A 72,089-nucleotide genomic window follows, 5' to 3' on the forward strand; every position below is an offset into this window, starting at 1 on the left:
GGTTAAAGACTTAAATGTAAGCCCAGACACTATAACACTCTTAGAGGAAAACATAGGCAGAACACTCCATGACATAAATCACAACAAGACCCTTTTTGACCCACCTCCTAGAGAAATGGAAATAAAAACAAAAATAAAAAAATGGGACCTAATGAAACTTCAAAGGTTTTGCACAACAAAGGAAACCATAAACAAGACCATAAGATAACCCTCAAAATGGGAGAAAGTATTTGCAAATGAAGCAACTGACAAAGGATTAATCTCCAAAATTTACAAGTAGCTCATGCAGCTCAATAACAAAAAAACAAACAATGCAATCCAAAAATGGACAGAAAACCTAAATAGACATTTCTCCAAAGAAGATATACAGATTGCAAAAAAACACATGAAAGAATGCTCAACATCATTAATCATTAGAGAAATGCAAATCAAAACTACAATGAGATATCATCTCACTCCAGTCAGAATGGCCATCATCAAAAAATCTAGAAACAATCAATGCTAGAGAGGGTGTGGAGAAAAGGGAACACTCTGGCACTTCTGGTGGGAATGTAAATTGGTACAGCCACTATGGAGAACAGTATGGAGGATCCTTAAAAAACTACAAATAGAACTACCATATGACCCAGCAATCCCACTACTGGGCATATACCCTGAGAAAACCATAATTCAAAAAGAGTCATGTACCAAAATGTTCATTGCAGCTCTATTTACAAGAGCCAGGAGATGGAAGCAACCTAAGTGTTCATCAACAGATGAATGGATAAAGAAGATGTGGCACATATATACAATGGAATATTACTCAGCCATAAAAAGAAACGAAATTGAGTTATTTGTAGTGAGGTGGATGGACATAGAATCTGTCATACAGATTCATACAAATACAGATTCATACAAATCTGTCATACAGATAGCATACAAATAACGTATGCTAACACATATATATGGACTCTAAGAAAAAAAAGAAAAAGGTCATGAAGAACCTAGGGGTAAGATGGGAATAAAGACGCAGAGCTACTAGAGAATGGACTTGAGGATATGGGAAGGATAAGCTGTGACAAAGTGAGAGAGTAGCATGGACATATATACACTGCCAAACGTAAAATAGATCGCTAGTGGGAAGCAGCCGCATAGCACAGGGAGATCAGCTCGGTGGTTTGGACCACCTAGAGGCATGGGATAGGGAGGGTGGAAGGGAGCAAGATGCAAGAGGGAAGAGTTGTGGGAACATATGTATATGTATAACTGATTCACTTTGTTATAAAGCAGAAACTAACACACCATTGTAAAGCAATTATACTCTAATAAAGATGTTTAAAAAAAAAAGTGTTGGATCACAATGTTCAATGCAGCTCTACAATAACCAGGACATGGAAGCAAACTAAGTGTCCATTGACAGATGAACGGATAAAGAAGATGTGGCACATATGTACAATGGAATATTATTCAGCCATAAAAAGAAACGAAATTGAGTTATTTGTAGTGAGGTGGATGGACCTAGAGTCTGTCATACAGAGTGAAATAAGTCAGAAAGAAAAAAAACAAATCCTGTATGCTAACACATTTAAGGAATCTTAAAAAAAAAAATGGTTCTGACAAACCTAGGGGCAGGACAGGAATAAAGACACAGACGTAGAGAATGGATTTGAGGACACGAGGAGGGGGAAGGGTAAGCTGGGACGAAGTGAGAGAGTGGCATGGACATATAAACACTATCAAATGTAAAATAGATAGCTAGTGGGAAGCAGCCACATAGCCCAGGTAGATCAGCTTGGTGCTTTGTGACCACCTAGAGGGGTGGGATAGGGAGGGTGGGAAGGAGACGCAAGAGGGAGGAGATGGGGATATATATATATATATATATATATATATATATATATATATATATATATATATATTTTATATATATATATATATATATATCTGATTCACTTTGTTATAAAGCAGAAACTAAGACACCATTTTAAAGCAATTATACTCCAATAGAGATGTTTTTAAAAAAATCTAAGACATAGTTTTGATGTTATATCTACACTGAAGCACTGAACCTCTCAGTTTAAGGTATATTTATAATTTAGGGCATTGTGTATTTCCAGGGCAAAATAAATTGAATCAGCACCAGCTATCTTTGTACTCCATTACCATCCTAATGACAACATGGTAGAGAAACTTTCATAATCTGCTCATTTCTTTTAGGAATTTAGAATTTAGAATCGTTAATACTTATCACAGAAAGATTACGGGCCATACAAATAAAGAGAAATATTAGGTCAGAAATATAGGCAGCACATATTAACACAAAGCCTAGAAGAGCATCTTTTGAAATACAACATTCATTTGGAAATTCTTAATCAGCTTAGCACTATCATTTCAACCTAAGAGTGATTATAAAGCCGTTGGATCAATGCAGTATATACTCATCCCATTAAGATAACAGTTGAAAATGTGAACCAAAATTAAGAATAATATATTTGTACATCGCTTTCCACCCATTCTCAGACCCCCTCCCCTAAATCTAACTTTCTTTGGTAGGTAAAGCTCAGATACACACTGTGGGTGAAATGGATATGTCATAAGGCCAATAGGAAATACAAGATTTAGGACAGATAAAGTAGCCCATCAACACTTCTTAGGTACTGGGAAGAGCTCCCTTTCCCCTTTCATGATACTAGGAACATAGGGAGACAGAAAGTGTAGGCACCCAAGAAATATGGACAGAAGTAAGACAGACAGACTTGTGCCCTTGCTCTTGCTGTTCTTCAACAATACTGCAAAAGCAGTATTTAGTGAGATAAAGTCCTATCCAAGGCATCCTTATGATGGCTGGGTATTTAGTGAGAAGAACCGTTAGGACAAGATCCAGATCAAGAAATGGACTTCCCATTTGCATAGGAAAACTGAGGGTTTCATACCTTCTTTGCTGTGGGCTGCCTTTTGCTATAAACCTAAATGGAGTTACTCCTAGCTTATTGGGGTTAGGAGTGAGGTGGGTAATGACTACAGCCTCCAATTATTCCCAGGGGAAAAAAAAGTGAGTCAAGAGTTCCACTACCACTGTGTCTTCCAGGATTATTAATACAAAGAGACTTGGGACTTCAAATTGACACTGGGAAAGTATTATCTTTACAGTAGATATAGAAGCTACATAGTAGTGAAAGAATCTGTAGGCAAACTTTACCACCTCTCTGGATGCCATTCTTAAATAGAGCTTTCTCGGTTAATACTTAGTACATTATACCAGTAACCATAGCAGCGTACGGATTTGAATATTGCTGTTAAATTCCATATAATTGGGAAATGTAAAGATGAATTAACATTATTTCCTTTTCTGCTCCACAGAGGTAAGTTGGTATGAAGTTGGGTCACCCTGCAAAACAGAGCCAGAAATTTTTCTCTTTCAAGACCATGAAGAAGGAAACTGAAGAAATTGAACTTAAATCTGAAAGAGATGGGCTTAATATTTATCAAGCATCTCTACCTAGGCTAAAATATTTAATCCTTTCAGAGCCATCTGAGGCATAGGTGTTATTATTACTACTTTATAGATGAAGAAACCAAGGCTTAGGAAGTTAAGTAGCTAACTGAAGGTCACACAGCCAGAGAGTGGCAGGAGCAGGATGCAAACGTAGGTGTATTTTTCCTGATTCCAAATACTGTGCTCCTTCCTAAGGCATCTTAGTTACCATTGGAGCCATTTTACAGATAAGAGAACCAATAATTAATTTCTTCTATCCTTTGACAGGTAAGAAAACTGCAGCTCAGAGTAATTAAGCATCTTCCCAAAGTCACATAATTACTTAATGCCACAGAATTCAAACCTACTTTTTCACAACAGATTTACCACCAGATCACAAGTATCACAACTAAATCTAAGCCAAAATGGGAAAGAAAACGATTCATATCAATATTGTTGTCACCAGACACATAGATTAGAGCAAGTCTACCACCACTGGCCATCTGGTCTACAAATGTGGTGGGATCAACAAAAGAGCCAAAGAAAAAATTTGAGAATGAGGCTGCTGATATGAGAAAGGACTCCTTCAAGTATGCCTAGGTATTGGGCAAACTGAAAGCTGAACATGGGCTTGGTATCACCACTGATATTCCCCTGTAGAAATTCAAGACCAGCAAGTAGTATCATTGATGTCTCAGGACACAGAGACTACCCAAAACATGCCTATAGGCACACCCTAGGCTGACTGTGCTGCGCTGACTGCTGCTGCTGCTGGCATTGGTGAAGTTGAAGCAGGGATCTCCAAGAATGGGCAGACCTGTGAGCATGCACTTCTGGCTTACAGACTGTGGGTGAGACAACTAATTCTTGGTGTTAAAATGGGTTCCACTGAGCCACCCGGCAGCCAGAAGAGATAAAAGGAAATCATTAAGAAAGTCAGCACCTACATTAAGAAAATTGGCTACAACTCCAACACAGTGGCACTTGTGCCAGTTTCTGGTTGGAATGGTGACAACATGCTGCAGCCAAGTACAAACATGCTTTGACTCAAAGGATGGAAAGTCACTCATAAAGATGGCAATCAATGCCAGTGAAACCACGATGCTTGAAGCTCTGGATTGCATCCTGCCACCAATTCTTCCAACTGACAAACCCTTGCATCTGCTCCTCCAGGGTGCCTACAAAATTGGCGGTATTGGCACTGTCCCTGTGGAGACTGGTGTTCTCAAACCCAGCATAATGGTCACCTTTGCTCTAGTCACCATTACAACTGAAGTCAAGTCTGTTGAAATGCATCCTAAAGCTTTGAGTGAAGCTCTATCTTGGGACAAGGTGGGCCTCAATGTCAAGAACATGTCTGTCAGAGATGTTTGTTGTGGCACTGTGGCTGATGACAGCAAAAATGACCCACCAGGGACTTCCCTGGTTGCACAGTGGTTAAGAATCTGCCTGCCAATGCAGGGGACATGGGTTCAATCCCTGGTCCTGGAAGATCCCACATGCCGTGGAGCAACTAAGCCCATGTGCCGCAACTACTGAGCCCACATGCCACAACTGCTGAAGCCCATGTGCCTAGAGCCCGTACTCCGCAACAAGAGAAGCCACCACAATGAGAAGCCCACGCCCACAACGAAGAGTAGCCTCCACTCTCCGCAACTAGAGAAAGCCTGCATGCAATGACCAAGACCCAGCGCAGCCAAAAATAAATAAATAAATGACCTACCAATGGAAACAGATGGCTTCACAGCTCAGGTGATTATCCTGTACCATCCAGGCCAAATTGGTGCTGGCTATGCACTTGTGCAGGATTGTCAAATAGCTCATGTTGCTTGCAAGTTTGCTGGGCTGAAGAGGAAGGTTGACTGCTATTCTGTGAAGAAGCTGGAAGATGGTTCCCAATTCTTTAAAGCTGGTGATGCTGGCATGGTTCATTTGGTTGCTGGAAAGCCCATGTATTTTGAGAGATTTTCTGACAATCCTCCTCAGGGTCATTTTGCTGTTTGTGACATGAGACAGACGTGTCTTGGGTGTCGTCAAAACAGTGGATGACCCAGAAAGTTCAGAAGGCTAAGTGAATAATATTCCTAATACCTGACACCCCAGTTTTAATCAGTTGTTGAAGAACATTATCAGGATTGTTTGTTTCTGTTGGCCATTTAAGTTTAACAGTAAAAGACTGGTTAATGATAATGCATTGTAAAACTTTCAGGAAAAAAAAGGGAAATATGTTGTGGACCATTTGTTTTTGTGTGCATATGGCAGTTTTAAGTTATAAGTTTTTAAAATCAGTAATTTTTAATAGAAACAATTTGACTAAAAATCTGTCACAGAATTTTGAGACCCATTAAAATAAAGTTTAATGAGAAACCTGTGTCCTCTTTTGGTCAAGACTGTAAATTCCTATAGTACTACTTAGGTAAAAGATTTAAGTAAGCATTTCCTATCATCTATTTTTGGCGTTTTATAAGGAACCTAAATGCCCATTGACAGATGAATGGATAAAGAAGATGTGGTATATATATATATATATATATATATATATATATATATATATATATATACACAATGGAATATTACTCAGCCATTAAAAAGAATGAAATATTAACATTTGCAGCAACATGGCTGGACCTAGAAGTTATCATACTAAGTGAAGTCAGTCTGACAAAGACCAATATCATATGATATCACTTATATGTGGAATCTTAAAAAATGATACAAATGAACTTATTTACAAAACAAGAATAGACTCACACACATAGAAAACAAAGTTATGGTTACCAAAGTGGAAGGGGGAGGGGGAGGGATAAATTAGGGGTTTGGAATTAACAGATACATACTACAATAGATAAAATAGATAAACAACAAGGATTTACTGTATAAGACCAGAAACTATTCGATATCTTACAATAACCTATAACGGAAAAGAATCTGAAAAAGAATAGATATATGTATGCATACATATAACTGAATCATTTTGCTGTATACCTGAAACAATTGCAACATTGTAAATCAACTATACTTCAACTTAAAAAAAGGCCAAATTCTGCAACATTAATGTCCATGTGCTGCACACAAAATTTTGTGTAGTCACATAAACAGTGAGTAAATTTTTTGGTATAATCTCAAATCTTAGTTTCGCGGTTATTGGAATGTGCATTCTCAGATTTACAAATTTTGAAGTAGTTTAAAGAATCTAAAGTGTAAGGCTTAAATAGTAATAACTGCCCTGCTAGAGTTCATTATATCTAGATTCTAGGAAAAATAAAGGTGCTGGGAGTTGAAGAAAAAAAAAAATTCAGGACTTCTAATTTCTTCTCCAGGACTCTTTGCATTTTACAGGTAATTGTAACATTCTACTAAGTCCAGTGTTTATCATTTTGTAATGTCATTTGTAACCTTTGTAGAGCATTTATTACTTAATTTAGATGACATCCAGGGTCAAATTGACTCTTAAAATCTAGACAAGACTGGTCTCCAGCATACCTCATGTTGAAAGTCCAAATCCCTGTCCAAGATTTCTGTGCATTCCTGGGGGGCTTATGTTCTCATAACTGTCTCCTGCTTCAGCTGACTTCTTGTTCTCCACTTGGTATCTTGCAACTTGCTCATTACTGCATGGGTTTTTTAGCTACCTTTCTTAGTTTTACATACACACACACACACAAATAAAATTATGCACACAAAGCCTTTGTGTAGCAGATGTTACAAAACGTTTAGAGAAATTAAGAAATAGATGGGGTTTGCACTGCCGACCCATCACAACTGGAATTAATAGTCATTCTGTTCTAGAGAGTCTTTTGGCTGATTTTCTATGTTGCTCAGCCATTCTCTCTCCTTTCTGTCCCCTCCTACCACCATCATTTTTTCTTTTTAATGCAAAGTAAGTCTACCCTCCATTTGTTCTGCCCCACACTCTGAATCCTACGGTGGGCCTATTTTTTCATACCCAAATGCTCCAAGGTATTGTCTTCTTTTAAGACCACTTATTCCCAAAAGAAATTGTACTATTAACTATTAAGAAAACAATAGGATTTTTTAAACCACCCATGAACTATACCACAAGATCTAAGGGGAACATAGGGAAGAAAATCTGCTCTTAAAGAGTAGCTAGGGGCTTCCCTGGTGGTGCAGTGGTTGAGAGTCTGCCTGCCAATGCAGGGGACACGGGTTCGTGCCCCGGTCCAGGAGGATCCCACATGCCACGGAGCGGCTGGGCCTGTGAGCCATGGCCGCTGGGCCTGCGCGTACGGAGCCTGTGCTCCGCAACGGGAGAGACCGCAACAGTGAGAGGCCCGCGTACCGCAAAAAAAAAAAAAAAAAAAAGAGTAGCTAAGCTAATATGGAAATAGATACACATAACTCAGAGTTCCCTTGGGCCTCACCAGCCTGTGAAAACAACGAGGTCCATGATATTTAACAGTTCAGTCTCCACAACATGCCCACATCCCCCCCAACACCCCCAGCCCCATGTCCTGACAGATATGAGGAAGGCCAATATAACATAAATTCAGCTAATACAACTATGGAGACTAAATAACGTAAAATTAGAGTGGGGAAAGACATCTGAAGACTGAAGAGAGTTACTAAGATGACCATGGGTGAAATGGTCCACCTGAGGTTTAAGTCAGCTATTTCATTTTCTGAGCTTGAGTCACCAGGGTTCAACGGTAACAGCCTCTAAAGGTCTGTTTGTTTAATCTATTTTAGTTTTATTCTCCCCCAACAAAAAAATCTGGGGTTTCCATTGCTGACCAAATGGAAAGTATTAACACTCAAAGCAACTGACAATGGAAATCTGTTTAACTTCATGTTACAATGTTTCTGTTATAAGCAATGAGAAAAACCAGTAAAGTCAGTGAAAAGGCAATCTTGCAAAACAAGTTTTAAATAATGTAGCTACCACAGGTCCTCCATTCCTAAAGTTTTTTATTCATAAAATTCTAGCAATATCATTTGGTGGCAAAACTTGAACTGAATAGACATGAGACTGTTTGTAGTCATTATTCATCTCAATTCATAGGAGTAGTCCTGTGTTTCCTGAAGAAACATGCAAGTGCTTGATTACAGGGTGCTCCTCCAGCCACACTAAGGGAAGTATGTAAGATGTGGAATGCATAATCTACCTTTCCAAAGTCTAAGACATGCTGAATTCCAGTACCCACGTGACCCCAAGGGTTGCAGATAAAGGGTTGTACACCTATGTGTTGACATCTGCTAGAGGAAACTGAGAGCAAAGTGAAGGGAAGTAATGGCAAATGGGGGAAGCTGGTATGGCTCCAGGGGCCCAATTTTCAGAAGGCCTGGTTAAACATGTGGTCTGTCAAATGCAGAGAATACTAGATAGAGGACCGTTGTAGACATCTGGAGTCGTACAGAGGCTGTGGTGAGTGAGAATATTTGGGAAACCCGAACAAGTCCTCCAGCCAAAGTCAGACTTGCCTATGGGGACCTGTGGCCCAGCTACTCATCACCACCTACAAAGCAGGGTGTTGAGGGCAGGACAGTAAGATCACAAACATTCTAGAGGAAGTTTCTTATCTCCTCCTTTTTATTTTAAGAAATCTGATCATTTAAGTTTGGGGTTTATTTCAACGCTCATTTAATTTTCAGAAAAGGGATTATTTTAAAAAGAAAAAAGAGAGAATAGAAAAATAAAGACTTACTTACTAAAATAGGTCTTAAACTTGGCAGCACATCAGAATCACTTGGGAAGATTTTTAAACTACTGATCCCTGAACCCATCCCAGACACACTGATAAGGATATCCTGAAGTGCTTCCAACGCACATGAAATTTTCAAAGTGACCCAAGGTAATCTTGATGTGTAGACAAGGTTGAGAACTACTGCCTTAGGAATTTTTTTTTTTAATTTTTAAAAAGAGAAAGACTTTTCCCCTATTTCTGTGCAAGGAATGAAAGTGCCAAAGGTCCAGAAAAGCCCAAACAGGGTGGCGAGTACACTTTGCAGTTCTTGTTTAATCACATGTACTAACCACACAAAGGAAGTTTCATTTCTGCAAAACCTATCCGTTTCTCTTTCATACTTATTGTTTGCAATCCTAGATGTATAAAACAATTTTCAGCCAATGACTTCATCTTCCCCAACCTTGAGGCCATGGATGTGTCCAACATTTATGTACCATCAAGGATTAAGGGAAGATCTGCTATATGTCAGAAGGAAAAACAGCTTCCCAGAAATTCCCTTTTGTGTTGGATGGAATGTAGCAGAATCAGTGTCTTGACAGGTACCTAACTTCTTTTCTTTCTTCTGATGGCGTATGTGCATAATACACTCTACATTCTTCATACGTATTCTTAAGCAATCTGGCTTTCTCTCCTTTTTCTCTGAATTACCTCATAATGAAGAAAATGTTGCAAGTTAGTCTCTCTCTTATCTGCTTTAAAATATGGCTCCAGAATGCTTTCTCTTTGACTGTATCCTGTGTATCCCCATGACTGTTTGGTTTATTTGTGATAGCTGACAATTCCTCCTCTTCATCTGCTGCTTTGTGGAAATGATCAAGCCAAACAAGATTCATATTCTTCATGTGTTAGCCAACCAAACATATTTTCCAAGCTATTATTTATTTTTCTCTTTCCATTTGGACTTTTTCTCCCTTCTCCTCCTTCAAGTCTCTTCCTCAGAGGTTCTGCCTTTATCCTCAATTCAAATTGGGTAACCTGTTACTGTTTCTCAGAACATCATATGCTTCACTTTTCATAGCACTCATCACAATTTAATTAAATGTTTATCTCTATACTTATTTATTTAATGTCTATTTTCTTACTAGATGATAGAATATTTGAGGTCAGGAACCAAGTTTGTTTTGTAGTTTAGTCTGTTGTTTAGTTGTTTAGTTTGTCATTTGGTTTGATTTGATTTTTGTTTTTATCCTTTGTTTCCCGTGTGTGTCTGGGTGTGTGTTTGGGGATTTTCCTGGGTGGGTTTTTGTTCGTTTGTTTGGTTGGTTTTTGGAGGGGAGTGTCCTTTCTTTTTTTTTTTTTTTACATCAGTGCCTAACACTGTGTCACATCAGTGCCTAACACTAACACAGAGTGGATGATAAATAAATACTAATTGAATCAATGGATTAAAAGCCCCAAAGATCCAAGTAACCTGGGGTATTGGATATGTTCATCAGAAGGTCACTGGAGACTTTATGAAAAGGTGTCAGTTAAAGCAGAGATAACTGGAAACCAGAAAGCAGTAGACTAAAGATGGGCTGGGAGCCCAGAGAAAGGAGGTATAGTACACCCACCTTTGCATAGCAAGACTTGCAATTGTCATGTAAAAACAAGTGTCCAAAATGTAAGACTTTAACCAGTGAGTCACACCTAACCTAATAAATGAACATTTATTTCAGAGTTGCACATTCCATTTTTATATAATTGTGATTCAGAACAAATACCTTGATGATGCTTTATTTGCTATGGCAAGTGCTTAACTGCAGCTTGTTTTGTTGGCATCTATTTAAATGTCAGTAAAACTCTCTCCCACAGATATTAAATTTTATAATTAATCATTCATGAAGCCTTCTTTAATCAACTTTTCCTTAAGTATTTCAAATTCTTGTCAGGCCCATTCATTTCCCCTATGATGATCTAAGAATTGGTTTTAGGCGATAAATTGACTATGTTCTCCCAAAGCACATTTTTCTTAAGAGTTTGAAAACATTCATCTTTATTCACCTAAGTTATCATGCAGTGGAGCCTGAGCTACAGTAAACACAACATAATGAGTAGCATCTGTTAACCCAATGGCAAGTGATATCAAGCATTTTCAAGTTTCTTGCATTTTTATGATAAGTAATATAATTTGACCCATATATTCAGTGAACTAGTCAACTAACATGTGCAAGTGCCAACCATAAGTCATATCCGGGAAAAGAATTATATACACACTATGATATGTAATATGAAAAGATATATAACACTATGCTTGTCCTCATGGAGTTTATAGTCCAAGTGGAAAGACAGACATGCAAGCAAGTAGGAGCAGTAAAGAGTTAAGCAGCTATTATGGAGGCAAGTATAACTGATAGAGGAAAAAATTGGAGTCTGGGATAATAGGAGTGTCAGAATGGCTTCCTGACCTGAGCTGTATCTTGAAAACTGAGTAAATAAGGGGGTTGGAGTGAGAGGATAATGGGGAGAAAGGACAGTCCAGACTTGAAAAAGTGGATCAAAGACCCAGGAACGTGAAACAGCATGACATCTTGGACATGCTGGTCATTAGGCGTCTTGCAGGTCACTGGGCACAGAGTGGGGTTCAGTAAGAAATGAGATGGGAGAGGCAAGGAGAGACCAGGTTTTGTGGTGTTTTGTGTGCTGTGCTGAGAAGTTTGGATTATATTCTCTTGGCAATGTGGCATCTCTGGAATGTTTCAAGTAGGGAATGACTTGGTGAGACAGGTGTTTGAGGAGCTCACTTTGGCAGCTGTTTAGAGATTGAATTAGAAAGTTTGAGGTCTGGAGGCATTTTATTAATTCTTTCAAACATTTTAAAAGTACTTTTTAAGTACCAGATACTGTCTACCTCTAGGAATATGGGAATGAACCAAAGAGACAAGATCTCTGGTCTCACAGAGCATCCTAGCAGAGGCAGATAGATAATTACTAAACAAGTAAAGAGACAAACAAGAAAAACAGAAGATAACGTTAAGCACTGTGCAAAAATGAAAATAGGGTGACATAAGAGAGACTGGCCAATGGCTACTTGAAATTGCATGGAAAGAAAGACCTCTCTGAGCAGAATCTGAATGACAAGAAAAATCCGTCATTCTATGATTGGGCAGTAAGTATTCCAGGCTAAGGGACAGCTGGTGCTAAGAAGATAAAAGTTTAGCCAGCTCAAGAAATGGAAACAAGGCCAGTGAACAGTGTTAAAATGGTGAGGGGTAAGCAGTTAAGTTTAATAGGTAGACCCAGACTAGAATTCAAAGGCCATGTGACCTGAGGCAACATATTTGGGTTTTATTTTAAGTGCCATAGGAAGTCACTGCATGGTTTTAGGCAGGCAAGTGACATGGTCTGGTGTATATTTTTAGATGATCATGGGCTTCTTTGTGGAAGGTGGACAGGAGCAGAAGTAGAAAGAAGTTGGCAAGCTATTGCAGTCGTCCTCATGAAAGGGATCAGGTGGAATAGGGTGATGGCAGTAGAGATGGAGAGAAGCAGAGGGAACTGGGACGTGTGTGTAGAGTTAAAAAGGACTTTTTAGTGGTAGATTAAACGTGGGGAACAAGAGGAAAAGTGGAATCAAAGAACACTGCTGAATGTTTGGCATGTGCAATGTGTGGTTGTTGGAAATATTTGTTGAGAAAGGAGCAGATTGGAGAGAGGAAAATGGGAATTTCTATGGGACCATGTTAAATGTGAGATAACTATTGAATCCAAGAGGAGATGTCAAGTTGGCAAATGGGTGTACATGTCTGGAGCTCCAAGGAGAGGTCAGAGCTGTAGATAAAGATTTGAAAGTCACCCCTGTGTAGTGTTTCGAAAGCCCTGGGACTGGGTGGGACACCAAGGAGATGGTGTAATGGGAGGAGAGGAGGATACCCCAAAACCAGCTCTGGATGCTGAGAAGAAGACGTAAATATGGTTTTAAAAAGATACTGTGGCAGCACAGAAGCCAAGAAAATAATGAATGGCTTTAGAATATGATTATAAGTTTAAAAAAAAAGTATGATATCATTATAATAGGCAGAGCTTCTTTTGCAGCTACTTAGCTTGTCCATGTCTCTCTTATTCAGCTCTGTAGTGCTGTAGGAGTGTCTGACACAGAGTAGTAATAAAATAAATCTTGCAAGGGACCTGGGTTGGAGTTTATATAGATGTGGGAAACTTCAAAATTGAGGTCATGAGAGTGGGTGAGTGAGACTACCCAAGATGGGTGTAGAATGGGATAAAAGCCAAGGGCAGAAAGAACCCAACAAATAATAACATTTAGAGAATGTTTAGCAGTGGAACATTTAGCAACACTTAACAGTGGAAACAAAGAAGGAGCATTCAGTAAGACAGGAGTGGAGCCAGGAGAGTGTTATTACTGTGGTTGGGGGGTGGGGATTGGCGGGGGAGGAGTGGGAATGTGAAAAGCTACCAAAAAATAGAGTCTGCTAGCAGACTTTGGAGAAAAGTAAACAAAGAGGACCTTGGTTTTAGTGGGTGAGGAAGAGGTAAGAAAGCCAGGAAAGTAAGTTTGAACTATTACTTCAGGATATGGGAGTTATTGCTTAATGAGTATAGAATTTCAGTTTTGCCAGATGAAAAGACTTCTGTGAATATACTTAACACTACTGAGCTGTACATTCAAAAGTTGTTAAGATGGTAAGTTTTATGTTATGTGTGTTTTACCACAATGTAAAAAAAGAATTTTTTTTCAAACCTAGATGAACAGTAAAAGTAGAACAATCACGAGATTGATGAAAAGAGACCATCTTCCTCTGAAGCTGGAGAAAAGGAGGTGAACCTGATGCTGATGAGGAGTTAGGAGACATCAGCACAGAAAACAAAGAGAAGAGTGTACATTAACCTGACTTTTCTAAAATATAAGGTGTGGTTGTCAGTGAGAATGGGAGGGCAGGCAGGAGTGACTCCCACCTCAGTGATCCTTGACGTCTGAGGAAGATAGCTTAGTGAGATCATTTCACAGAGGAACCAAACCTTGTTTTTGCTGTTCCTCTCCTGCTAGACAGTTTTTCCCCAAAGTGTATTACTTATTATTATAGTCAGTCAATGAGATTAATACACAGATAAATACAAAATCTTGTATTTGAGTGTATTCGGATTTATATCAAACTTAGCATCCACATTATTTCTTTTGTTCTGGTTGTACAGAAGCAATAAGATCATGACTTCCACAGACCAGTAGTTTTGAAAATGTATTTATTTGTTGACAGCTCACCTTGCAATCTTAGGAAAGTCTAAAATTAAACAAATCTAGAGGCTTAAAAGAGGAATAGTGGTAATTTTTATTTTAAATATGAATTACAATATCTAAGAGTTGCTTGCATTTATTTCATAATGTCAGAAAAGAAGCACTCATGATATACAAAAAACACCAAAAATACCTACAGTGAAATATCACAGCACAATTTTACTCTTTCCCACCTGATTATTAATGCCAGCGAGAGTAGAAACAGAGCAGATGTGCCTGAACCTTGCCTGGCATTTAATTTATCCCAGTGCACATGTGCAGGAATATTTTATTTGCTTGCAAAATTTTATTTGTATCTATATAGACAGGCTTGAATTTTTAAAAGAGCAGTGTATAGGTACAACTTTTTATTGTGGAAATGTTTATAAGCAAATTTTTGTTTTATTCATAAATATTTCAGTATGTATTTCTAAAAGCTAGGAACTTATTTTTTTAAACATAACAATACCATGATCACATCTTAAAAAGTTAATAACTCCTTAATATCATCAAATGTCTACTCATCATTTCAACTTCCCAATATATTTCCCAGTCATTCAAATAAGAACCCCAATAAGCTCCATATATTGCAGTTAGTTGATGCATCCTCTAAGTCTCTTTCAATCTATAGCTTCCCTTTTCATCTTTCATTTTTTCCCCAGCCTCTTCCTTTTATATTGAAATTGAATAATAAATGGGACAGGAACTATGCTAGACACTTAATGGATATCATCATATTTATTCATCACCAGAACCCTTTACAAGTAGATATTATAATTACCTAGATACAAGATCAGGAAATGAAGGCTTAGAAAAATGAATACACTAGCAGTGACAGAGTTTACATCTGCAGACCTCCTTGACTCCAAAGCCCATGTTCTTTCTATCGATGGCCTCCCAAGTCACCATGTACTTGGGTCTCCAAAGCTCAAGACGACCTCTGTTTTCTTTTGAAATGCTATCCAAGCAAATTTGAGCCCAGGCATCCCAGAAATCTGGGTTTCTGTAATGAATGAAGGAATGAGTATCAAACCTTCTAACCACTTAGATATTTCCAATTAATTCCAACAAAAACAACAGAAATTACTGAAATATCAGCTGAGCAACCATCCCCCCATCCCCAACTCCTGGTATCAGCTTTTAGCCTTTCAGAGGTCAGAAGGAGATGAAGAAGTTGTTGAGAGTGACCAGAGAGTGCCATAAGGAGAGAGAGATTCAAAATGGCATCTGTCATACTTGCCTCCTTGACCTCAAGCTTTGCAGAGTTGGTAACTACCGAATGATGACTCTAAACATAATGAAAGTCAGGCAGACTCCGTTTTTCTTAAAAAAAAAAAAAAACAGTGCCTTAAAACCTTGTAATAAAACAAGTTTAAAGCAGTTTCAGTCTCTCAGAGAGGTAATATTTTGATCAGGGATTGCATTCTTGACCAAAAAACCATCTCAAAAAAAAAAAAAAAAATAAGACATATCCAACAATATGTTAAAAAAAAAACCTTACAATTTTTGCAATTATTTAAAATAATAAAATAATATTCCAAGTGCTATAAATGAACATAAATTTACCTTGTATATTGATGTTTAAAGCAGTCCCAATTTACTATAATTGCACATAGAGCTTACAAATGATATGATCCTACTGAATCTCCATATTTACTATTGTTACACTTGTATTCAGTCTCCCAGACTTGGGTCTATCATTTTCATGTTACTTTTTTGGATATATGGTGAATGCCAACTTTATGCCTAAGTAAAAGTTTATTTTATTCCTGTAGTCATTCAATACACATTTAATGAGCCAATCTTAGGTGACAGGTCCAGTGTTAGATGCTAGATACTAGAGAGCTAATGACTAATAAGACAAGGTAACTGTCAGTAAGTAGCTCAGTCCCATAGAGAACCGACATGTAAAGGAACAAAGATGATATAATGCAATGAGAACTGGGTGTATAAAGTGCTACAAGGATGCATGAAAGGGAATAGCTAATGCTGCCCAGAGTCTAGGAGGTTTTCACAGAGGAGAGCATCTATGAACTGACTGTTGAAGGATGACAATGATGATGGTGAAAATGGTGGTTCTGGTGGTGGTAGTTCTGGTGGTGCAGGTTGTGGTGATAGCAGCTATCGTTACTGAGCACTAACTAAAGGCTTATAACTGTGCCATGTTTATATAATATCTCACTAAACCTTCACACTAGTCCATCGAGATCAGCTTTACCCACATTTTACAAAGGAAATAGCTGAGATCTAGGAAGTTAAGAATTATACCTAATCACACAAGAGATAGGTGAAATCAAAACCACCTACCAAAACTTTTGGTTAAACCAACCCCTCCGGTTGCAACAATAGCTTCTTATACTAATACTCTCGGCCTCTCTGCCCAGGAGTTTGTCAGGTGGGCGAGTAGAGGAAGGACATCCCAGGCAGAGGGGTGGGTGTCTACAAAAGCTTTGAAGTGAGGGGCAGCAGTCCACACTCACAGAAAGCAGGTCCTGGTAGAGAGTAGAAAATGATTACAGTCTCTGCTAGAAGTTTTTCACTAAACATTCAAAAAAAGATCATTTGAGTAAAAGTGTTGAGAGTGGAATTGGAGTGGATGAGCAATAGAGTTTATTTACAGTGAAGCTGAAAACTTAATATATTACCTTTCCATCTTCTCAACTGCAAGCTACTTTCAGGCAGAAATTGACAACCAGGTTATATAGTTTATTAATTACATGATGTATTTATTCATTTGACAAATATTTCTTGGATGCCTCTATATCTAGGCAGACACTGTGCTGGGCACTGCAGAGAAGGAGGTAAAGAAGACACAAAGCCTCCTCAACAAGGGCATCACCTGGAGGAGGAGGCTGGCATCTCGGCAAGCAGACAGCAAGCACGAGGGACCCGTGTGACCATGTCCTCACTTCCCTCAAATGATTCTCGGTTGGGCACAGTGGTGTTGCTGCCCACAGTGACTTCAGCTGGATGCACAAAATGCACCATGGTTTGAATTTAGAAGCTCCTAAATTAAGAATTAGATTCACAGAGAGATTGAATAATCAGAATAACAGCAGACAAGAGCCAGTGGGAGATGATTTTTCAGAATCTAATAGTCTTTGTCTTTCATGAAGCCTCAGACAATTGTACTATCATGCCACAGTTGGAATACTTCAACTTTATGTCCACCAGGAATCTACTTCTGCATGATATTACAGATAATACTGAAAAAGAAATGTTTGTTTTGGAAAAGGAAAAAGAGAATTAAACCTTGTAATTATTTGTGTTTAAAGGTTTCCAATGTTTAATTTTCTTAAGGCAAAAGCTACCTGACAGGGTCTTGATTTCTAAGTGGAATAACTAGAGGATTAAACAATTGTTAACAATGTAATATTTAGTTAAAGTAGATTAATAGATAATGTGATAGAAAAAATAGAAAATGAATGAACATCAAGGATACTAAAAGGCAGATAACCACAGTGAAGATCAGGGGACAGCTGGCCTAACGCTCTATAGTGGTGCTTTAAATGGAAGATAGAAACTGTGGTCTCTCCCAGTGAAACACCATGCGCATATTCAGAGGCAAGATTAATATATATGAAGGTGGAGGACGTGAGCAACGTGCTATGAGAAATGGAACCAAATATTCCCTAGGTCTTAAAATTCAGTGATTGCCCCCTCCTAGCCACCTCCTTCTGTCTGAAGTCATGGTAAATGGCATTCTCAGAGTGCATGCTGTGAAGTTCCGAGTATCAAGTGGGTCTGCATTGATGTAAACATAAGTCTAAGAATGGAGGTTCCTCTCCATAGTGGTTCATAAGAACACATGACTCTTACAAAGATTTGACAATGTGGACTTAGCAGGGGAAAAAAAGAAGAGTGGGGAATTAGAGTACATCTCTGTGGTTTAGAGCTTATGCTTTGATTCACATTTGTAATTAAACAGCCTTTGACCCATTCAAATGCATCACTCCAGGAAAGTCCCCTTCTCTGTCCTGTATCATCATTTTCTCCTTGTCTATTTGTTGGATCATTTCCAACACATGTAAACATGTTTTTTCTTTTTCATCTTATAAAAATGTCCTCTCTGGACTGTACTTCCCCCTTCAGCTGCTGCCCATTTCTCTGTTCTCCTTTTCAGCAAAACTTCTTGAAAGATTTGACTATTCACTACTCACTATTTATTCCTCCAATTTTGTTACCACACTCTAATTAGGCTTTTCCACCACTACTCCCCAAAAGCTCATTAATGAACTCCATGTTGCTGAATCCAATGGTCAATGCTCAGTCATCTCTCTTGGCATTATCAGCAACATCTGATACAATTGACAGCATTCAATTTCTTGGAAATACTTCCTTCACTTGGAATCCATGGACACACATTGGCTGCCTCCCTTACTGGTTTATCCTCTTCTCCAAGCCCAGTGCTTGGTTCTTGAACCTCTCTCTTTTCTCCACACTCTCACTTGAGACCTCGTGGCGTTAAATACCATCTCTATGTTAATGACTGCCAGATTTATACTTCCATGCTGGACCTCTCCTCTGAAACCTTTTCTTATCCATCCAACCATCTACTCAGCAACTCTATTTGGATGTCTAAAAAATATCTCAAAATTAATATGTCCCAAACCAAACTCATGATCTCCTTGCCACCATCAAATTTGGATCACCCATAATCTTTCCCATCTCAGTAAATAGCATCCATCCTTCCACTTGTTCAAGCCCAAAATCTCAGAATTTGTGTCTAATTTCCTTAAAGTAAGAGTTTTTTTTTCTTTTCCCAAGAGAGGTCCTACTAAAATGTCACAGATCCCTTTGAAGAAGGACCCAGTGCCACAAGTACCACAAATCTTCCTTTCAGTCTTCCCCAAAGGGAATGTGGTAATTTACCAGGGTGACTGTGCACCATGGAAATGGAAATACCCAAACTTTTCTGGGATTACTGAAGACTGGCTCTGAGTTGACACTCATTCCTAAGAACCCAAAATGCTACTGTGGCCTACAAGACCAAATGGGGACCTATGGAAGTCAGGTGATAAATGTAATTTTGGCCTAAGTCTTTCATGGACCCAGTGGATGCAGAGACCCATTCTGTGATTATTTCCCTAGTGGCTTAAGGTCCAGTTGGAATTGACATTCTTAGGAACTTTCAGAATCCCCACAAGAAGGGCAGAATAATGATGGTTAAGATTATAGACTCTGGAGCTAGCCTGCCTGGGTTCAAATCCGATATATGTCACTAGCTGTGTGGCCTTGGGCAAATTGCTTTATTAACTCCTTTGTGCTTCTGTTTCCTAATCTTAAAAATGAGATAATAATATCCCTTAAGGGTGGTATGAGGATTAAATGAGTTAGTATTTGTCAAATGCCTATACATAGTAAGTGCTACATAAATGTTGCTTAAATAAATAAATTCCTTAATCCCTTTCTTTACTTCACACTGCCCTTCAAATCAGTCAGGAACTCCTTTTGGCTTTACCTGCAAGTCATATTTTAAGTCTGACTGTTTTACACTACACTCCCTCCTCCCAGCCCCCACTGCCACCACCACAGAGCCAGCCTCAGCCAACTCTTACTGGATTATTGCAGTAACCTCTTAACTGATCAGGCCCTCCATTACCTCCCTAACCCCATCTCTTAATAGTCTCCATATTCATCCTACTGCACTCTCCCCACACCAGCTGCTCCCCAAGGACTCCAGACTTGCTCTCACTTTAGTGCCTTTGCACTGGCTGTCTCCTTGGCCTCGGATGCTCTCGCTCTGGTTATCCTCATGTGTCAACACTCTGACGTTTTTCGCAAATGTCAACTTCCTAATAAAGCCCACACTGATCATTCCTATTTAAACATTATTATGCCCCCATACATATTCCCAATACATCCATACACACTCCTTATCCTTCTCTATTTTAATAGCACTCATCACTTCCTAAAATGTACAGAATTTACTGTATTTACTAGATCCCACAGAAGATCCTGAAAAGGTCTCAGGTGATTGAAGATCCACTAGATAGAAGGCACATGAATCCCTGAGTCACTTAGAGCAGAGTTGTCCAGGAGAACCTCCTGAGCAGCAACATACGCACTGAACTTTCCATGAGCAAGGCTGACTGCTTGCCAGGAGGTCCATCACCAGTTCGATGGAGCACAGATTACTGCCTCTACCTGGCCTTGCCATCATTCAAGAGCCTGCTTAACTGCCCAACTAATATCCCAGGGGTGAATGGAGCCATGCATAGGAAAAAGAAAATAACAATAGCACCTACAGCACCCAGCAACCAGAGAGAGGAAAACAAGCAGAATGCCTAAAACTGGCAGCTCCTTATATACCAGAAATGCTGGAGAAGAAAAATGATAGCTTTAATTTTTGCATGAGATTTAAAAAATGCTAATAACAATGGTGCTCAAAGAAATTCGCTTCTAATATATGAAGAGGAAAAAAAAAACAGACTCTGGAATTCAAAGAGTTTTTTCTTGTTTTGTTTTCTTTTTTAACTTTACAAATTCCACAGATGGAATAGAAGGAGCTTCTATTTTCTGTTGGGGATTGAATTTGGACCTGTATGATCAAGCAAAACATATCTCAACACAGAAAGTAAAAACACAAAGAGATGGAAATCATAAGAGAAATGTTTAAAAAGGGCTTGGAGGACAGATGCATAGACCTAACATGTGAATAATGAAATTTCCAAGGGAGGGAAAGGGAACAGATGTAGGAATGCATTAATTAAGGAAATAACAGAAGAAATTTTCCCTTTTTTGAAGAAAGACTCAAGTCTACAAATTTAAAGTGTTCATTGAGTTCCAGGCATAATTGATGAGGAAAAAAATTTTTAAAAACCCAGTTGGGCATATCCAGGCAGAATTCCTAAATTCAAGCATAAAGAAAATGTATAGGCTGTCACACATAAAAACTGTATTACATACAAAGGAAAGAGCCAACACAAATAGGACTGAGGCACTAGACAGAAGAATTACCCCCATAGAGCACTGAGGGAGGAGGATGCCAACCCCAAATCCTATCCCCACTGAGAAAGCCAGCTGTCAGGGTGAGAGAGGGAGTGGCAAATATGCGGGAATCCAGGACTTACATCACCCACATATTCCATCTAAGGTAATGCTTCAGGAAGCACGCCAAGACAACAAGATAATCAAAACAAAGTCCCTAGTAGGGCACAAAGAGGTGAGGAAATAGCATGAACATAAGTCTCTGTCTCTCTGCATATGTGTGTGTGTGTACAGTTTTCCACTTAGATATACTTAATTTTCCACTTAAACCTAAATTGAAAATGGTAGGATGTCTGGGAATTTGTAATATAAGTGCTAAACAATGATCATATAAAGAGAAGAAACAACTTACAGAGGAAAACCTAAAAAAGTCTAAAAGTATTAAATAATCTCATAAATCCTTGGGAAGGGAGGAAGGAGCAAGTAGAGAAGGGAAGTGGAAGTTTTCTTAAGGTTTCACCTGAGAAACAAGTAGGGAAATGAAAACATTTTAAAGGTGAAAGAGGACAGAGAGAAAATAAAACACTTCCATGGAGAGATATGATCGGTACCTTATTTTCATATTGATAGCAGAGAAAGAAGTGGTTCAATAGAAATAAACAAAATGGGAGAGTAAAATACCTAGAAGAGTGGGGAAATGTGATAGAACCTCTAAATCTAATAAGGAAAAGATAGACAATTAATAGTACTTTGATCAACCCACCAAAACTAAGGGGTGGGGGAAGGAAAAACAACATAATATAAATAATATGCATGAGGTAAAATGAAAGAAATAAAATCAAAAATATCTGTTTTCAGTTAAATGTGAACGGATTGGATTCATCTTTCAAAGACAAAGACTGTCAGATTGGATTTTTTAAAAAGTAGATGTGTCTATTTTCAAAACACACTGGAAACAGAAGGTTTTTTTAATGTTGGAAAGAAAGAAGTAGGCAAACAGATATCAGGAAAATACATTTTTTTTAGAAAAGGAAAGGAGGAAAAGCAGCATACAATTATAATTAGCAAAGCAGCATTTAAGATTAAAAGCATTAATCAGGGCAAGAGGAAGGTTATAAAACATAAAGGCACCATTTATTAAAAGGATGTAACAGTCACAAATCTGTAGGTACCAAATATCTAAAAAGCTAAATATATGAGGCAAACACCACTAGAAATCTTCTTTAAAAATGATACATAAACCTTAACTTTATACTAGGTTATTTTAATAATTACTTTTATTATATCACTTTTATATTTTTGTTCCTGTGTTTAGTGTAGGTGGCCATGTTTATGCTTTGGTAGATCCCCTCAGGTGCAGTTATTCTTAGAGGAAGGGTGCCTGTAGGTATTAAGTTTACTTATAAAGATTCCAACAAGGGTCTTGTTTTGAAAGCTGGTGATCCCCTTACCACACTGTACACTCTCCCTTAGGCCAAAGTGAACCCAGCAAGAAGCATCACAGGGCCCACCAGGCAGAGAGCAGAATGGAGGGCCCCTGGGGCCCCTCTGAGGATATGTTCCATCCCTACTGGTGCAGCACGGCCTCAGGCCATCCTTCCACCCTGGTCCTCCACCAGGACCATCTGAGCCTCACACTGCATCCTCACCCCTAATGCGTTACCCCAGTGGGGTAAAAGGGGTGGGTGTCCTGAAGGGAGACCAGAGTCCTCTCTGTCCTCTGCTAGCCACTCCCTAGATTCAATCCTGGCACTTGGCAAACATTCATCCCTCTTCAATTTCAACAACAAAAGAGTTTTGAGTACACAGTATGTATAAGACCCTGTTCTGGGCTTCTTTATTTAGGGCACTTTTTCCCCCAAGATTTCCCTCAGGTCTGGTGAGTGAGCCAGAGTTCTAGGACTCATGTGGCTTCCAAATGCTCCACATTTTGGGCTTGTCTGGCAATGGTCCATAGGCAGTTCTGACCCATGACTTAATTTCCATCAGGCTGAGGAAAAATTATTGTATTAAGATTAATACAGGGACTTCCCTGGTGGCACAGCGGTTAAGAATCCTCCTGTCAATGCAGAGGACACAGGTTCGATCCCTGGTCCGGGAAGATCCCACATGCCGCGGAGCAACTAAGCCCATGCACCACAAATACTGAGCCTGTGCTCTAGAGCCCATGAACCACAACTACTGAAGTGCCTAGAGCCCGTGCTCCACAACAAGAGAAGCCACTGCAATGAGAATCCCCTGCCCTGCAACAAAGAGTAGCCCCCACTCGCTGCAACTAGAGAAAGCCCATGCACAGCAATGAAGACCCAATGCAGCCAAAAATAAATTAATTAATTAATCTTAAAAAAGATTAATACAATAAAGTGAGTTTTTAGTGAAGCTAAATCTATTCCATTTATACAATAAAGTGAGTTTTTAGTGAAGCTAAATCTATTCCATTTAGACAATTTTTCTTTATCCTGATACTATGTCCTTCCTCTTTATAGCTTAAAGTAGTCTTTCTCTTATGAAATGATAGCAGATGGCAGAGTTCTTTTTAATATTCTTATTTGAAAAATAAAACGTTGACGACCCTATGAACCCCCCCCACAAATAATTTAATGTATGATGAATGTAAGATGTATAACTCTGTGAATTCAAATGTGTGGGGACCTCTGTTCTCTATGGCTTCCTCTCTGTACTTTGTGTGGGTGTGGGTGTGTGGCCACACTGCAGGGCATGCGGGATCTTAGTTCCCCAAACAGGGATCGACCCCGTGCCCTTTGCAGTGGAAGCACAGAGTCTTAACCACAGGACCTCCAGGGAAGCCTCCCCACCCCCATACTACTAAGAACTATCCATGCTGAAAGTATACATTTCTGCCATCACCTCTCACTCTGCAAATACATCTTGACCAGCAATGGAAATGGTCCAGTCATTCAAGGAACCAGATTTCACCCGGAGGGATGGGGGCTACATAATACAGAATCAAGTCCTGGGAGGCTGGAAGAACACACTGCGTTGCCAAGCATTGCTGAGCCTGATGGATCTGTCCCCACATTGCCAACTGATGTCATAAGTTTGGTCCCCCACATATTCTACTGGGTAAACTCATCATAATCCAATGTCATTCTAAAAGAAAAATTCTCAGATACACTCATAGCAATCATCACAAATATGACAAAGTTGCCCTGAATCTGTCTTTAAAATTCAAAAGAATAAACAGTGAAAATTGAAGGTCATAATTTTACCGATCAAACCAAAGACAGAGAAGTGTTGTCTTCATTTACATCATGCTCTTACCTTCCAAACTTTCAAAATGATTCCTGATGTTCTCTCCATCATTCAGTGATTAAAATTTTAGGAAGTTTACTTTCAACCCAGGTTGAATTTGGCAGTTTGGCTCATTTGACATGGTGCTTCACTTCTTTCCTGCACAGGAGACAGCATAGTATAGGGAACTTTGGTCTGTCTGACAGCAAGTATCTGATTTTTAATCTTGACTGAAAATTTTTTATTAGCTATATTACTTTCAGCAAGCTTTTAACATCTCTAAGCCTCAGTTTCATCATTTGTAAAATGGGTATTATAAGACAAACAGCATAGTTGTAATACAGTTGGTATAAAGTATTCAAGAAATGCTAGTAGTATTTTTTAATATAATTAGACCCAAATTTTACTTTCAAATAAACTTACACAAGATACCTTTTTTTCTGTTTGTATTATTTTTCAAAAAGCAACTGGGAGGAAGAGTTTAAATTTACTTCTCAAGTTCGTAAACAATTACACAGATGAACCTGGAGTGAAAAGGGTCTTGGGCCAAATGTTTTGCCTGCTCGTAATGCCACATATCCACAAATAAGAACTACAAGTGGTCTCAGCTTTAATTTCACACCACTGTCTCTTTAACCAAGCAGCGTCCTCAGAACTGTGCTTCAGTGCTGAATCATTACTGACTCAGAGGTTTATAAATACTGCTACATGAATCACTTGGAGTTTTCTTTAGTGGTCCCCTACTTCCCTCTCAAAGATTCAATTAAACCTGACCCCGCAAAGGGAGTGATATCTGACTTCCCACATTAGTGGGGCTGGTAAGTCTCTATGACGTACATGATACATTTATAAGAAGGAACATTCTAAAATTAAGCTTAATGTATTCTCATTCAATTCACTAAATAACTGATGTAATTTGAAGACAGTAAGCTACCCTCATCAGTTTTCTGTAACAGCTTACTAAATGTCAGAAAGAAATAGAAATATTCTAAACTAGGACCCCACTCCTAATTCCTTACAAAATAAGTTAGAATGCATACATTTTATAGAAAAAAGCTTTAAAATGATGTAAATATAATAACATTCAAAATCTAAATTTCATTTGGTAGGAATGGTTAAGAGATAACACTCAGAAAGACAGCTAAGGTGCCGTGTTGAAAGCAGCTGAAATGTTACTGCCGGTACATGAAATCATTTCAGTAAGGAATTTACTTCAGAAATAGGGGCGAAGAATTATAGAATAATGCACAAGTCAACACTGTTAGAGCTAACACATCATCTACGCTAACAATGATGTACAGCAGCAAAGATAATCCAAAAATCTTTTATATTTGCTTTTGTATTATATCAGTAGATATATCTTCCCAATTGTATTTCAGATTTGTTTCCCTTTTTGGATATTAATTACCTGATGGATGGGGGAACATACCCAATAGCAATGTCAAGGGCACAGGGAAGCCAAGGAGATAAAATTTTGCCAGAGATCATCTACAAAACAAATTGTGTCTGTAAATGAGTAGGAGGTGTGGCCTGGAACCCTGAGAGTATGGAGGGGAGTGAGGCCAAGCACTTTATTGATGGTTCTGCCATCCATCAGCCCCAACAAGTGGCCCAGGGAGAAGCGTGGTTGCAAACATGCCTACTCACTGCAATCTCTCTCCTTTCCCTCAGGCACACAACTAACCTCTTCAGAGCTATCATGGTTAGAGCATTGTGGAGGACCAGCCTCCTGAGAAAGGACCACCTGAGTCCTGGATGAGAGCCTCCTGGGTCTCTTTGGGGCCAGAGAAATCCTGAAAATACACATCACCCATATATGTTTTGAGACATGCTTTAGATGTTTATTTTTAGAAGCCCTGCAACTACTAGAAAAATTGAATGTATTGCAGAATAGAGTTATGGCCAATGGTGGCAGAGTCTACATGAAGTCTCTGCTTCATGGTCTTCTGGGGAAAACCCTTCGACTGTTGGCTATACTGTTCAGTATAACTGTGTAGCTCATTGTGTTTTTGAACATGTTGGTGGTGCTGTCATGTATTCTGGACTATCAATGGAGCCTACAATTCAAAATTCAGATGTTAAAATATTTGCAAATTTGCAGAGAATCTTAATTGACATTTTTATGACATCCAAAAAGGTGACACTGTGATTGCAAAAAGCCCAAGTGATCCAAAATCAAATTTTTGTAAAAGAGTAATTGGTTTGAAAGGAGACAAAATCCCCAGCAATAGTCCATCAGGTTTCTTTAAAAGCTATAATTATGTGCCAATAGATCATGTTTGGTTAGAAGGTGGTAATCTACACAATTCTACAGATTGCAAGTACTTTGAACCTATTCCATGTAGACTAATAAGAGGATGTGTCTTCTTTAAGATTTGGCCTCTGAGTGATTTGGATTTCTACCTGAAGGCCGTAATGGACACAAATTTTACAATGATTAGCAAGCATTTATTCTTTGACTTGCTTATTGTCTCCTGTTCAAGTGAATTTATTATTGTCACTGAAATCATATACTTACCAATAAAATACTATTCAAAAAAATAAAAACCAAGTACTCCCAAATTGGGGGGGGGGGCAAGTCTAAAGAAAGCTAATATAAATCAATTGAAAATGAATGCGCTAAGCCACATGCTGAGAAGAATTTGAAAAGAAATCTTTCTTATTCTTAAGAAGGAGATGAACTGCAATTTATGTAAAAATTCTTCTTAATCTTTTAAATTCTAGGGAAGGTAACAGTGGAACAACTAGTTTCAAATCTCTTCCCAGACACAGACAAAATCATAAAAGTAAAATATAGGAAACAATTCCTCAGTACTGAAAGTAAGGCATGTTGTCAACAAACAAGGAAGATTATCTGACCTATAAGGTAAAAGGATAAACAGGATCAGAAGATCTCACTAAAAAACAATTCAGTTTTCCCTGGAAGTACAGGGTTACAGGAAGAGAGTAAAGCAAATCTTGACAAGTTTCACCAGCAATCCCTAATAATGAGGGATGAGGGCAAGAGGTGAGTGCAGCAATGGATGGATCTGTGGATTCAGAGGCTGGGGCAGGTGGGAAAAGCAAGCCCTGGGTACAGCAGAAAACTGTGTAGCAACTCAGCTTGCTGCGCCTGGGTTCTCGATAGCAGAGTGGACGTATTTTGACCTGGAGAAACATTTCCTGAAATGGGGAAGGAGGCAGGACCCTCAATCTCACTCTGACAGAGCAGGAAGGATGGTGGAGAAAGAAGAAGGTCACTCCTTGTGAAGGAACATTTGTACGGGCTCTAACTGCAGCGTATATGGAGCAGGGAGGCCCATGAAGCTCGCTCCAAGCTTTCTCTCGTCCAAAATTTTACCTTCTTGGCCATTTCCTCCCGATACATTAAAATGCATTCCCAAATTACAATAGAAATAATTGGGAACATTGTAGAGGGACAGCCCTCCAAAATGACAAGTCACTCTCCCAGTCTGGAGGGTAAAATCTCTGGGGAAGATCCTAGAGAAAGCTATACCCACCTTGTGTACTTGGAGTTAGTGGTTGGGCTAAACAAAATGCCAAATGTAAAATATCTGGCCTCAGGTACAATAATTTCAGCAAAGAGTGGAAACACAACTTCTGAGACAAACGTATAAATTTCCCCCCTTCCTGACCCACTTGTGACCCCGTTCCCTCCCTACCCTATTCAGGCTACTGAATGATTGAATTGATAACATTATCCAACAACATCCAGTCCTCCAGGTTATCTATGAGGAAAAATTATTTTAAAAAACAGACTGGAGTCAGACAGCTTCTTTGCAATATTGAATGCCAAAAAAAAGGGAATCATTAATTTTTAAGGGAAATAGCTATAACACTGAGTCAGTAATGAACATAACACAGTATAGAACATAATACTGAGTTCTGTAACTCAGTAAAGTGTCCTTTCATATAGAGGTAACAGGAAAATCAAATATGCAAATCTTCAGAAGGTGTACAACCCATATACTCTACTCAGAAAAGTGACTTGAGATTAGGTACCAGTGGCCAAGAGGAGATGCAAATAAAGAAGTAACAGATGGAGATTCACTGGTATGAAAGGCCCAGAGACATGAACTAAAACACAACCAGGAGGAGGAGCTTCAAGACGGCGGAAGAGTAAGACGCGGAGATCACCTTCCTCCCCACAAATACATCAGAAATACATCTACACGTGGAACAACTCCTACAGAACACCTACTGAACGTTGGCAGAAGACCTCAGACCTCCCAAAAGGCAAGAAAGTCCCCACGTACCTGGGTAGGGCAAAAGAAAAAAGGAAAAACAGAGACAAAGAATAGGAACGGGACCTGCACCAGTGGGAGGGAGCTGTGAAGGAAGAAAAGTTTCCACCCATTAGGAAGACCCTTCACGGGTGGAGACTGCGGCTGGCGGAGCGGGGAAGCTTCGGAGCCGCGGAGGAGAGCACAGCAACAGGGCTGCGGAGGGCAAAGCGGAGAGATTCCCTCAGAGGATTGGTACCGACCAGCACTCACCAGCCCGAGAGGCTTGTCTGCTCACCCACCGGGGCGGGCGGCGGCTGGGAGCTGAGGCTCGGGCTTCGGAGGTCGGATCCCTGGGAGAGGACTGGGGTTGGCTGTGTGAACACAGCCTGAATGGGGCTAGTGCTCCACGGCTAGCCAGGAGAGAGTCCGGGAAAACGTCTGGAGTTGCCGAAGAGGCAAGAGACTTTTTCTTGCCTCTTTGTTTCCTGGTGCGGGAGGAAAGAGGATTAAGAGCGCTGCTTAAAGGAGCTCCAGAGAAGGGCGCGAGCCGCGGCTATCAGCATGGACCCCAGAGACGGGCATGAGACACTAAGGCTGCTACTGCCGCCACCAAGACTGTGTGCGAGCACAGGTCACTATTCACACCTTCCCTCCCGGGAGTCTGTGCAGCCCGCCACTGCCAGAGTCCCGTGATCCAGGGACAGCTTCCCCGGGAGAACACACGGCACGCCTCAGGCTGCTGCAACGTCCCACCGGTCTCTGCAGCGACAGGCTCGCCCCGCATTCCGTACCCCTCCCTCCCCCTGGCCTGACTGAGCCAGAGCCCACGAATCAGCTGCTCCTTTAACCCCGTCCTGTCTGAGCGAATAACACATGGCCTCAGGCGACCTACTTGCACAGGCAGGATCAAATCCAAAGCTGAATCCCAGGAGCTGTGTCAACAAACAAGAGAAAGGAAAATATCTCCCAGAAGCCTCAGGAGCAGCAGATTAAATCCCCACAGTCAACCTGATGTACCCTGCATCTGTGGAATACCTGAATAGACAACAAATCATCCCAAATTGAGGAGGTGGACTTTGGGGGCAAGGATATTTTTTTTTTTCATTTTTCCCTTTTTGTGAGTGTGTATGTGTATGCTTCTGTGTGTGATTTTGTCTGTGTAGCTTTACTTTTACCATTTGTCCTAGGGTTCTATCTGTCCGTTTTGTTTTTGTTTTTGTTTTTTTTTTTAGTATACTCTTTAGTGCTTGTTATCATTGGTGGGTTTCTTTTTTGGTTTGGTTGGCCTCTTATTTCTTATTTTTAATTACTTAAAATTTTTTTTAAATAGTTTTTGTTCTTTATTTTAATAATGTTTTTATTTTAGTTTAGTTTAGTTTATCTTCTTTCTTTCTTTCTTTCCCTTTCTTTCCCTTTCTTTCTTTCTTTCTTTCTTTCTTTCTTTCTTTCTTTCTTTCTTTCTTTCTTTTCTTTTCTTTCTCCCTTTTATGCTGAGCCGTGTAGATGACAGGCTGTTGGTGCTCCAACCAGGCATCAGGGCCGTGCCTCTGAGGTGGGAGAGCCAAGTTCAGGACATTGGTCCACCAAAGACCTCCCAGCTCCACGTAATATCCAATGGCAAAAAATCCCAGAGATCTCCGTCTCAACGTCAAGACCCAGCTCCACTCAATGACAAGCAAGCTACAGTGCTGGACACCCTATGACAAAGAACTAGCAAGACAGGAACACAACCCCACCCATTAGCAGAGAGGCTGTCTAAACTCATAATAAGGTCACAAACACCCCAAAACACACCGGCAGACGTGGACCTGCCCACCAGAAAGACAGGATACAGCCTTATCCACCAGAACACAGGCACTAGTCCCCTCCACCAGGAAGCCTACACAACCCCCTGAACCAAACTTAGCCACTGGGGGCAGACAACAAAAAACAACGGGAACTACGAACCTGCAGCCTGTGAGAAGGAGACCCCAAACACAGTAAGTTAAGCAAAATGAGAAGACAAAGAAACACACAGCTGATGAAGGAGCAAGGTAAAAACCCACCAAACCTAACAAATGAAGAGGAAATAGGAAGTCTACCTGAAAAAGAATTCAGAATAATGATAGTAAAGATATCCAAAATCTTGGAAATAGAATGGAGAAAATAAAAGAAATGTTTAACAAGGACCTAGAAGTAAAGAGCAAACAAACAATTAAGAACAACACAATACATGAAATTAAAAATTCTCTAGAAGAGATCAATAGCAGAATAACTGAGGCAGAAGAACGGATAAGTGACCTGGAAGATAAAGTGGTGGACATAACTAATGCAGAGCATAATAAAGAAAAAAGAATGAAATGAATTGAGGACAGTCTCAGAGACCTCTGGGACAACATTAAACACACCAACATTAGAATTATAGGGGTCCCAGAAGAAGAAAACAAAAAGAAAGGGACTGAGAAAATATTTGAAGAGATTATAGTTGAAAACTTCCCTAATATGGGAAAGGAAATAGTTAATCAAGTCCAGGAAGCACAGAGCACCCATTTATGACAAAAACCCTCCAGAAAGTAGGCATAGAGCGAACTTACCTAAACATAATTAAGGCCATATATGACAAAAACCCCAGCCAACATCATTCTCAATGGTGAATTCTGAAACCATTTGCTCTAAGATCAGGAACAAGACAAAGTTGTCCACTCTCACCACTATTATTCAATATAGTTTTGGAAGTTTTAGCCACAGCAATCAGAGAAGAAAAAGAAATAAAAGGAATCCAAATTGGAAAAGAAGAAGTAAAACTGTCACTGTTTGCAGATGACATGATACTATACATTGAGAATCCTAAAGATGCTACCAGAAAACTACTGTGGGTAATCAATGAATTTGGTAAAGTAGCAGGATACAAAATTAATGCACAGCAATCTCTTGCCTTCCTATACATTAATGATGAAAAATCTGAAAGAGAAATAAAGGAAACACTCCCATTTACCACTGCAACAAAAAGAATAAAATGCCAAGGAGTAAACCTACCTAAGGAGGCAAAACACCTGTATGCAGAAAAGTATACGACACTGATGAAATAAATTAAAGATGATACAGATGGAGAGATATGCCATGTTCTTGGATTGGAAGAATCAACATTGTGAAAATGACTCTACTACCTAAAGCAATCTACAGATTCAATGCAATCCCTATCAAATTACCAATGGCATTTTTCACAGAACTCGAACAAAATATTTCACAATTTATATGAAAACACACAAGACCCCGAATAGTCAAAGCAATCTTGAGAAAGAAATATGGAGCTGGAGGAATCAGGCTCCCTGACTTCAGACTGTACTACAAAGTTACAGTAATCAAGACAGTACGGTATTGGCACAAAACCAGAAATATAGATCAACGGGACAGGATAGAGAGCCCAGAGATAAACGCATGCACGTATGGTCACATTATCTTTGATAAAGGGTACATTGTATACAATGGAGAAGACAGTCTCTTCAATAAGTGGTGTTGGGAAAACTGGACAGCTACATGTAAAAGAATGAAATTAGAACACTCCCTAACACCATACACAAAAATAAACTCAAAATGGATTAAAGACCTAAATGTTAAGGCCAGACACTATCAAACTCTTAGAGGAAAACATAGGCAGAACACTCTATGACATAAATCTCAGCAAGATCCTTTTTGACGCACCTCCTAGAGAAATGGAAATGAAAACAAAAATAAACAAATGGGACCTAATGAAACTTCAAAGCCTTTGCACAGCAAAGGAAACCATAACCAAGATGAAAAGACAACCCTCAGAATATGAAAATATATTTGCAAATGAAGCAACTGACAAAGGATTAATCCCAAAAATTTACAAGCAGCTCATGCAGCTCAATATTAAAGAAACAAACAACCCAATCCAAAAACAGGCAGAAGACCTAAATAGAGATTTCTCGAAGGAATATACACAGATTGCCAAAAAACATATGAAATAATGCTCAACATCATTAATCATTAGAGAAATGCAAATCAAAACTACAATGTGATATCATCTCACACCAGTCAGAATGGCCATCATCAAAGAATCTACAAACAATAAATGCTGGAGAGGGTGTGGAGAAAAGGGAACCTTCATACTCTCTTGGTGGGAATGTAAATTGGTACAGCCAATATGGAGAACAGTATGGAGGTTCCTTAAAAAACTACAAATAGAACTACCATACGACCCAGGAATCCCAGTACTGGGCATATAGCCTGAGAAAACCATATTTCAAAAAGAGTCATGTACCACAATGTTCATTGCAGCTCTATTACAATAGCCAGGACATAGAAGCAACCTAAGTGTCCATTGACAGATGAATGGATAAAGAAGATGTGGCACATATATACAGTGGAATATTACTCAGCCATAAAAAGAAATGAAATTGAGTTATTTGTAGTGAGGTGGATGGACCTAAAGTCTGTCATACAGAGTGAAGTAAGTCAGAAAGAGAAAAACAAATACTGTATGCTAACACATATATGTGGAATCTTAAAAAAAAAAAAGGTCATGAAGAACCTAGGGGCAAGACGGGAATAAAGATGCAGTGCTACTAGAGAATGGACTTGAGGACTTAGGGAGGGGGAAGGGTAGGCTGGGACAAAGTGTGAGAGTGGTAGTCTATATATGGACAAGTATACACTACCAAATATAAAATAGATATCTAGTGGGAAGCAGTTGCATAACATAGGGAGATCAGCTCTGTGCTTTGTGACCAGCTAGAAGGGTGGCATAGGGAGGCTGGGAGGTAGGGAGATGCAAGAGGGAAGACATATGGGGATATATGTATATGTATAACTGATTCACTTTGTTATAAAGCAGAAACTAACACACCATTGTAAAGCAATTATACACCAATAGAAAATGTTAAAATAAAACATCTAAATGACTGGGCAAATAAAGTTATAAAGCAAGGTACAAATATAACTCTTGAAAGAAAAGATAATAAATTTAAAAAGAATAATATTTTAGCAATTCATTAGCTATCTAAGAAAAATTCCCAAAGTATACCAACAAAAACCTGAGAAGCGGAAAGAAATGTCACCCTGATAAATTCTTCATCTTAATAGATGACAGTCATTATGTACTATTTCATATTAATAACCTGAGAAAGTTTGTACTTAAAGATTTCAAAGAAATCATTAGTGAACTTAAATGTTATTCTTAATTCACAACATTACTGAATCATATATTTACTTATATTTAAGAAAATGAAAAAAGAAAAACCACAGACACTATATCAAGATAGAGAATAAATGAAACAGAGAAAAGGCAGAAAATATGAAATGAAATAAGAAAAGTAATAAACATATGTTATAAAAATAAATGTAAAGGAAATCTCATCTATTAAAAGGAAAGTTTCTTACTCGGGTCAAAACATAAAATCCAAATCTATACTGTCATTAAGAGATATACTCAAAACAAAATGACTCAGAAAAGGTAAGAAAAAAACAACGGACAACAACCCTTTTTTTAGATTTCATATATAAGCAATATCATATGATATTTATCTTTCTCTGTCTGACTTACTTCACTCAGTATGACAATCTCTAGTTGCATCCATGTTGCTGCAAATGGCATTATTTTGGTTTTTTTTTTTTATGGATGAGTAATATTCCATTGTATATATGTACCACATCTTCTTTATCCATTCCTCTGCTGATGTACATTTTGGTTGCTTCCATGTCCTGGTTATTGTAAACAGTGCTGCAATGAACAATGGGATGCATGTATTTTTTTGAATTATGGTTTTCTCCAGTTATATGCCTAGGAGTGGGATTACTGTGTCATATGGTAGTTCTTTTTTTAGTTTTTTAAGGAACCTCCATACTGTTCTCTACAGTGGCTATACCAATTTACATTCCCACCAACAGTGTAGGAGGGTTCCCTTTTCCCCACACCCACTCCAGCATTTCTTGTTTGTAGATTTTCTGATGATGGCCATTCTGACTGGTGTAAGGTGATACCTCATTGTGGTTTTGATTTGCATTTCTCTAATAATTAGTGATGTTAAGCATCTTTTCATGTGCTTCTTGACCATCTGTATGTCTTCTTTGGAGAAATGTCTATTTAGATACTCTATCCATTTTTTGATTGGGTTATTCATTTTCTTGATATTGAGCTGCAAGAGCTGTTAGTATATTTTGGAGATTAATCCCTTGTTGGTTGCTTGGTTTGCAAATATATTCTCCCATTCTGAGGGTTGTCTTATAGTCTTGTTTATGGTTTCCTTTGCTGTACAAAAGCTTTTAAGTTTAGTTAGGTCCCATTTGTTTATTTTTGTTTTTATTTCCATTTCTCTAGGAGGTGGGTCAAAAAGAATCTTGCTGTGATTTATGTCATAGAGTGTTTTGCCTATGTTTTCCCCTAAGAGTTTGATAGTGTCTTGCCTTACATTTAGGTTTTTAATCCATTTTGAGTTTATTTTTGTGTATGGTGTTAGGGAGTGTCCTAATTTCATTCTTTTACATGTAGCTGTCCAGTTTTCTCAGCACCACTTACAGAAAAGGCTGTCTTTTCTCCATTTTATATTCTTGCCCCCTTTTCATAGATTAGGTGACCATAGGTGTATGGGTTTATCTCTGGACTTTCTATCCTGTTCCATTGATCTATATTTCTGTTTTTGTACCAGTACCATACTGTTTTGATTACTATAGCTATGTAGTATAGTCTGCTTCTTCCAGCTCCGTTTTTCTTTCTCAAGATTGCTTTGGCTATTCTTGGTCTTTTGTGCTTCCATAAAAACTGCAAAATTTTTTGTTCTAATTCTGTGAAAAATGTCATTGATAATTTGATAGGAATTGCATTGAATCTGTAGATTGCTTTGGGTAGTATAGTCATTTTCACAATATTGATTCTTCCAATCCAAAAACATGGTATATCTCTCCATCTGTTTGTGTCATCTTTGATTTCTCTCATCAGTATCTTATAGTTTTCAGAGTACAGATCTTTTGCCTCCTTAGGTAGGTTTATTCCTAGGTATTTTATTCTTTTTGATGCAATGGTAAATGAGATTGTTTCCTTAATTTCTCTTTCTGATCTTTTGTTGTTAGTGTATAGGAATGCAAGAGATTTCTGTTCATTAATTTTGTTGCAATCCTGCAACTTTACAAAATTCATTGATGAGCTCTAGTAGTTTTCTGGTAGCATCTTTAGGATTTTCTATGTATAGTATCATGTCATCTGCAAACAGTGACAGTTTTACTTCTTTTCCAGTTTGGATTCCTTTTATTTCTTTTTCTTCTCTGATTGCCACATCTAGGACTTCCAAAACTACATTTAATAATAGTGGCAAGAGTAGACATCCTAGTCTCCTTCCTGATCTAAGAGGAAATGCTTTCAGTTTTTCACCACTGAGAATAATGTTTCCTGTGGGTTTGTCATATATGGCCTTTATTACGTTGAGGTAGGTTCCCTCTATGCCCATTTTCTGGAGAATTTTGATCATAAATGGGTGTTGAATTTTGTCAAAAGCTTTTTCTGCATCTATTGAGATGATCATATGGTTTTTATTATTTAATATGTTAATATAGTGTGTGACATTGATTGATTTGCATATGTTGAGGAATCCTTGCATCCCTGGGATAAATCCCACTTGATCATGACGTATGATCCTTTGAATGTGTTGTTGGATTCGGTTTGCTACTATTTTGTTGAGGATTTTTGCATCTATGTTCATCAGTGATATTGGCCTATAATTTTCTTTTTTTGTGATATCTTTGTCTGGTTTTAGTGTCAGCGTGATGGTGGCCTCATAGAATGAGCTTGGGAGTGCTCCTTCCTCTGCAATTATTTGGAAGAGTTTGAGGATAGGTGTTAACTCTTCTCTAAATGTTTGATAGAATTTGCCTGTGAAGCCATCTGGTCCTGGACTTTTGTTTGTTGAGAGTTTTTTCATCACAGTTTCAATTTCAGTGCTTGTGATTGGTCTTTTCATATTTCCTATTTCTTCCTGGTTCACAAAGGATCATAAGAGACTATTACAAGAAGCTATATACAAATAAAATGGACAACCTGGAAGAAATGGACAAATTCTTAGAAAGGTACAACCTTCCAAGACTGAACCAAGAAAATCTTAAGAATACATCATTTCTTTCATAGTGTTTTTACCCTCCTATGCTAACAAATAAAGTTAATCATTTCAATTATTGTATTTGCAAAATTTTCTGGAAAAAGCCTGTTTACTATAGGTCCCACAAAGACACCACATTTCTGATGTAGAAGAAGACCAATTAGATATAATTAAAATTGATGCACACTGCCTGTCTTATGGTCAGTCCTCCCACCATGCTTGTGGGCTCCATGTCTTATTTCCAGAGGACAGATAGTCCAGATCCTTTGGTTAATTAAGACTTTTAGGTTCTAGGGGTATGATTTCATGGTCTACATTCAATCCAGGGTTACTTTCTCTCTTATTAAGGATAAGATATTGTGTCTTTTGTGTTTTACTTTACTTAGGGTCTATTTCAATTTGATTTTGCCCTTGGCACAGTGACAGCGCTGCATATTTCTTACCGTTCTTACTATAGGAAGAGAAAGCCTTGGCAGCAACCTAAAGATAGTGCCTAGTTTGGATGCAATCATTCTGAGAGTGGAAGATGACTCTTTTCCTAATAATAATATGAATAATAACAACAACCAGTAAAAAGGAATAATAATATTGATAGCCAGTAATGCAATATAATAGTTTACTAACAACAGAAATAATTATTAGAAATAATAATGAAAGATGTATGTTGAATGAATGTACTAACAAATTTTATTACTGATATTCAGTGGATACTGGAGTATGAAGGATTATATGCTCCTTTTCTGTCTCTAAATGTCCCCTCAGTAGTCTAGGAGCGTCCTTCATCTTGGGTCCACTTCACTGTCTGACAAGATGTGCTAGTGTTGGCTTGTTGAGCACCTGAACAGTATGTGCATTTTCAACTTCTGTTAGGAACATTCCCCCCTCATCTCTAGCTGGTAAAACTTATATCATGGTAGCTCTTCCCAGACACAATAAGGGATAATGTAGCTGGATGAACTAATAGATTTTGATTTCTTATTTGTTTATCAACCTGAGATTTTTTTTTTTCCCTTTCTTTTTGTAGTTATGCACTATGTAGTTGCAGAGGAATTTCCTGTTTGGGGGAAAAAGTTCCCAGAAGATTAGCTCACTCACAAAGCTGAAAGGCTATTTTCCTTTAAGCATTATTCAAAAGAAACTAATTATCTTTAGAGAGCTAGGAGAATTTGCAATGACCTCTCAGGCTGAATTTGTAGAGGCTTCATAGGAAGATTTTTGATTCTTAGCTATACTTGTCTAATTTTTAATTTTAATAATTTTCTGTAACATAATAAAATAAGATTTATTTCAAAATATCATTACAGTTGCTCCTTGGTTAGCTGCAATTGTGTATCAGACCTGGATTCTACGTTTAACATCCATTGGCTCTGTTTATTTAGTTTTGCAATCCATACATGTAGAGTTAAAAAGAAAGTGTTCTACTGTTTGGACATATTAAGACTCAAGCTCATTCTCTGTCATCACAAATGGGAGAAATATCATTGAACATCTACTGGAAGAGAGAAACTGAATTCTACAAGTTCAAAGACCATTTTAGTAAGTGTGGTAGATATATTAGAAAAATAGAGGGCACACAAGCTCTGGAACAATTAGGGGCCTTCTGATTACCTGACATTTGGGGGAATTATTTCTTCAAATACACATATGTTAGACTGCTTGATATTTACCCTCAAGTTGCTCAGGGTCTCTTCTCCCTTGAAACATTCCAGGGCTATATAGATAATTCTTCCTCTAAGTCAATAGGCAGATTTTTTTCCTGACTAGGAGAATAAGAATGATGTCTGCTTCCATAGGGGAGAATGGATAGGCTTACTGGCCATCCATTTATAATATTAGGGGTTCCTGGGCTCAGTGCTATTCAACTGTGACACAGATCCACTGTGTGCATAAGTATTCACCTGGGCACTCCTCCACATCAGCCCCACGGGTCTGGGGTGGGTAAGGAGAACCAGTGAGAACACAGTTCTCATGCTGCATACTGTGCTGTGAGTGAAAACTGTGTGAATCATCCAGGCTCATGCTGCCAGCCTGACCGAGTCTCTGGAGGGGTAGTCAGCTAGATCAGCACCTGCAATAGATGCTGTTGCTTAGGAACTGCTTGACTGCGTTACATATGAAACTCTAGAGAAGACAGATCTAACGTATAGAGACCAAAGGCAGCTCATTGTTTGCTTGGGACTGGAGTGGGGAGGACTGACTGGGAAGGAGGGAACCTTTTGAGGTGGTGACGACATTGTCAAAGTTCATCCTACTATAAACTTAAAATGTATGGCTCCTATTGTATGCAAAGTACACTTTAATAAAATGTGTTTTTAAAATACTTTGTCCTTATGTATATGTCTGAAAGAATGTGTGAGTGGTAAGTAAAAATAATTCACAAGTCAAAGGCAGTATGTCATCATGGAATATTCAACTGAAATGAGTTTGTCACCTTGAATAAGTCAAATACCTTCTCTATGTCCAAATTATTTAGAAAAGTGAAGGAAAAGTATATTTCTTAAATTTTGCCTAAACTAAAAAGCCGAGATTTAACATACCTACATTGAGCTCTTTGAAACAGAGTTTCATTTAAAAATTGGAATTTATAGTTGTTGTACATATTTTTAATTGTGAGTTTGCTTTCAGATAAATGTGTTTCTGCTAGAAGTTACTTGAAAATATCTGTACTGCCTTCTAAAAATCTTAAAGGAAAATTAAACTTGAGAAAACTCAAAATTTATGCAATGTTCTAATCTGAGCAACAGAAAAACAATAATAATTTCAATAGAAAATAGTGGTCCCATTAAAAAAACATTACATTCTTAATAAAGAAATACTATTATAAATATAGGAAACTCCCCCAAAGGTAAAGTTTTCATGGTGAAAGGGGTGACAAGGGATTGAGGTTTCTGATTTATAGAGAGACAAGGGCAAATGCTGAAAAATCAAAAGAACCACACAATAAATACTTCTAACATAGAGCATGTATCCAAACTGGGGGAGAAATAGGATGAATGGGCAACATGCACAGTACTGAATTGTCTTTCACTTTGCTGTGTTCAGTTCTACAACATCAAAGAATATGACTTTCACCTTATACTGACACTCTTCTCCAATTTACCAATCAAGCATGAGCCAATTTGATTTACAGAAATAAGTAATAGTAGCAGAATAGATTGTACTTTTTTTTAATCTTCAAGCTCAAAAGTCAATTCCTCAGGAAAACCTTCCCCGACCTCTTGCCCCAGACCAGGGCAGGCCCCACCAGGTATACATTCTCAGAGCTGTTTGTGCTTTTCCTTTATAATATGAACCACTTTTATATCCCGGTGAAATTATTTTCTGACTGTCTGACTCCCCCATGGACTGCAAGATGTATTTTCACTCACCAGTGTATCCGCAGTACCTGGCATAGTGCTTAGGCATATAGTAAGTGTCCAAGAAATATTGGTTGACTGCAAGAATTATTTAACTAATTAAATATTATGCCACTGAAGTAAAATTTTAGTTGTTCTCTGCTATGGTGTTTGTAAAATTAAAAGTTACAATAACACTCCTTTTCCTTTTGATCTGGCTTTCTTTATTTTTAAAATAAGAAACAGAAAGCTTGGTTTGTAGTTGGTAACAGTCTTCTTCTACTGGAGAAGAGAAGACATGGGAAGAAAGATAGGCCTAATGAATAAAAAAAAAAAAAATTCTCACTGTGGCTACCAGATCTCTATTATTAAAAATTATAAAGTAAACCTGCTTAGATCAATATAATATACCACATCCCCAACTTCACCTGCTAACCTATCTCCAGAACTGAATTAAGAATGTCATTGGAAATAATACTATTACAATCATTTCTTTCTATAAAATTCATTCAGTGATTTACCATCTACTTTGTTTCCCACTGTAAATAGCACTCCAGGGTAATTTTTCTTGTGTTGATTAGACAATAGCACATGCACAGCTTTACAATGGTGAGGGTTGGTAGGGAAAAAATCAATATAATAAATACTGCTTTATTTTTTTCCCCTCCAGAATGCTGTCATTAACCTTTCTTTCTGCAAAACTCTATGGATTATTGAGGCTGGAATTATCATAGCAGTCACTAGTGACTAAGGCTCAGAAAAAGTAACTATTTTCTTGCCCCAGGTTTTATACTGAATTTATGGAAAAGCTGGAGTTGGAATTCAGATTGTCTACCACCCAGTTCAGTAGTATTGAGTGAAATTTAGTTGATCATGAGTCTTCTCTCTTTGTAGGGTTCTATATCTTCCTTCTTTTTCTTCTTTTTAGAATAGGGTTTTGCTTTCTGAAATTCTGCTAAAAAATCATGACAACCTGATATGAAAATCTAATGCTGTTATTCTGCTATATTGTCATTTGCTGGATTATTCCATCTGTGTATGAAAGGTAAAACCCAGGAAACTCATACACAAATGCACACACCAAAATAATTGGAGTTAAAGCCAGAAAAAAAAAGTTGTTTTGAACACAAAATTTAAAGTAATAATAGGGCTTCCCTGGTGGCGCCGATGCAGGGGACACGGGTTCGTGCCCCAGTCCGGGAAGATCTCACATGCCACGGAGCGGCTGGGCCCGTGAGCCATGGCCGCTGAGCCTGTGCGTCCGGAGCCTGTGCTCCGCAACGGGAGAGGCCACAACAGTGAGAGGCCCGCATACCGCAAAAAAAAAAAAAAAAAAAGTAATAACAAACCTAAGGCAAAGTGATGTTTCTAAATCCAAAATCTTCCATCACTCTTAGAGACATGTCAACTTTGTCAACTAGTGATCCACTTTATTGCCCTCAGATGTGGCGTAGGCCTGGGAACTTGTCCTACGTGTTTTACCAGGTGAATGGCACATTGAATCCAAGGAGCCACGAAGAGTTCAGGGAGCTCCACTGTAAAGTTCCAAATTAAAAGTCCCCAGGGTAACATAAACTCAAAACCACACAATTTAAGAGCTCCTCTTAAAAGCAAGACAGATCCTCAACCCCAGACTAAATTAGGACCTTCCTTTCAGAGATTTATGCTCCTAAGAGTCCTCACAATCAGGTGATAGAAGCAAAGAATGCATTTTAAGATGAGCCCTTACTCAGGGGACAGGACATCTGGTGGTTAAGAGCACAAACGCTGAAGACACAAATTCTACCTGGGTTCAAAGTCTAACTCTGCTTCTCATTAGACTTTCATCTTGGGCAAGTCATATAACTTGAATTGCCATAGCTATAAAACGGGTGTATTGATGGTACTTAAATTGAGAATTTACATCATAGAGTAGTGGGAAGGATTAAATTAATTGATACTTTAAAGCACTTAGAGTAACTGGGACCTCAAAGTACTGCATCTTTAGTGTTTGCTGAATAAACAAAATGATCTCCCTGAGAGCATTTAGGGGACTTCTTTTAAGGAAGTACCATCTCCATAGCTCCTGAAAGTGCCTCCAGTGGTCCTGTTTCCTCACACTGCTGTGACTGTTTGGAAAGCGTGTTCCTTGTTCCATCTCAACAGACAAGTAAGAGGAAGCTTGACATTTAAAGCTGAAATGCTGCCACATTACAATTAGCCAATGGGCCAAAGCTAATTTCTTTTTCTCTTTTTTTTTTTCATTTTAACATCTTTATTGGAGTATAATTGCTTTATAATGGTATGTTAGTTTCAGCTTCACAACAAAATAAATCAGTTATATATATACATATGTTCCCATATCTCTTCCCACTTGCGTCTCCCTCCCTCCCACCCTCCCTATCCCACCCCTCCAGGCGGTCACAAATCACCGAGCTGATCTCCCTGTGCTATGCGGCTGCTTCCCACTAGATATCTACCTTACGTTTGGTAGTGTATATATGTCCATGCCTCTCTGTCGCTTTGTCACAGTTTACCCTTCCCCCTCCCCATAGCCTCAAGTCCATTCTCTAGTAAGTCTGTGTCTTTATTCCTGTTTCACCCCTAGGTTTTTCATGACATTTTTTTTTCTTAAATTCCATATATATGTGTTAGCATACAGTATTTGTCTCTCTCTTTCTGACTTACTTCACTCTGTATGACAGACTCTAGGTCTATCCACCTCATTACAAATAGCTCAATTTCGTTTCTTTTTATGGCTGAGTAATATTCCATTGTATATATGTGCCACATCTTCTTTATCCATTCTCTGATGATGGACACTTAGGTTGTTTCCATCTCTGGGCTATTGTAAATAGAGCTGCAATGAACATTTTGGTACATGACTCTTTTTGAATTATGGTTTTCTTAGGGTATATGCCCAGTAGTGGGATTGCTGGGTCATATGGTAGTTCTATTTGTAGTTTTTTAAGGAATCTCCATACTGTTCTCCACAGTGGCTGTATCAATTTACATTCCCACCAACAGTGTTAGAGGGTTCCCTTTTCTCCACACCCTCTCCAGCATTTATTGTTTCTAGATTTTTTGATGATGGCCATTCTGACTGGTGTGAGATTATATCTCATTGTAGTTTTGATTTGCATTTCTCTAATGATTAATGATGTTGAGCATTCTTTCATGTGTTTGTTGGCAGTCTGTATATCTTCTTTGGAGAAATGTCTATTTAGGTCTTCTGCCCATTTTTGGATTGGGTTGTTTGTTTTTTTGTTATTAAGCTGCATGAGCTACTTATAAATTTTGGAGATTAATCCTTTGTCAGTTGCTTCATTTGCAAATATTTTCTCCCATTCTGAGGGTTGTCTTTTGGTCTTGTTTATGGTTTCCTTTGCTGCACAAAAGCTTTGAAGTTTCATTAGGTCCCATTTGTTTATTTTTGTTTTCATTTCCATTTCTCTAGGAGGTGGGTCAAAAAGGACCTTGCTGTGATTTATGTCATAGAGTGTCCTGCCTATGTTTTCCTCTAAGAGTTTGATAGTTTCTGGTCTTACATTTAGGTCTTTAACCCGTTTTGAGCTTATTTTTGTGTATGGTGTTAGGGAGTGATCTAATCTCATACTTTTACATGTACCTGTCCAGTTTTCGCAGCACCACTTATTGAAGAGGCTGTCCTTTCTCCACTGTACATTCCTGCCTCCTTTATCAAAGATAAGGTGACCATATGTGCGTGGGTTTATCACTGGGCTTTCTATCCTGTCCATTGATCTATATTTCTGTTTTTGTGCCAGTACCATACTGTCTTGATTACTGTAGCTTTGTAGTATAGTCTGAAGTCAAAAGCCTGATTCCTCCAGCTCCGTTTTTCGTTCTCAAGATTGCTTTGGCTATTCGGGGTCTTTTGTGTTTCCATACAAATTGTGAAATTTTTTGTTCTAGTTCTGTGAAAAATGCCAGTGGTAGTTTGATAGGGATTGCATTGAATCAGTAGGTTGCTTTGAGTAGTACAATCATTTTCACAATGTTGATACTTCCAATCCAAGAACATGGTATATCTCTCATCTATTTGTATCATCTTTAATTTCTTTCATCAGTGTCTTATAATTTTCTGCATACAGGTCTTTTGTCTCCTTAGGTAGGTTTATTCCTAGATATTTTATTCTTTTTGTTGCAATGGTAAATGGGAGTGTTTTCTTGATTTCACTTTCAGATTTTTCATCCTTAGTGTACAGGAATGCCAGAGATTTCTGTGCATTAATTTTGTATCCTGCTACTTTACCAAATTCATTGATTAGCTCTAGTAGTTTTCTGGTAGCATCTTTAGGATTCTCAATGTATAGTATCATGTCATCTGCAAAGAGTGACAGCTTTACTTCTTCTTTTCTGATTTGGATTCCTTTTATTTCCTTTTCTTCTCTGATTGTTGTGGCTAAAACTTCCAAAACAATATTGAATAAGAGTGGTGAGAGTGGGCAACCTTGTCTTGTTCCTGATCTTAGTGGAAATGCTTTCAGTTTTTCACCATTCAGGACGATGTTGGTTGTGGGCTTGTCATATATGGCCTTTATTATGTTGAGGAAAGTTCCCTCTTTGCCTACTTTCTGCAGGGTTTTTATCATAAATTGGTGTTGAATTTTGTCAAAAGCTTTCTCTGCATCTATTGAAATGATCATATGGTTTTTCTCCTTCAGTTTGTTAATATGGTGTATCACATTGATTGATTTGCATATATTGAAGAATCCTTGCATTCCTGGAATAAACCCCACTTGATCATGGTGTATGATCCATTTAATGTGCTGTTGGATTCTGTTTGCTAGTATTTTGTTGAGGATTTTTGCATCTATGTTCATCAGTGATATTGGCCTGTAGTTTTCTTTCTTTGTGACATCCTTGTCTGGTTTTGGTATCAGGGTGATGGTGGCCTCGTAGAATGAGTTGGGGAGTGTTCCTCCTTCTGCTATATTTTGGAAGAGTTTGAGAAGGATAGGTGATAGCTCTTCTCTAAATGTTTGATAGAATTCGCCTGTGAAGCCATCTGGTCCTGGGCTTTTGCTTGTTGGAAGATTTTTAATCACAGTTTCAATTTCAGTGCTTGTGATTGGCCAGTTCATATTTTCTATTTCTTCCTGATTCAGTCTTGGCAGGTTGTGCTTTTCTAAGAATTTGTCCATTTCTTCCAGGTTGTCCTTTTTATTGGCATAGAGTTGCTTGTAGTAATCTCTCATGATCTTTTGTATTTCTGCAGTGTCAGTCGTTACTTCTCCTTTTTCATTTCTAATTCTATTGATTTCAGTCTTCTCCCTTTTTTTCTTGATGAGTCTGGCTAATGGTTTATCAATTTTGTTTATCCTTTCAAAGAACCAGTTTTTAGTTTTATTGATCTTTGCTATCATTTCCTTCATTTCTTTTTCATTTATTTCTGATCTGATTTTTATGATTTCTTTTCTTCTGCTAACTTTGGGGTTTTTTGGTTCTTCTTTCTCTAATTGTTTTAGGTGCAAGGTTAGGTTGTTTATTCAAGATGTTTCCTGTTTCTTAAGGTAGGATTGTATTGTTATAAACTTCCCTCTTAGAACTGCTTTTGCTGCATCCCATAGATTCTGAGTCGTCGTGTCTCCACTGTCATTTGTTTCTAGGTATTTTTTGATTTTCTCTTTGATTTCTTCAGTGATCACTTCGTTATTAAGTAGTGTATTGTTTAGCCTCCATGTGTTTGTATTTTTTACTGATCTTTTCCTGTAATTGATATCTAGTCTCATGCCATTGTGGTTGGAAAAGATACTTGATACAATTTCAATTTTCTTAAATTTACCGAGGCCTGATTTGTGACCCAAGATATGATCTGATCTATCCTGGAGAATGTTCCATGAGCCCTTGAGAAAAATGTGTATTCTGTTGTTTTTGGATGGAATGTCCTATAAATATCAATTAAGTCCATCTTGTTTAATGTATCATTTAAAGCTTGTGTTTCCTTATTTATTTTCATTTTGGAAGATCTGTCCATTGGTGAAAGTGGGGAGTTAAAGTCCCCTACTATGAATGTGTTACTGTCGATTTCCCCTTTTATGGCTGTTAGTATTTGCCTTATGTATTGTGGTGCACCTATGTTGGGTGCATAAATATTTACAATTGTTATATCTTCTTCTTGGATCGATTCCTTGAACATTATGTAGTGTCCTTCTTTGTCTCTTCTAATAGTATTTATTTTAAAGTCTATTTTGTCTGATATGAGAATTGCTACTCCAGCTTTCTTTTGGTTTCCATTTGCATGAAATACCTTTTTCCATCCCCGTACTTTCAGTCTGTATGTGTCTCTAGGTCTGAAGTGGGTCTCTTGTAGACAGCAAATATATGCGTCTTGCTTTTGTATCCATTCAGCCAATCTGTGTCTTTTGGTGGGAGCATTTAGTCCATTTACATTTAAGGTAATTATCGATATGTATGTTCCCATTCCCATTTTCTTAATTGTTTTGGGTTCGTTATTGTAGGTCTTTTCCTTCTTTTGTGTTTCTTGCCTAGAGAAGTTCCTTTAGCAGTTGTTGTAGAGCTGGTTTGGTGGTGCTGAACTCTCTCAGCTTTTGTTTGTCTGTAAAGGTTTTAATTTCTCCATCAAATCTGAATGAGAGCCTTGCTGGGTAGAGTAATCTTGGTTGCAGGTTTTTCTCCTTCATCACTTTCAATATGTCCTGCCACTCCCTTCTGGCTTGCAGAGTTTCTGCTGAAAGATCAGCTGTTAACCTTATGGGGATTCCCTTGTGTGTTATTTGTTGGTTTTCCCTTGCTGCTTTTAATATGCTTTCTTTGTATTTAATTTTTGACAGTTTGATTAATATGTGTCTTGGCGTATTTCTCCTTGGATTTAACCTGTATGGGACTCTCTGTGCTTCCTGGACTTGATTAACTATTTCCTTTCCCATATTAGGGAAGTTTTCAACTATAATCTCTTCAAATATTTTCTCAGTCCCTTTCTTTTTCTCTTCTTCTTCTGGAACCCCTATAATTCGAATGTTGGTGTGTTTAATGTTGTCCCAGAGGTCTCTGAGACTGTCCTCAGTTCTTTTCATTCTTTTTTCTTTATTCTGCTCTGCAGTCGTTATTTCCACTATTTTATCTTCCAGGTCACTTATCCGTTCTTCTGCCTCAGTTATTCTGCTATTGATCCCGTCTAGAGTATTTTTCATTTCATTTATTGTGTTGTTCATCGTTGTTTGTTTCATCTTTAGTTTTTCTAGGTCCTTGTTAAATGTTTCTTGCATTTTGTCTATTTTATTTCCAAGATTTTGGATCATCTTTACTATCATTATTCTGAATTCTTTTTCAGGTACACTGCCTATTTCCTCTTCATTTGTTAGGTCTGGTGGGTTTTTATCTTGCTCCTTCATCTGCTGTGTGTTTTTCTGTCTTTTCATTTTGCTTATCTTACTGTGTTTGGGGTCTCCTTTTTGCAGGCTGAAGGTGCGTAGTTCCTGTTGTTTTTAGTGTCTGTCCCCAGTGGCTAAGGTTGGTTCAGTGGGTTGTGTAGGCTTCCTGGTGGAGGGTACTAGTGCCTGTGTTCTGGTGGATGAGGCTGGATCTTGTCTTTCTGGTGGGCAGGTCCACGTCTGGTGGTGTGTTTTGGGGTATCTGTGGACTTATTATGATTTTGGGCAGCCTCTCTGCTAATGGGTGGGGTTGTGTTCCTGTCTTGCTAGTTGTTTGGCATAGGATGTCCAGCACTGTAGCTTGCTGGTCGTTGAGTGAAGCTGGGTGCTGGCGTTGAGATGGAGATCTCTGGGAGATTTTCGCCGTTTCATATTATGTGCAGCTGGGAGGCCTCTTGTGGACCAGTATCCTGAAGTTGGCTCTCCCACCTCAGAGGCACAGCACTAACTCCTGGCTGCAGCACCAAGAGCCTTTCATCCACACGGCTCCTTAATTTGGGATGATTCGTTGTCTATTCATGTATTCCACAGATGCAGGGTACATCAAGTTGATTGTGGAGCTTAAATCCACTGCTTCTGAGGCTGCTGGGAGAGATTTCCCTTTCTCTTCTTTGTTCTCACAGCTCCCAGGGGCTTAGCTTTGGATTTGGCCCCGCCTGTGCGTGTAGGTCGCCGGAGGGCTTCTGTTCTTTGCTCAGACAGGACGGGGTTAAAGGAGCCGCTGATTCGGTGGCTCTGGCTCACTCAGGCCGAGGGTAGGGAGCATCACGGAGAGGGGGGCGGGCCTGCGGCGGCAGAGCCCTGCGTGACGTTGCCAGCCTCAGGCGCGCCGTGCGTTCTCCCGGGGGAGTTGTCCCTGGATCCCGGGACCCTGGCAGTGGCGGGCTGCACAGGCTCCCCGGAAGGGGGGTGTGGATAGTGACCTGTGTTCGCACACAGGCTTCTTGGTGGCGGTAGCAGCGGCCTTAGCGTCTCTTGTCTGTCTCTGCGGTCCGCACTTTTAGCCGCGGCTCGCGCCCGTCTTTGGAGCTCCTTTAAGCAGCATTCTTAATCCCCTCTCCTAGCACACCAGGAAATAAAGAGGGAAGAAAAAGTCTCTTGCCTCCTCGGCAGGTCCAGACTTTTCCCTGGACTCCCTCCTGACTAGCCGCGGTGCACTAACGCCCTGCAGGCTGTGTTCACGCCGCCAACCCCAGTCCTCTCCCAGCGCTCAGATTGAAGCCGGAGCCTCAGCTCCCAGCCCCGCCTGCCCCGGCGGGTGAGCAGACAAGTCTCTCGGCTGGTGAGTGCCGGTCGGCCCTGATCCTCTGTGCTGGAATCTCTCCGTTTTGCCCTCCGCACCCCTGTTGCTGTGCTCTCCTCCTCGGCTTCGAAGCTCCCCAACTCCGCCACCCGCAGTCTCTGCCCGCGAAGGGGCTTCCTAGTGTGTGGACACTTTTCCTCCTTCACAGCTCCCTCTCGCTGTTGCAGGACCCGTCCCTATCCTTTGGTCTCTGTTTATTTTTTTCTTTTGCCCTAACCAGGTACGTGGCGGGTTTCTTGCCTTTTTGGAGGTCTGAGTTCTTCTGCCAGAGTTCCGTAGGTGTTCTGTAGGAGTTGTTCCACGTGTGGATGTATTTCTGGTGTATCTGTTCAAAGCTAATTTCTTAAGGAAAAATAAAATAAAATAATCTTTTAAAAAATAATGAAAACCAGGAACAACGAAGTCTGCACAAAAGATATGAGCTAAGTCTTGATCCAAGAACTGTTACTGCTGAGTCTCCCAAGTCTTCAGATGTGCTTTCAATAAAAGGTAAATGATAGTCAACTAAGCTGATTCAGAGAAGGTCATCTGAATGCTCCAACAAGGTAGGTCAGTGGGGATTGGCACACAGCTGATATTCAGTGAATAAATAAATAATAGCAAAAATATACTGTGCAAGCATTTTACACTTAAATACTCATATGCAATATACACTGTGTCAAGAATTTGAGTATATTAGTATAATATATTAATAATATATTAGAAGATAATAATATTAATATATTGTGTAAGTGCTTTACAATAATTCTATAAGTTTATTACTGATTCTGTCTCCACTTTAAAGATGAGGCGTATGAGGCACAGAGAGGTTTAAAATTTTTCCTAAGGTCACACAGGAGCGAGTGTTGGAACTGGGATTCAATCCTAGACTATCTGGCTCCAGAGTCCATGTACTGAACAATTATGCCATGAATGAATTTAGGACACAGTTCAGAGGGACAGTGTGACAGCCATGGGAGTGCACTGCCCAGATCTCCCTTCAGTTACAAGGAGCTCAGCAGTCGCAGGCTCCGCTGTTTCAGGATCCACACTCTTCCTGGGCAGTCCTCCACAAATGACCACAAGGTGAGGACACCAGGGCCTGGCTGCTTCTGCCCAAAGTGGCCCCTGGAACAGGCAGTCTCTGCTCTGGAGCTCCCTGTCAGATCTGCACAGTGGCCCAAGGCCCTCTCTGCTCAATCTGGTTCCTCATCCCATTCCTTTCACAGGTGTTACTCCCAATAAACTTCTTGAACTACTAAATCCATCTCAGCATCTACTTCCCAGAGGAAACATCTGGTTTTCCCTGTGAAATATCCAGATGAGATCTCACCAGGAAGGAAGAATGATGTTACTGATGTTTCATGAACATCAGTAACAAAAATCTGCCCTGGAGATGATGAGCACAGAAGGCTGTCTGGCTCACAGTGTGCCGAGGTGCCAAGGCAGAGGAGGAAGTGGGCCTGCCACTGTCTCACTGCAGCGCTAAAGCAGTGGCCTCACGTGGCTTGTCTGCTCTGATGACAAAGCTTTCATCCTCACTCGAGTACTGATTTTAATGTTATGCTAGTACACCTGCTTTCCTTTTGTCATTTCAAATAAGAGGATGAAACCAATAAGAGGATGAAACCTGACAATTGCAGAACACTGACATTTGGGCAGATACAAACGCTTCCTACACCCCCCAGCGTTACAACACTTGCCCCCCGTACAACTCCACAACTGAGCTGGCTTCTTCCCATTAAAAGGCAGACATTCTGCCTCTTCAAAAGGTCACTAATCTTTTATGTTCAGTCTAAATTAGATGCTTTATTAATTAACTTTCTAGTAAAAATTACAGAAAAATGTTGTGGGAAGGAGAAGATGGAAACACATTCAGATTTCTCTAGCATGGATTCAGCCTCCTGGAAATAAAGATAGACAGCACATTATGGCAAAAATTAAAAGGCAGGAGATTACTCAGAATTTTTTAAACTGTATGAATAAGTATTAAAGAAATCTTTAGGGAAAGATGTTGTATTTACACAGTAGACAGGCACATCACCATGTACAATGGTAATATTGGTTAGGGTTCTTTAATTGTAAGCAATAGATAGCAACTCTGCTAGCTTAAGCCAAAGACATGTATTAGGAGGTTTACAGAAAGAATGGAAGGCTAGAAAGCAGGAATTGCAACAATGAAACCACATACAAAAACAGTATGATCAAGGAGCTTGGCTAGAGTGGGATAGAAATCCAACTACTTTCAAAATCATTGTCCTCCTGTTCAAAATTCAATTTAAATTCAGAATTCCAGGGAGATAACAGCAGATTTGACTGTTATAACAGCTTGCATCAGTACCCAGTCCTTGAGGAGGACTAAACAGGATTCCTGATTACAACATCAACAGACAATATCCACTGGGGAAGAGATAATTCCTAAAAAGGAAGTCAGGTCAGAAAGCAAAAGAAAGAGAAAGAAGAAAGAAAGAAAGAAAGAAAGAAAGAAAGAAAGAAAGAAAGAAAGAAAGAAAGAAAGAAAGAAAGAAAGAAAGAAAGAAAGAAAGAAAGAAAGAAAGAAAGAAAGAAAGAAAGAGAGAGGGAGAAAGAAAGAAAGAAAGAGAGGGAGGAGGGAGGGAAAGAAAGAAAGAGAGAGAGAAAGGAAGGAAGGGAGGGAGGGAGGGAGGAAGGAAGGAAGAAAGAGGGAGGGAGAAAGGGAAAGAATGTTGAACAGCCAAATAACTTTAACTGTTTAATAGCTTATGTCACACTTCCCAATTAGTACTGGTGAACAAATTCAGTAAGATGGAGATGATTTCTAACTGTCTCTCTTAAAGCTAATCAGTCTTCAGTGGAAGGCATAAAACATGAATAAGGAGAAGTCTCTTAGTACAACTGGATCAGTTCTTTGAGAGAGATACAGTTAAACCAGAGTATATTTTAAGGGGGGAGGATCAGGGTGGCAAGAGAACCATCCTGATAAAACCATATAACAAAAATCATATGAAGAAATGTTAAAGGAACTAGGAATATTAGTCAAGAGAAAAAGGTTTCAGGAGGGATAGGTTAGCTGTCATAACATATTTGTCATGTGTTGATGATCTTAGAGTCACTATCTTTACAAGGATTAGTTTTGGAACAAACAGCATTCAGAATCAAGGAAAAGTGAAAAGTGAAAGGAAGTTGGGTCTGTTTTCACTAGGAGTCAACTGCTGAAGTAATTCCCATTGTAAAGAAATGAAACAATAAGGAAGACCTTGAAGCTGGGATTAGGAAATTATGTTAAAAGAGAATTGAGCTTGATATAATGATATTAACAAAAATGGCTATTTTTTGGCATATACTATATACTAGGCACTATGTCATACACCTTAAATATCAATTGCATCTCCAACCTTTGAACTCCAGTACCTTTAATGACAGAAAAAAGAGAATGCTTACCTCCAGATCACAGGGGTCAAGGTGAAAGAATCCATGCCAATGGTAAGATTGTTAGGGGTTCTCAGCTTTTATGTTAAAAACTCATGGGACTCATCTTTTATGTTAAAAATAAGACATCAGCATTTAAAAAATGTTTTTCTGACTACCAACAACTTAATTTGAAACATTGTCCTGTATTTATATTATGGCTTGTTTGGGAGCCTCTTGGAACATCAATGCCTAACTCTATGGGTATGCATACTCCAGTTTCTGAAGCACAAATATTTTAAAAGAAGGTGTTTTTAAAAATATTTAGAACTGTCTGAGAATGTAATGGACTATCTAAGGAAACTTGAACCCAGATAGGATGGCCTCTAAGCTACCAACGGTGAGTTCAAAACCAACCTCATGAACAAAAACAGAGTCCTTTAATTCATTCCTTCAATTCATCCATCAGAGGCACTAAACTCCTATCCTTCAGAATTATCCCAACACCTGAAACTCCAAGCAAAGTGACCAGAGTAGGGGAAAAAGCAGTCAAAAGTCAGATTCACAGATGCTTTAAGGAGGCTAAATTATAGACAACCCAGCATAGACGGGGAAATCACTATTTTGCTACAGAATTAAATATGCTCTAAGTCCCATCGCTCCTATTCTTATGGGGAACAATATGTTCAATATACTTTTGTCAGTGAGCCAGCAGAAATATTTCACTTATTAAATTATTCAAAGAGTTTAGAGCTGGAAGGCATTTTAAGATTAATTTCATCTTGCCTTGCAACAATTAGAAAGCCGAATTTCTATGAATTGAAGTGGCTTGCCCAAGACCACACAGCTTTAGAGGCAGAGCTGTTTTTTATTCTCAATTGAATACTCTTTTTAGAATGAAAAAGTGTGCTCTAAAATCTTTAAAATTGTATACTCAGGCACAGCCATTTTCCTAGACTGTGGCAACCTGGCAAGCTGCTTACCTTTTCTGAGCCCAAGTTTTCTCTCTGTAAGGTGGGAATAATACCCACTTCAGAGGTTGTACCACGGATTTAAAGAGGAAATGTTCCCAAATCAATTAGCACAGTTCTCAGCATATGGAGGTTGCCTCCAAAAATACTTTTTTTCTCCAGTTTCTAGCCTTTCTTGTTTGGTTGTTTCCCAAGTCTTCCTGCTGGTACTGCTCCCATAAATTTAATAAGAAGAATGGACTTTCCTCTTCTTTTTCCAAATCACACGACTGAGAGAGACAAACAGAGCGACAGAGATGGGGCCAATGCAACGAAATATTAACAGTTAGGGAATCTAGGTGAGGCAGATCTTGGAGTTCTTTGTGCTTGACTTTCAAGTTTTCTGTTTAAGTTTGAAATCATTTCAAAATAAATTACTTTTTAGTGTAAAGACAAAACCCACACTATCACACGTTGTTTTTCTTCCATTTCAAAGCTCTGTTGCCCAGCAACTGAACTAAGGTTTTTAACTCCATGTGCATCTTAAACTACACACTAATAGGTGTACCTTCCCAATCCCTCTCTAGAGAAAGTTGTTTGTAATTCCCCTTTCATTTGTTGAACACACAACACAAAGAGGAACTGTGCCCAGGCCTGGGGCTCAGTATGGAACTCAAAACTACCTGGGTTTGAATGATAAATGTACGGTCACCCTACATTAACCACCGATTAAGACAAAGTCATGTGCTAAATTGGAAAAGTCCCAAGCGTAGGGGAAAGTGATTGAGAGTATTTTGTAACCAAAATAGCACAAAAAGATTCCAGCTGAGAAGAAACCCAAATTTCTTTTCCTTTCACAGTGATTTAATGCTGTGGGTTTTGGGTTTTTTTTTTTTTTTTAACGATTTGGGAGACATCACTACTAACTGAACAGATATACATTCTTCTTTATCTGATAAAACATCAAGATCCTGGTCAACTATATGTTAACTAAGCAGCGATGATCTGTACCTCCATTATTTTGTAACTTTATGAAAAGCCTTCCAGTATTTTGACACTTAAATAATCTGTGGACAGTTTCTACAAGGGAAAAGGGGAACGATAATGATATTATCCTAACAAGGGCATTTTCAAATCAAAATTAACATATAAGGTAGAAATGCCAGAATAAATCCAACGTAACTTCCCCTTCCTCAAACTTCAGCATATAATTCATTCATTCATTCACTTATTTAATAAGTATTTATTGTGTTCCTCTTAACTACCAGTTATCATGCTAGAGGCTAGGGGTACTATGCATGGTGAATAGTACCTGCTCTCACTGAATTTACAACCTAGTGGGAAAAACAAGCATAATCAACTGATTACAATAAATGCAATAACTTATCTGGCAGGGTGCTGTGGGAAAAAACACAGAGAGGCACTCAGCTCAGCCTAATGGGGAAGGGAGGCTTCCCCAGGGAAGTTACATCTAAGCTGAGACCTGACATTCAAACCAGAATTAACAAAGCCAATCCAGTGGGATGTTTTCCAGGCAGAAGAAACAGCATGTGTAATTATCTGGAGATTAGAAATTCCAAATACCTGGAGTGTAGAGTGCAGGAAGGTTGGGATGAGGAGGAAAAAATTAGACTGAGAGGCATACTCAAACCCTAGCTGCCATGCAAACACAAGCAACATATACTCACCGTCCTCCAAGGGCTCTCGCGAAGGGGAAAAGACCTCTTGCAATATGGTTCACAGGACTGCTTTTCTTGACTTTTTCTGACGCACAATTTTTCCTCTCAAGATAAGACCGCCTGGATAAAACTGGCTTTAGGCAACCTCTTTTGTAAGCATGGCTTTTCTTTGGGGCCTTCTCTGTCCCTATTCAAGCCATTTCTTTGATTCTGATATAATAGCAGAAATAATTAACATTCATGAAATACTTCATATATGCCTAGTATTCTTGCAAATGCCTTACAGAGATTGCTTAACCAATTCTCAAATATAACCCTAACAGATATGTTATTATTATCCTTATTTTACAAATAAGGAAACTTGGACTTCCATATATTAGCTACCTAAATTTTCCAAGGTCACAGTACAAATAAATGGCAGAGTTGACATTAGAACCTAGTTCTGTCTGAGTCCAAAGCTAATCACCCTGGTAGTACTCCACCTCAGAGTGCCTGTTTTGTATTCCATTTCCTGCAGAGCCTTTCTTTCAAGTATCGCTCAGCCAGTGAATTAAAAGAGGACATTATGAGCCTAGCACATAGGAGATATTTGAAGTACTAATGGTTAGCTAAAGTATTAACTGATATAGTTAGATACATTAACTGTGATTTTATATAGAGAACTCTTTAAGATGGCAAATGCCTTCAAGGCCCAATGAAACTGTTCTTACAGAAAGATTACTGGCATTGATATATGGAATTGTAACCATGGTAGCCCCTCAAATCACACCATGGAAACAATTAACTACCTTCCTCCTTGTTGCTTCACTACTTCCTTTCGAGTGATGCTTCTGAGGTCCTAACAGAAACCCACACCACCACCGCCACCACTTTCTTCCCCTAGTTCTCATGAATCAGGGTGTTTTACAGAGGGGCAAATTTTGTCCCTTTGCCAAATGGCAGCTATAATAGTAGCTAAAGAGGTAGGAATTTCCAAACCCAGTCAGAAGGGAAATTTAGAATACTGTCATGGCTTAAGTGTTCTGCCTACTCTGTAATCTATGGAGCTTGTCTATTTTTGTTTTTTAAACAAACATGACTAATGGTGTGATCTTGGAAAAAAATACTTCACCTGTTGGAGCCTAATTTTATTCTTCTATTAGAAAAAATAAATAGGCTCAATAAAAATTATCTCTAAAGATGGCTCAGTAATTCTAAGAAACATGCTGCATTTAAGACTTTTCTTAAAGGTCTCAACATATGTATCTAGGTATAGTTTCAGGTTGAAATGAAACTGGGGGATCTTGTAATCTAACCCTGCTGGACAGTCTCACTTGTGCTTTCCTTGTCCCTAGCATAAAAAATACTCAAATGTTTGCTGCTATTGAGCCATCCTTAATCTGACACATGAATCCTCTCTGATGTTATCTCTGGCACATGGCCTTTGCCAATACATAGGCTACATGCCTCAAAGCTAAGAAGCCCATTTATTTTTCAGGTAGCTATAACTGCTATTGGCTTGCCTTTATACTGAGCCAAAATCCACTCCCTATAATTGCATGCACCAGAGAAAACACTTTAGGCCACAAGAGAGGTAGGCAAAAGACAAGGCAACATGAGATTTAACAAGCCATAGAGTGACAAGTGCGCTTAAAAGTCTTCTTTGAGCTTCCTTTTTTATCAGATGTGTAGAAATAATCTATGAGAGGAGAGAAGACAAAACAAAAATACTGACCTTGTGAACAAAAGGAAATAGGGTGCCAGTGAAGCAGGCCTCCCTATGAACAGGGAGAGTGTTCATGCCTCTTTATAAATAAAGGATGATAGGAGCTGAGGTCCAAACTATATATGACCCAAGGGTTCTTTCAGTAATGAAAGAGAGAATGTGAAAAACTCAAATGAATCACTGCCTTGATTCAGCTATGAGGCAGACATGACAGTGAAAAATGTGTCCCAGGAGGAAGGGTCATGCCTGTTAAGACAAGTGTGGAGTCATTCCAAACACAGCGCCCCTGTGCTCCAATGAAAGGCCTTGCTGGTCATTCTCTACAGGGAGCGTCCCGTTCACTGCCCGCTGCCCTGCGAGAAGGTGCAGAGGCCACGTCTGAAAAGATAGGTTGTAAGGAAATCACAGTAGAGCGTGGCCACCTGCCAAGGGTCCAGGGGTGGACTTAGGGGCTTTATCTTATTTGCCACTTTTTGACCTGTGAGGGCATAAAATATTTCTGGTCATACATAAGGAATGCAGTTTTGTGGAAGGAAGAGAGTGCTGCTGCTTCTCCAGTTGGCTGCAAACTTGGGCAAATCTCTTAACCTCTGTAGTTTAATGTGCCTGTCTCTGACCCAAAGTGGGACAGGCCACTTTGAGGGGCTTACTTTTAGTCATATTATTTTCTCTATCATGGATGCTCTGCTCCTAAAATTCTGAGAAGGGAAGATGTAAACTTTCCTTCCCAAATTATTTCCCCTGGTAAATGGCCCTGGTAATGGGCAACATTGTTGAGGAGCACCTGGGAAACCCACATTTCTGCAGTTCCCCTCTAGGGTCTTTTATGGTCCTGAGCCAAAATCTGGTCCAGAGCTACTGAGGGAGCAATTTGGTTCCAGAGATTATGAGTCACCCAGGAGACCAATTACCATCTGTCTCCTCCAGGATCCTTGGGGCTACTTAAACAAGTCTAAAGCCATGGCCAATTTTCTCCATATTTTGGAGTAAACTTACCCAGAGTCTACACTGAACCTGACATGACCACCTAAAATGAGTTCTCAGGGTCCTTGAAATCAAGAATAGACCAGTGTAGCATGGGGTATAAAAGTGGCCGCTGAACAAGCCACTTAGGTCATTGGTGTCAGAGGATGGGAAGATACTTTGGAGCTAACCATCGTAAATCTCAGATCTAATATATTTTTTGCTCTCCTTAAATAAAGTTTTGTCTTTATTTCTAAAATATATTTGGACTTCTTGATTTTAAAAAAAAAGAGCATGAATTAAAAATTTGTAGCAATACACTGATCTTCACCTTTTGTTTTCCTTTGATTTGATTTGATTTGATTATGGTAAAAACACTTAACATAAGATGTATCTCCTTATCAAATTTTTAAGTGTACAATACAGTATTGTTGACTGCAGGTGCAATATTGTACATCAGATCTCTAGAACTTATTCATCTTACTTAACTGAAAGCTTATGTCCATTTGATTAGCAACTCCCAAGTTCCCCCTCCCCTCAGCCCCTGGCAACCACCATTCCACTCTTTGCTTTCAGGAATTTGACTATTTTAGGTACCTCATATAATTGGGATCATGCAGTATTTGTCTTTGTGTGACTAACTTATTTCACTCATTATAATGTCCACAAGTTTTATCCATTTTGTCACATACTACAGAATTTTCTTCTTTTTATGGCTGAATAGTATTCGATTATTTGTAATACACCACATTTTCTTTATCCATTCATTTGTCAATGAACATTTAGGTTGTTTTCACATTTTGCCTATTATGAATAGCACTGCAATGAACAATCAGTGTCTCTTCAAGATCCTGATTTCAAGATTTTTTTGATAAATACCTAGATGTGGGATTGCTGGATCATATGACAGTTCTATTTTTTATTTTTTGAGCAACTTCTACACCATTTTCCGTAGCAACTGCATCATTCTGAATTCTTACATATAGTATACAAGAGTCCTAGTTTCTCCTGATTCTCACCAACACTTGTCTTTTGGGGTTTTTGGGGAAGATAACCATACAGACAAGAGTAAGATGATAGCTCACTGTGGTTTTGATTTCCCTGATGATTAGTGATATTGAGCACATTTTCATGTACCTCTTCTCTATTTGTATGTCTTCTTTGGAGAAATGTCTATTCAAGTCCTTAGCCCTTTTTTAATCGAGTTATTTCAGATCTAATATTTTTTGATACCTTTCTTAATTTCACTGTGCTAGAAAGAACCAAACGTTATACTTGAATGAAACAAAACAACTAATTGGTTTGCCAGTAATCCTATGTTTTCCCACACTTCTTGATGTGAATTACTCAGGAAACATCAAACCTCCCACTAGTCCAGATGGCCACAGATGAACCATGGGTGGACGGTCCATGGGATGCTAATGCCTTCTGGATTGATTACTTTAGGCAGAATGGATACATGGGTGTTCATCTGTCACTAAAAATTGGCTGAGTTCTTAGTAATCATTTAGTAAGTAAAGATTTTAGCTTTCATAGATCCATTCTGACTGCTGTCAAATCTTCCCAACTATTTTAGGTCTTAGGATTTGCATTTAGAGCCAGAGAGAATGGACAAACAGTTCTCATAGGATAATTACCAACTTTTCATCCTGTAATATTGTGAATGTGACAATGGTAATTGAAAATAATATTCTTCCTGCAATGCAACAGCCTAGGGAAAAAAACCCTTTTGCTTTCTGCATTTTGTTATTCACATTTAGTTTTGGAATACCACATGGTCCATAGTTTGGCCTCATTATTAGTAGAAATATCAGTAAAAACTCACCTTATTTACCCTGAGTGCACACATGTTAGTAAGTTGGTATTAATTATAGTAATTGAAGAAAAAAATTTCTCCCTTGTGACTTTCATGAATTATACAAATTATGTATTATATAATTTTTCTGATTTTCCAAATAAATTCAACCATGTGCTATACCTACCAAAGTTAATTAATAACATATTAAGTTAATTCCACTAAAGGCATTGTTATTCATCATTCTCAGCCAAGCATTCCAAAGGCCTTAAAGTATTTCGAGTTATACCCTAAAAAGAGTTATTTTTTCCAGTTTAGTATATAATTTTCCCACTAATCTACACGTCACCTATTTTTTTCTAATTACTTTTACATTCATTCTCTCTTCTCTGATCCATGTTTCATATTGTGCTTTCTGTTCCTTTTCCAATAATCTTTTCTTTGTTTCTGTTAGTTTCGACACCCCTCCATTCATCAACATTTTCTTATTCTCCCTCGCTGACCTCTGCACTGTGGTTTCCTTTGTGTTCCCTGGCTTCAATGCACCACTTTCTTTCCATTTTCCTCCCTCCCTCACTGTCCTCACTTCCTGTGAGCTTCTTTGTCTTTTATGCTGCTGATCAGAGATTCAAGGGCTGTGAGGACCTGGCATTCTGGCCACAGCTAACAATCCAACAGCTCTTTAAGCTGCAGGCAACTTGTAATATTCAAGCAAGAAACAGAAGCACAGAGAAAATATCCTGCCACAAGCTCTTCAGTAATGTCAGTGTTCTAGAGACGTAAACGGGACTAACTATACTTACTGTTCAAATTGGCTTGACTCATTCAGCAAATAGATCTTGTGGTCAGGCTCCCAGAGTGGATGCTGAAGGCCTTTTCCTTTCTAATGGAGTTTGGTTTGGGATTTATTTATGTTGTATTGTTTTGTTTCTGTTTGTTTGTTTACCAAGAAGGCAATTTTACTTCCTTGTGCTTTGTTTTGCCCACCTGCCTTGCTAGGAGACTTTCTGATGTTTATTTAATTTTCTGTAGTAGAAGCAATGGTTTATCCCTGCCAGGAGGTACCATCCTGGAGGGAGGGTGCCAGAAGACCTGGAGGTCACAAACACAACAGTGCCAGCAGGCCTGATGGGGCATTTCCCAGGCAACCGTATCTCATCAGTTAGCATGGAGTTCTCTGCCAGATTCTGAAGATGATACAGGGATTTACTAGACATGTTTACTGTCCTCCAGGAGCAGCAATGCAGGTGGGGCAACAAGACTAAAGCAGATCAAAGAGATAAAGTAACCAAGCAAGGCCACGTGCCATTAAGTGAGTGAGATAGATTGTAAGAGCAGCTGGGGTTGAGAGAAAGGCCAAACCAGGATTGACTGGGAAAAACAGAGCCTCTGGCTTTGAACTGGGCCAGGAAGAGGGTAGCACTAGATAAGGAGCCCATAGGGTCAGGAGGATTCTAGGCCACGATTGTGGACCTTATCTCACTACGTGTTCAGGTATTTTTTTCTCCTCTAACTGCATTCTTTCCCATGGCTTTAGTACCATTAATCTAATAGGCTAATGATTCTCAAATTTATGACTGAAGCCAGGATCTTCTTGTTACAGACTTGTATTTCTGTTGTTTATTTGCTATTTCCAATTGGTCATTCAGTAAACATTTCCAACATAACATGACTAAAAAAGAAGTTGTTTTTTCTTTTCCAAAATCCACTCTCCCCACAGTCTTTCCTATCTAATTACATGGCACCACCAGTCACCAGTTGCTTAAGCCAAGAATCTGGGGTCATTCTTGATTATTCTCCTCCTGATGTTGAGCTCTAAATCATATCACCCATCCTACCAGTCCCCACTGCCTTTGTTGCTATAACCTTAATCCAAACCGCCATCATCTCTCCTAGACTATATGATAACTTCCCCTTGGTCAGCCTACCTCCACTGTTGTTCCTACATGGTCCATTACCCACACAGCAGTCAGAGTGATCTTTCTAAGGTGAAAATTAGGGCATGAGCTCTCTGAAAGTTCTCCAGTGGCTTTCCATTTCAATAGAATAAAATCCAACTCCTTACCACAGCCCTGCATGATCTGACCCCTGCCTCTTTCTCTGACCTCATTTCTCACCACTCAGCTCCATTCACACCGGCCTTCTTTCAAGCCTTCAAACCCCCCAAGATGATTCTAGCCTTGGCCATTGCACCAGCTGTTGCCTCCATCTGGAAAGCTCTTTCCCCCGATCTTTGAGGGACTCCCTTCAGTTGAAATGTCTCCTCAACAACAACAAAATGTCCCTGACCATAGCTAACGAAAACCCTTCCTGCTTTTCTTCACTCTCTGTCCAATTGCTGTGTTTTATTTTCTTTGTAGGACTTATCTGGAATTATCCTACATATTTATTTGCTTTTGAGTTGATCACCTGTAACCTCCACTGGGTGTAAGCTCTGTGAACACAAACAATGTATCCATTGCACTCTTTCTCCAGTGCTGAAAGTAATGCTAGGATGTGCTCATAGATGACTGTTCACTGAAGGGAGCTGATGCAGAATGAGGCCCTTTATGAGTGGGGGCGAAATTCAGTCTAATTGAGGGTTCACAAGCTTGGCCTGGGGAAAGAACTGAGACACCAGGTGGAGATCACAGGATGCATCCTGCACAGAGACACAGAGACTATCTTCTTTTCCAAGCAATTTCAATGTCAGACTTTGCAGAAGCACTCATAGGGAGAGAGTCAAAAATGTATACCACATTCTGAGGGCACAAGGCAGACTACGACACTGGCAGGTCTTTCTTTCCTCCAGTTTGACAGGCAAACAGAGCCTACAGCAGAAGGACTACCATTCATTGAGCACCTATTATGCACCAGGTCTTTTCCTTAGCACTTTGCACTCATTATCTTAGTTCTTCCACACAATTATACTGAAGTAGGTATTATTGTTCCCATTTTACAGATGAGAAAAATTGAGGCTCAGAGAGCTTAAATGATGGCCCAGAGCTGCTAAGTGGCAGAGAAAGAATTCAAATACAGGACTGCTTGATACTAAAGCTGGTCTGTCACACTCCCATGGGAAGACACAGCTACGATGATGACTCAAGAGCTGGCTTGCAAGTGGCTGAGTGTCAGTAGAAGGCAGTCTGGTCTCAGGGTCCTCCAAGGGACAGTGAGCACTTTAGCAGGAGCAGACAGCTCTCCTCTCAGGCTCTGTTAGCTTGGTAGGAGCAGTGAAGGAGGAGGAGGCTGTGCGGCACTTGCATGAGGTCTATAAAACCAGCTTCCCACTCCCCTGTGAACCCACCTTGAACTTGCAGAAAGGAGATCTGAGAGCTAGTATAGCTAGCAGGAGTGAGTCAGGAATTCTATGAATCTCATTGTTACATGAGTCACCCAGGAGGCTCCAGTCCTGACTCTTCATCCAGGTCTGGCCCCATTAGACCCTCTCCTGTCATCATGTATCTTTCTTTCACAGCACTTAGCACAGTTATAATTTTTAATTTTACATGGAATTTTACAAGTTAAGGACATCATCTATCTAATATGCATCATCATATGATGGTGTATTGCATCACATCAAAGGTACATAATGTCTCGTAGCTCTAAGTACAGTGATACTAAATTTGATCACTGGGTTGAGGTAATGACATCCAGATCTCTCCATTGTAAGGTACATTTCTCCTGTGTGATTAGCATAGATAGATAGATAGATAGATAGATACATAGATAGATAGATGATAGATAGATAGAATTAAACTTAAAAAATCTACGGAGTGATATTTTGGCAGCAATGATTTGTAACCTGAGCTGCTCATTAGAAATCACCTTGTGGGACTTCCCTGGTGGCACAGTGGTTAAGAATCCACCTGCCAATGCAGGGGACATGGGTTTGAGCACTGGTCTGGGAAGATCCCACATGCCGTGGAGCAACTAGGCCCGTGTGCCACAACTACTGAGCCTGCGCTCTAGAGCCCGTGAGCCACAACCACTGAGCCTGTGTGCCACAACTACTGAAGCCCACGCATCTAAAGCCCATGCTCCACAACAAGAGAAGCCACTGCAATGAGAAGCCTGTGCACTGCAACGAAGAGTAGCCCCCACTCGCCGCAACTAGAGAAAGCCCACACACAGCAACGAAGACACAATGCAGACAAAAATAAATAAATAAATAAAATTTAAAAAAAAAAAAAGCAATCACCTCGGAGCTTCTAAATAACTTGATGCCCAGAACCCATTCCAGGCCAATTCCATCAGAATTTCTAGTAGTTCATACAGGCATTGACATTGTGCAAAGCTCATCAGTGATTCCAGCAAACAGCGGACTTTGAGAACCACTGATGGAATGGTTTTAGCCTGATGATCTTTCCCTGATCTTTGCCTCAGTTTTTTCACTGGTGGTTGAAAATTGGTGACTTTCTAATTCTATAATTCCCTCTCCCTGTATTTAAAAAAAAAAAAAAAAAAAAAGCTTTCCCTTATCAAAGGAGTAACTGGCTGTTCTAAAATACAATTCTACAGAAAAGTCAGGATAAACACTTAAAATTTTCCTCATACTTTCTCATTCTTACTCTGGGAAACTCACATGGTTACATTACTCAGATGTCCAGGAGGCTAATGTGAGCCTATTAACTCTCAAATCCTCATTCAAAGAGTCATCATATGTGCAATCTTTGATATCCCTGTCGTGTGATGCTCTGCTGCTGATTGTCTGCTTGATCTCTGTATTATGTTCCTATGGGCGCTGTAACAAATTAACAAAAACTTGGTGCCTTACAAAAACAGAGATTTACTTTCTTACAGCTCTGGAGGGTAAATGTCTGAAATAAGCATCAATGGATCAAAATCAAGGTGTCAGCTTCCTTCACACCCTAGGGGAGAATCCATTCCTGGTCTTTTCCAGGTTTTGGTGGCCACCAGCATTCCTTGGCTTGTGGCCTCATCATTCCAATCTCTGCTTCTGTGGTCACATGACCTCTTTCTCTTCTGTGTATGTGTTAAATCTCTCTCTGCCTCCCTCTTGTAAGGACATGTGTTTTCATTTAAGGTAAATTCAGGATAATCTTGGATAATTTCCTCATCTCAAGATACTTACTCATATCCACAGTCTTTTTTTCTACATAAGGTAACATTCACAGGTTCCAGGACTTAGGAGATAGATATCTTTTGATGGGCCATTTTTCAACCTACCACAATCTCAGGAGAAGACAAGCCATATGGGGACTCAAAGTGTGGTTAGCCTATTCTTCATTCTCTCTCCTCCTAAGTATTATTAATAACAGCTCTTCTTCTATACCTTACTGGAGATGGATCTCTCTCTCTCTCCATATATATAGACTCTCAGGTGTATGCTGGTCCTAAGTTATGGTCTGTCCATCCAGCAATCACCTATTAAAATAATGTACTAAAATAATGTTCAGAATGCCCATCTCCCTGTGTATATTAGCAACTCAGTTTCCTCAGCCTTTCTCCTTCTATCTCTCTATCACTTTGTTTCTCTTTGTATTTTAAAAACCTAAACATGATCTTTTTTCCCACTGATTCTTCCAGTCCACAAATTTCTGTCTCTCTTGGACTGTATGTATGCTGTCTTCGATTCCTCACCTTTATCATGGTTAAGACTTTTCCTTTCTTTTCTGCCTGGGAAATATTTGCTCTGGAGTTAATCTCAGAATGTGTCTCCTCCATAGCTGGCAGCACTCCTTGATAAAGATAGGCAATGTTAGACTTCAACAAAAACAAGAATGTGATTTCCAGATAATATCCCACTTCATTCTAGACCTGTGCTGTTTTCTGGAATTTGGAGGTTTCTTTAGATCTCACTGGGTTCCACAGTCTTTTCCTCTACTTGATTTCTCAAATGGCTCTATTTAACATCAATATTTCTTTCTGTGTTCATGGCAGGTGGTAATTCAACTGTAAATGTTCATTTGGCCTTGAACGTCTTTCTCAGTATTCTTGTTACGATCAGAGGAAAGCAAAGAGCAGTACAGAAGCACCTACCAGCATGCCAAAAAACAATTATATCCTTATGCTAGGCATCCTTTCCAAGAAACTTCACACCGGGTTTTTAAAAAAATCCTTTGCTTTCCAAATTCCCAGGGAAGTAGTTGAGTGTCCTCACATTTTATAGGGGAACAAGATGGGACTTGATATTAACTATAGCAATCAACACACTAAATTACAGGAACTTTTTTTTTAGTTCTATTCATTTGTAATAACTAAAACCCTTCATGTCATGTCAAATGAACCCTATTTTTATTAACACTTTATCAAGCCAATATCACTACTGTGTGATTCTCTGCTGCTAACCTCAATTATTTAGAAGACTTGAAAAATGGAATATGCAGATAATTCAATTTTCTGGCATTCAAAAGAAAATTATTTCCAATATTTATTATTACATATCTTTCTAAAATATGAGTCCACTTTCCAGTCTCAGTAAGCATGGAACAGTGGTCATGATTTACTTTATTGCTACATGACTAAGGACCTTGCAATATTGTGGGGTAAATATTCTGAAGAGTAATTATAACTACAGCAAAGATTCTTAATCTGGGTTTCATAGCTGAGCATCACAGTTTATGAGCTGTCAGAAATTATATACAAAATATTGTACAATTTTCCTGTGAGAAAATTGGCCATAACTTTCATCAAATTTTCAAAGGAGCTGTAATGAAAATAGACTAGTTATTTAAAATATGCAATGTATGTAGAGCATGATACTATTTATATAAAGAGCTATGTAGTTCTTGTTCACAGGTCCACATAAATGTAGTAAAAGTATATATCCTGCTTGGGATTGGTAAATACCAACATCAGAATAGTGCTTAACTCTGTGTCTTAGTCTGCTCAGCTGCTATAACAAAATGCCATAAACTAGGTGGCTTAAATAACAGAAATTCTTTTCTCACAGTTCTGGATGCTGGAAGTCCAAGATCAAGGTTCTGGTTGGTGAGGACCCTCTTCCTGGTTTTTAGATAGCCACCTGCTCACTGGGTCCTCATACAGCAGAGAGAGAGAGAGATGGCGCTGTGTCTCTCTCTTTGTTTAAGACACCAACTTTACCGCATCAGGACTCCACCCTTTTAACTTCAACTTTATTACCTCCTTATTTGTCCTTTCTCCAAATACAGTAACATTGGGAGTTAGGGCTTCGAAATATGAATTTTGAAGGGACACAATTCAGTCCATAACACTCTGGGAAGGGGAAGCTACATAAAGAGTTTCAACTCTATATGCAGTGTTTTTTCTTAAAAAAAAAAAACAAAAAACTAAACAAGTGTGGCAAAATGTTGAGCTCTAACAGAGTAGGGGATATATGAGATTTTGTTAATAATTCTTTATGCTTAAAGATTTTTTTAAAATAAGAAACAAGCAAACAACTTATTTAGATTTCTCTAGAATGTGAGTTCCATGTGAGAAGGGATTTTGTTCACTTTGTTCCTTTCTGTATCTCAATTACTTAGAACAGCATCTGGTCCAGAACTGACATTCAATAAATATCTGTTGAACTGAATAAAAGGAAATGGATAAGGAATTAACTCATATCTTTACTGAGCCTAAAATATTCAACAACCTTAAAAATTGTTAGTAATGTTGTGTTCATTTTCTAGAGTTACTTAGTAACATAGATGAATATTATAAATCCTATTAAAATACAGCCAATAAAGTCATAAGTATCAAAATGATGGTCATAGCAAACCTGGGTGTGAGACAGTGTCTTACTTATAGAATTAATAAAAGTCAAAAGAGGTTTGGGGTTAAATCTGACTTTTAAAAATGATTCCTGCCAATTGCTTTCAGTTCTAAGGGACTATGACTTTCCTACAGTCCTGCTAAGGGACAGCAGCCATGTTTTCTAACATAGAAACTTATTGTTCACTGACTCTGATTGTGTCAGGATGGGAGTTGATTGCAGGGTTCCTCCTCTATTGGTTGGCCGCAATCTGTAACTGAGTGAATTGTTTCAGAAAGATGAGCTGGGCCAGATTCCTTTCAGGTATAAGGAATTAAGTGGAAGTGGACAGACTGAACAATTTACAGGAAAGGCAGAAACTGAAAATTAAGAAGTGTCATAAAGTAGAGAGAAGTGGGACCTTCACAGTGGACAAGGTAAAGGTCAAAGTTCTAAGAAAATAGAAACTCAGAGGACACAGAAGGCAAATGGTAGAGAGGTGAATATAGAACAGACCTGCAGAAAAAGAGATGCTGAAAGAGAAAGAAAGAGAAAGGAACCCTGAGGGCATTTCTAAAGCCAAAAGCAGCCCAACTGAAAAGCATCTAGTCAACTTCCTTATTTTATTTTATAAGTCAGAAAACTAATGAGTTTGGTAATTTGCCCAAGGTCAACAGTGATGAAGAAAGGGCACTTCAGTGTTTTTACCTTCCTTCAGTGTTTCTCTAATTCTTAGAATGTAGTAATCCAGTGGCAGAGGGAATTAAACAACTCCCAAGGCGTAAAGGCACAGCCTAAAGCAGCTTATCTTCAGTGCAGAGCTTCTGTTTTAGATTTACTCAAAAATTGCAGCCAATGTTACAACTGGTTCCATAGTGTCTCTGTTTTAACACAATGATATTTAACTTCATAATATATGAAATTTTGCCGTATTTGGTCCCACAGTTCGATGCTCACACTGCCTGTCCTCCCAATTTGAGAAGAACATTCCACCTCAGTCCAAGACTATCTTCATTCCCAGAGCACACCTGGCAGTCTCAGATATAGTTCTTTGAATGGTGAACTCCCTTTCTCTGAGCATGTAATAGATATTCATTTGCATGAGATCAGAGAAAGGGTCTTGGGAGTACTCTTGCATTCGTATGTATCACCTGCACTTAGGAGTCCCTGAAGCCTTCAGACTTCTGGGATCAACCTTCCCTTTAACAGCTTGTTTCAGCAGCTTGGCCCATCATCCCACACGTTGTGAAAAGACCAGCTTCCCGCCTCCCCCCACGGCAAGATTTTCTGGGGGTGCATATATTCTCACTGACTTCTTTCTCCTTGGTGGGTCATGTCCACTGCATTTTCCATCTGCCCCAGTTGAACACTAACTGCACCCTCAAACAAGATAGTTGCATTGCTGCAAGTTCCAAGAAAACAACTTACACTTGAGTGTGAGACAACTTCTTAAATGTTTCTGGATCACCTCTAAATCTTGTTCACATCTTATCCCTGTTGCTCGCACTTGTTCCCAGAGCCGTCATCCCTTTGCTGGGCAGCTGCCCATGCAAACTTTAAGTTCCCTTCACTTTCTGAGGCAGAGCAGCTCTGATCTCTTTTGGTTCTGCTGTTCTTCTCAGGCCCATGTCCTGTGGGCATCAGCCTGCATTGCCAAATAGATCCATCTATACATATTTCCTAAAGGAAAGAAACATGGTCAACCTAAGCAAAGGGAAGTTTGTAGTATTAAAGAGATGGGTCGGGGAGGCCTCACTGAAGATGTGAGATCTCAGCAAAGACTCAAAGGGTACGGGGCAGCTGGCCAAGAGATTCTGTGGAGGAAGAACATTGCTGGGAGGAAGAGCAAGAGCCCTCCAGCAGGAGAGGGCCTGGTGTGTGCACAGAGCAGGGTGAGCAAAAAGAGAGCAGAAGGAGAGGAGATGGGAGAGGCTGGGGCCTGACCCTGACCGTGTTGCAGCTCAGAGCTTATGGCAAACTTTGGCTTTTACTCTGAGTGAACTGGAGCCCTTTTAGGGTTTTGAGCCAAATAAGCTACATGATCTGACTTTGGTTTTCAAAGGACTCTGCCTAAACAGGCTAGAAGGGTGTTCACAGGGGAGGGGTGGTAGAGCACAGCCTAGCACAGGATGACAGAGCCCAAAAGGGAAAGAAGAGTATCCTAGGCAGGACAGCCCAGTGAGGAGCATCAGAACCATGAGCAGGAGAGAAGGGAGACTGTACGGGGAGGGGGTTCCTCAAAAAGAGCCCGCATTCCTTGGAAAAATGCCTGATTCCAAGGCTCAGACAAGGACAATATAAGTCTGGAATGTCTTATGCCAAAAAATAAGAAAATGTTCAAAGAATGATAGGAACATGGCAAAAGGATACATAAGTCTTTTTTTTTTTGTGGTACACGGACCTCTCACTGTTGTGGCCTCTCCCGTTGCGGAGCACAGGCTCTGGACGCGCAGACTCAGCAGCCATGGCTCACGGACCCAACCGCTCCACGGCATGTGGGATCTTCCCAGACCGGGGCACAAACCCGTGTCCCCTGCATTGGCAGACGGACTCTCAACCACTGCACCACCAGGGAAGCCCTACAGAAGTCATCTTGAAAGAGCTCCTACTAACTTAATTAGGGACAATATGAGCATCAAAATAAGTAATGATAGTAATATGTAAAATAGGAATTTTAAGATTTTAAGATTTTAAAAATCCATAGATAAATTGTAAGTGTAATGTGGAATGGGATATGTACAAGTACCTTCATGCAAATTACTTATTAATTACAAAGGAAGAAATGGTAAGAAACTGAAGAAGACCAGCAGACACTAAGTGATTAAATTGAACCTCATCAGTAACAGAAAAAATTGAAATTGTGCACCACCTAGAAAAACACAACTCACTTCTGTCATATTCCTGCCAAAGCAGCATAATTTAATTCTATTTATGAGGAAACATGAGACAGACGCACAATGGGAAACATTTTACAAAATATTTTGTCTGTTATCTTCAAAACTATCAACATCATGAAAGTCAAAAAGAAAAAGTCAAGGAAAGATTGAGAAACAGTTTTAAACTGAAGTTATCTAAAGAGACATGATAACAAAATGCAATGCAGGATATAGAGCTGGATCCCTTTGCTATAAAAGTTACTAAATATTGGGACCAAACTGATGAAACTTGAATGTGGTCTGAGGACTAAGTAATAGAGATGTATCATTCTTAATTTCCTGGTTGTGTTGTTACATAGAACAATGTCCTTGTTATAGGAAATACATGCTAAGGTATTCCGGGGAGGAGAGTAATGAGGTATCAGGTCAGCAATTTAAGCTCACGTGGTTCAGGAAAACTAAGTTCTTTATACTGAACTTGTAATTTGTCTGTAACTTTGTGGAGCATAGAGGATATTTAGGAAAGTGAAACTACCCTGTAAGATACTCTAATGGTGGATGCATCATTATGTATTTGTCCAAACCCATAGAATGTACAACACCATTTACATTAGAGTGAACCCTAATGTAAACTATGGACTTTGGGTGATTAAGATGTGTCAATGCAGGTTTATCAATTGTAACAAATGTACCACATTGGTGGGAGATGTTGATAATGCAGGGTTAATAATGTGCGTGTGTAGGTTCCAGGGTATATGAGAACTCTGTACTTTCTGCTCAATTTTGTTGTGAACCTGAAACTGCTATAAAAAACAAACAAATAAAAAGGTCTTAAAAAGAGAGAGACTATTATAAGAGAAATATTCTGTCTCTTTTATTTACCACATCAAAATTTTAGTTCTGATAAAGTGGACATTATTCTGCAGAGAATACTTGTCTCCTAAAGATACCCAGATAAAAAGACAGGGAGATTAGTTATGCTGAATAGAGCTTTTGCTTTAAAATTAAATTTCCCACCTTTTAAAAATGTCACTTGTTGGGGCTTCCCTGGTGGCGCAGTGGTTAAGAATCCCCCTGCCAATGCAGGGGACATGGGTTTGAGCCCTGGTCTGGGAAGATCCCACATGCCACAGAGCAACTAAGCCTGTGCACCACAACTACTGAGCCCACATACCACAACTACTGAAGCCCTCACGCCTAGAGCCCGTGCTCCACAACAAGAGAAGCCGCCATGGTGAGAAGCCCACGCACTGCAACAAAGAGTAACCCCCACTTGCTGCAACTAGAGAAAGCCTGCATACAGCAATGAAGATACAACGCAGCCAAAAATAAAATAAATAAATAAATAAACATATACGATATTCGTTTTAAAAAAATGTCACTTGTTTATAAGATAATCTGTGTCTTGTATTGACCTAAACTGTCCTGGATTTTACCTTTTTGTCCCAGGTGGCTCTCTGTCTTGGATTCTAACCCAGATCATGTTTTATGAACCCTGTCAAAAGCTACCTAATTCTAGGACACAAATGTCAATGTTATGATTGGGAATCTGAAGTCAAAGTAAAGAAAAATGAAGGGAATACTTTTATAGATTTACACAGAGTAGACAAGAGTAGGTATAGTAGAAGATAGTGGACATATCATTAATATTTGTTAAGAGAGCATAGTTGACCTATAACTGGTATTACTTCAGCGATTGAAAGAATAAATGTGTATGAATTTGTAAAGTGATTTAAATACTCACCTTATATTCAGTGCTTCTATTATTATTATATTTTGGCCTTGGAGGTTGTACCTCACTAGGCTTATTTAATTTCCTTTCTAAGAAGACATTTTGCCTTAGATATTTATCCAACATTTAAATATCTTAAACATTTTTTAACCTATCTTTCCCATGTCCCCATTATTTTAAATAATGTCATCATTTCATTCTTATGTCATGGTATATGTGGAGCTCCACATCTCCTGACAGTGTAACAAAGAGTTTAATTCTGAGTTGAACTCAAGAGACTTGAGCCATGGAGGACAAAATAATGACCTTAGCCAAAAAAGCCTTTGTTCCAAAAGAATTCAATCTGTGACCTAATTAAGTCCCAAGACATTAGTTAAAATGCAGAATTCTATGGGCTTCCCTGGTGGCACAGTGGTTGAGAGTCCGCCTGCCGATGCAGGGGACACGGGTTCGTGTCCCGGTCCAGGAAGA

General features: G+C 39.1%; 1 long non-coding RNA gene and 2 pseudogenes across 1 annotated transcript; all 3 read left to right on the top strand.

Moving 5' to 3' along the window:
• The first annotated feature begins 4,158 nt into the window (after positions 1 to 4,158).
• Positions 4,159 to 5,503, top strand: LOC137231170 (elongation factor 1-alpha 1-like; annotated as a pseudogene).
• A 3,999-nt stretch (positions 5,504 to 9,502) lies between these two features.
• On the top strand, positions 9,503 to 17,606 carry LOC137229710 (uncharacterized). The gene is made up of 3 exons (XR_010945806.1): positions 9,503 to 9,698; positions 13,842 to 13,974; positions 17,137 to 17,606. It is a non-coding gene; the product is annotated as an uncharacterized lncRNA (long non-coding RNA).
• Positions 17,607 to 26,448: 8,842 nt separating this feature from the next.
• On the top strand, positions 26,449 to 26,991 carry LOC137231171 (mitochondrial inner membrane protease subunit 1 pseudogene; annotated as a pseudogene).
• The last annotated feature ends 45,098 nt before the right edge of the window (positions 26,992 to 72,089 follow it).

The sequence above is a fragment of the Pseudorca crassidens genome, chromosome 9, assembly GCF_039906515.1.
Source record: "Pseudorca crassidens isolate mPseCra1 chromosome 9, mPseCra1.hap1, whole genome shotgun sequence".
In the NCBI taxonomy this organism is placed as follows: Eukaryota; Metazoa; Chordata; class Mammalia; order Artiodactyla; family Delphinidae; genus Pseudorca; species Pseudorca crassidens.